General features: G+C 41.0%; 1 protein-coding gene across 1 annotated transcript; it reads right to left on the reverse strand.

Moving 5' to 3' along the window:
• Positions 1 to 8,255: 8,255 nt before the first annotated feature.
• LOC133955095 (metabotropic glutamate receptor 8-like) lies at positions 8,256 to 55,931 on the reverse strand. Its single transcript, XM_062389757.1, has 9 exons — positions 55,907 to 55,931; positions 55,608 to 55,743; positions 53,383 to 53,537; positions 53,144 to 53,281; positions 39,096 to 39,296; positions 28,274 to 28,413; positions 26,070 to 27,005; positions 12,468 to 12,714; positions 8,256 to 10,031 (listed from the first exon to the last, which is right to left on the reverse strand). Exons 1-9 carry the CDS (start codon positions 55,929 to 55,931, stop codon positions 9,982 to 9,984), a joined length of 2,028 nt encoding a protein of 675 aa, XP_062245741.1. The 3' UTR covers positions 8,256 to 9,981.
• Positions 55,932 to 72,089: the final 16,158 nt, after the last annotated feature.

Here is a 72,089-nt window from a genome sequence, read left to right on the forward strand (position 1 = left end):
GTCCAGCATTTCTGACGGACTGACTAAACAGATGTGTATGTTGTCAAGGTGTATGTGTGTGTGTGTTTGTGTGTGCATATGTGTGTATGTGTGTTTGTTGGTGCAAGCGAGAGCTAAAGCGCAGTCAGGAGGAGCTGAGTGAATCAATGCGCTGCACACATCTCTTCTATGCAGTGAGATTGTATCCATTTGAAATAAATATAAATCGTCATGTGGTGCTCAGTAGTGATGTTATGGGATGTCCACAAATCAACATGTGGACACGGGGCAATAGCAAAAATATGTTTGATGTATTTTGAAACTGAGCATGTCAGAGAGTTGGAGCTGAGTAGGATGCCCCCTATTTTAATTATTATTATTGTTATTATTAGTTCATTCTGATTAGTCAGTGCCACAGAAAACAATTGGTTTCTCCTGTCCGGTCGAAACCCTGTATTAGGCTGTCGTTACAATATGTAAAAAAAATATGGTGAAAACTGGATGGGCTGTGAGGCAAGGTGATGCTGGTTGCCTACTGATGCATAGTTATTAACTAGGATTTGAAAGTGGTTAAAATCAGAAGAAAGTCTAATAACCCCAACACACCTGTCCTGCGGTTGTGCTACAGACAGACCTTACTTTGACATGACACCCAATACTGTCTAAATAGTGTGCATAGGGGCATATGCTCCACCAAAAGCACAGTGAAAACAAGTGGCGTCAGAGTGGGGGTTTCAGGGTGAGCATTGTCCTGTGAGTCGACCGACCTCTGAACCAGGACCACTGAACGTGTCAGTGCAGCCCGGAGAGACCACCTGGGACAGAACTGCAGCCAATTAAAACCTAACAGAGTGAGAGAGGTGCTGTAAAACACCCCCCACCCCACACACGCATGCACAAACACACACACACACACACACGCTGAGTATTGATGCCTCACAGGATAAAAATAAAGTTCTTCATGCGTCAGAATCCATCAGAGCAGATGAGTTGTTAAATCACCTGACAACGCGACGGGAATGTTGCGAAATGAAAAACAAAAGCTTCTGAAGCTTGCAGCAATCGCACTTGCGTTACAATGAACATTGATCATTGGAGATGATGGATTCTGAGCAGCAGATTTGACTCTCTGATGATTCCTGCTCTCATCAGCAGTCTGGACGACTTCACAGAGGGTCTGTGTTTTCAGTTGCTGCTTCACTGCTGTGGACCCAGTGTAAGGCGAATTTATAAGGATACTACAATGTTGTTGTTGTTTTTTTTCAAATGATGTGTTTCCATATTCTCATCAGGGTTTCCCAGAGAGCTTTGACCTCCACTAATAACAGAAGTAACTGTTTTAACCTTCAGAGAAAGTAGGAAAGGTATGACTTCATACAACAAAGGACAGATCTAGCAACAGTTGCCTGCCTGAAACAATCTACATCTGCCGAGTGGAATAAACTCAATTGGGCATCACTGTCTCCATGGTGATTAGTGGTGTAACAGACCAGAAGTTGATCTGTGATTGTTGAATCCATACCGATTGACCCCCCTCTTGATACTTTTTCTGGGTATTTGCGATGGGTTTTCTTTTTGCTCTGCGTCTGATGTCTAATTGATGACATTTTCGTAATTTGTGTTGTCTATATGCACGTTTTATGAAAGGTAACAAACCTCACATCCTGTTCACCATCATTTCATTTTTTTAAAGTTAAAGTTATTTGGAAAAAAAATAGAAAAGCCGGTGTCTGTGGCCCTTGCAGGACTGTAATAAACACAAATTAAATGATTGGCTGCTGTACCTGTCTTTCATTAACTGTCCTGCCTGCTCGATTCTGCCTGTGGTCTCACTGCAAATGACCGGACACTTCAGCCAGGGAGACAAAGATCAATGAGGCTGAGACGATTGTCAGAATTTAGCATGCGAGTCATGGGAAAGTTAGCATCTAACAGTTGTCAGTCAATGCACATTCATGTGTTTTTGGGGGGCTGAGCCTTGAGTCAGGGCTGATGGGAGGGGTTGGGATGTAGTGACTGTGTTTTTTCAAGGTGTTGCTCCTGCTATCTTTTCCGGGATAACCAACCCTATGCAGATGCAATGTGTTGAATAAAATTCCCTGAAACCATTAATGCTTTGATTCATCAAATTAAATACAATGAGAGCGGTGAAGTGCTCTTGAGAGGAGCTGGACACAGACTGAGTGTACGTCCGCTAACAGATTTCATTTCAAGTGATTGTGAAGTTGACTGAGGGGCAGATTCGTGTGGAAACAGTGTTAGAGTTTCTCTCTGTTGTCACACAGAGACTGATGCCTCAGCCTCCAGTCAGTGTCACCTACATTAAATGTACTGTTTAACATTTTTCTGTTCTTTGGTATAAAACTGATAAACTGGTGTTTTAGCACAACTGAAGCCTAATTGAATTCATCTGCTGTCCCTCGTATCCTCCTCGTCTCTGCTGTGACATGTAGATTCCATTAAACAATGTAAACTCTAAGAGTGTAATTGGCCCTGGGGCCACCCACAGCCGCTGCATGAAAGTGCTTTGTAATAAGGAAAAACCTACAGTGTGTCTGTCAAAGAGACAATTAAGCTGATGGTGCAGGATTTCCTGCCGGTGTCAGACTGGAGTAGTGGAGATAAGATGCAGAGAGGCGGAAGCTGAACCTGCTGGAGTCATTGTTATCAGTCAGAGGAGATACAGAGAGCACACAGCTCTCTCTGTCACCCTCATCTGTGTGTGTGTGTTTCTTGACTTATAATTTGTACATACATACAAAAAGCCCCAACAAGCACATAAAGACAATCACTACAATGAGAAAATAATACAAGGAAAAGATGGTGAAAGAAAAAATTGTATTCAGTATTCAGAGTACTTTTATTATAATGTAGGTTATGTTTTCCTACGTGTTTGTCTGTGTGTCTGTTAGTTTGCAGGCTTATGCAAAAACCAGAAAGGGTGGAATAGCACAAAACTTTGTGAAAGATGCAGTGTGGGTCAGACAAGGACCCATTATATCTACCTGTAGTTTTTTTGTGAATTTCTCAAGAAATAATGCGAGATCTGCGTGAGAAAAAAAAAGGCATAAACATTTTTAATATCTATAAAAATGTGGATTCAGATAATGATCTGGATTTTTAGAATACAAATTACGTCAGAGAATGGATTAGTTGCCTCAGTTTAAACATTTTTACAGAATATTTCTGGGTACATGGTTAATGTAGCTGATCTCAATATGCAATATGGTGATGTACTGGCCAATCAACCTTGGTGGAGGTATGCACTTTCGCAGTACCTTCTAGTTTATCTTGTGTTTCTCGTTAGCATTTATCTGGTTTGTTTTATATAGGTGTTTGAAATTTTTGAAAGAAGCATCCCTTCACTTTCAGTGACTTAGGCATCCAAGTTCTATTCATTGACTCAACCGAGGACTCTACAATGAAAATCCTTCTGTCTTATCTTCAATGATTAAAATGTACCGAGGCCCTACCACGTGTTTGGAAATCTTTGGTATACACATCAACAAGCATCAGGCCACAAGACAAGATGTCTCACTTCAGCGCAGCTATGAAATCCTGGTCTGTAGCTGCTTGAGATGGCTAACTCTTTATATGCTTTGCTGCCGTCTTAGGTAGTTAGTGTCACATCTGGCCTGACTACTAAGGTTATGTTTACATTATATATTTTATTTTCATTCCGTGTCTCCTGTTTTATTTTGGTAACCTGTGTCTCTTCTCTTTTCAGACCCCACATCCTGTGTGATTACTTGCCCCACCCTAATGTGCTACACCTGTGCCTTGTCTGACCTGTGTGTCACCTCCTTTTGTGTCTTCTTGTTTAGATTGTTTGTTTCACTCATAGACAACTCTGTTACTACTTCCAGCGAGTACTTGTTAGCCTTTTGTGTATCGTACCTTTTTCTGAGACCTGACCAAGCCTTCGCCCTTTTGGCTACCGTTGTATATATAAGCTCATCTCCTACGCATGTGAACAGTTGCATCATATAAAAATGCTGAACAGTTGTCACAACAGCAAAGACAACAGGGTCAGCTAAATTTGTAATGATTGATATCCATGGTGCGTTTTACTCTGGATGCTCAGGCTAATGCAGGTGGTTTCCCTGTGGATGGGGGGGTCAAATGATAGGGGCCTGACAAATCAGAGAAGGTGACATAATGACTATGAGTACTGGAGTTTTTAAACTAAAAAGGGACCAGTCATGTTTTAGTGGTGCTACATTTCTGGAGTAGTGTGGACGGCAGGTGTGTAGTGTGGACGGCAGGTGTATCCGTAGCAGACTCAATGCTTTTTTAAATGTAACCGTGATTTTGTGGAAGTAGCCTTAACAGATCTACAGTCATGTCACGCTCAGACATTGAGCAGTTTACAGAGGGTTTAAGATATCTGCTCATCAATCCCCACTATGTCTATTTAATTACATCTGAGGGGAGGGATTGGGTTGGAGCCTAATCACCGAAATGTTCTGCTCATGTCATAAACATTTCAAACATGAGTTGTCTGAGTGAAATGTACCTAATCTGGCGATCTATTAAAGGGAAAATCTTTATCATATCTCCTTTTGCCTGTCAATACCACGTTTCATTTGCATCACTGCTATTGCCTTTTTTTTGTTTCAGCGTCCCCACCCCAGCATTCACGTACAGGCTCTTTGGGGGGGGTTATGATATTTGCTCATCACTCCCCTTAATCTGTATGCAATCAAATCTGTTGGAAGTGATGAGGTCGGAGCCTTGATGCCAAACTCTAACTATGTTTTTCTGCTGTGATAAACAATTCTATCGTGAGTTGTCTGAATTAATTAGAACTGCAGTCTGCCTTTTTTTCTCCTCTTCAGAACTGTAATGTAAATTCTTAAAGTGGACGCCTCAGTGGGCAAAATTAAATTTTCCTTTGGTGATTATTTTGGCAGTGCCCATTCCGGAGCTGATTACTTCCTGGCAATGGCTTCATAAATTCAAACCAGCGTGCTTTGCCAAAGCCGCTCGGATGATTTTCCCTCTGTGGGAACAGATTCATAGTGGTCTGTCGCATTTCTGTTCCAAATACATCTCCGTCAGTCAGAGCCCAACACTCACAGTACACAGCGTTACTCCTGATTATTGCTGATTATTGTTATTGGAAGGATTTAAGACTTTGTGACACATTGACCATAGGGTGTTAATCATATTCTGGCTGGCGTTGATCCCCCCCGGTACTCCTTGAAGTTCAGTCCGAATATTCCAAACACAAAAAGCTCTAGAGTTTGCAAATAGTTCAAACATGAAATATGAAGGTGCCCATCTGTGAAATCGTTCAAAGACAGAATTTTGAGCAGTGTAGTGTAGACTTCATGTGGCGCTCAGCATATTTCATCCTCCTCCACACATAAATAATTCTGTATAAGTATTTCCTACATGCAGAAACCAATGTCTTTCCATGGCCTACCTCTAAACAGTTGTAGTTGTAGTTACAAATATGACAAAGAGGTAAATGAGACATCTTCATTTCAATTGTTTATCTAACTGAATCAAAAATTCACACAACCATTCCAATATCAAAAGTGAGCAATAAACCTGTTGCAGGCTTGTGTGAGGCTCGCATGCCATGTGAGCTGCATGTGTGTGGCACCTGTTGATAAAGCCTGAATAAATCACATTGGTGAAACTAGATGTTCCATTTCCAATGCTCCATCAAATGCAGCTGACAAGTGTGTCCTCATGTCCCAGGCAAAGGAGGACTCCTTGTTGGAACCTCCCTGGCTCAACATATCCCAGGATTCATTGTGCTTCAATAAAGACGCGGTAATGCTTGTGCATGACCAATCACAAATGTTAAAAAAACAAAAACATGGGGAAACCTCAGCCTTGTTGCTAGGCAACAGCAATTAGGCCTGGACCATAGGCCTGGACTAGTTAGTGTCACCAAGAAAGCCTCTGTAGACCAGACCGTCTCATTCGGTGTGGCCTGAGCAGTCTACGTTTAGATTGTGTACGGGTAGGCAGCCCCATTCAAAGGATCCAGCCCCCGATTTGAGACACAGCTAAATTCTGACTTCAAACCAGGACGCTGGAAGTGAGGCTGCTGAGGGAGCGAGGGCACCCCCTACTAATTACTTAAAAATAGATTTCTGGAATCTAATTCAATTTTCTACAGTAACATTGTGAGTAGCAGGCCTAACATGAAACATTTTTTATTTTCTTTAATAATTTGTTTTATGGTGTGGGGTGAGTGAAAATAACAGAGGCAACATTCTCACTGTAACCAGTCAGTGTAACATCAAAATGATTTATAAGATTGTTATTAGAAGTGATTTAAGTGGCCAGTTTAGTAGCTATTCCATTTAATTAATCACACATTTGCAATCATTTTACTGGCGTGCTGGGAAAATCTGCGGGGTAGACAGGAACATAAATAAATTTGAAAAAAGATGTCACTTCAATGGGCTCAGACGTTTTAAACAAAATCATTAAATGCTTTTGAAAGGTGCGACTGAAGAGGGTTGTTTGAATGGGCTTCTCTTGTGAAGGCCGTTAAGTCTGACTCTAGTCAACGGCTCTGTCACACTATTGAATTTACATTCAACAACACTGAGACCCGGAGTCTTTGACTCCAACAGATTAATAACAACTGAATGTAACAGGATGAATACTTCATCCAAAGACTGACAGCACAAGGACTTAGATCTGTACCACAGATATTCATGGCAAGCTGTTTCAATGTTTCAGTAACAAAATAGTTGCTGATGCATCCTTTTCTTTTCCTCTCTCTGTTGTCCATCTGTAATTTTGTTGTTGAGACATAATTACCTCTTGTGTCTCTGAGCTGTGGGCCTCAGAGGTCACCGCCACATCAGTTCCACTTCACTAAACAAACTAAATCTGAACCCTCTACCTTTTTTGACAATCATACTGAGGTTTTTTTTTTTAATCTGGTTTGGGCTCCCCATCTTGTGTTTCACATACAGACAATCACAGAGCAATAAAACATCCTCTGCCATTAACCATTGAATAGAGTGGGGAAAAGTAAGATGTTGAAGCCTCTGAGATCCCTTTCCCAGGACGGACAGAGGGGCAATAGATGTTACGTGTAACAGAGTCAACAAAATATGAATATTAACAACTTTCATGAGATAAGACAGTGTCTAAGTAGGACAGACGTGGTTCTGCAGTTAATGGGTCACTTTGGGACCACAGAGTGAATAGTCATCAGATTTTACTTCATCTGAAATGTGAACAGAAATAATTAGATCAACACATTCATTCCTTTAATGCTGGAAACATGTCGTCTTCTCTGAGTGTCCTCACTGTTGGACACCCGACGTCCCTGTTTGTCAGCAACAAATAACAACCAAAGCAAAGTGTTCAGCTGGCAGAATGGATCATTACAGGATCAAATATATTATCTTTCAGGATTCTAGTCATTGATGCAAAAAGGGCTTGTCTAACAGTCTATATATTTTGCTGGTTAGCCTGTAGCATTGTAGATTCATCACACAAACATCAATAGTTATAATTAATAATTCATCTGAATCTATTTGTTCCCTTTTGTTGAGGTTATTCTTCCTTAAGCGTGGCACCTTTAAATGGTCTGCCTTTGGGTCTTCAATAAATTTGACTAAAATTAATAATACAAATTATTAATATAGATATTAAATAGTAACTTTAATTCACATTAAAACTACCATGGGGCACAACCCTTTAAAAGATGGGAAAAGATAGGCAATTTAATGATTTAGTCTCATGAAACCTAGTTCCAAGTTTGTAGTTGGTTTGTAAGTTTGTAACACCTAGGTGTGAGGATTTAGCTCCCTGGGAGATAGAGTTCTGGAAGCCCTCCTATGTCTTCAGGAGAAAGGAAACATGTGGTTGCAGGCTGTGGCTACACAGGCCCAACCATAGTTCACAAATAGTAGGTCCCAACACCTTTGTAGCCATATTCAATTCAAATAAAGACGTGAAAAAGGTCAATGTTCCACTCTCAAAGTTACAAACAGTGTTTTGGAACTTAAATGTACAGAGGTATTACTGAGGAGGGCCATCTGCCTTGACTGATTGGGGTGAGTGGAGAAAAATGAGGAAGAGAGGCGAGGTGTTGATATAAATAATGATAGCAGTACGAGAGAGAGAGAACACAAACTAAACCATATATGACACATTAAGCTGCAACATGTAGTAACTCTGAAAACAATCCTGCAAAACAAGAGTAAAAACAGCAGACACGGTTTGAGGTTAAAAGTTTATTAACATTATGGCACTGTCTCAAATATGTGATGATTGTTTCTTAGTTTTCATAAATTTTCCACACCTAATGAGAGTGTGTGCTCATAAATACAGTTGTCAGAACAATAAAAAACAGGGAGACACCTGGAGTTCCTTCCAGAAAGTGTTCAGACATATTGGAGCAGGAAATTCCAATTTGCAACTGCGCCTGAGGACAGTGAACTTTGGATTAGACGGAACCTAAAATCAAACCTGTGTAGAAATTCAGATGAGCAGTTTCATCTTCAGTATTCATTGCAGTGCAGAGACAAAGCCTCTTTTCTTTCAGCTGACTGCAAACGGCAGAAATGAGAGCAGCGCCTAGGGAAATGAAAGCAGGAAGCCCGCAGGCTTCATCACAGACTGTACCTGTCCTGCTCTACTTCTCTTCCAGGAGACACAGAAATATTCATTACATGCATGAGGAGTTCACCCTGGCAGCTCGTATTGATCCGGCCTCTCCTGTTCCACTGCACGTATCGATCACATCAGCTGGGTTTTTAAAAGTCTGTAATGAGGCGCACACTGTGCTGAGTTTCCTGCCAGACCCAGGTTTGCATGATGTGAAAGGTCAAATCTAGCGCAGATGGAGTTTCTGTTCATTTCCTGCTCTGCAGCTTTCACCATACTGGGACGTATAGTGTTGGGTATAGTTTCCTTTCATCTTTTGAATATATACTGTAGGTCCGGTCTCTTATCACATTTTCTGCATCAGCTACTTTCAAAGCCTCTTACTGTAAAAACAACTTGGATATAGTCTAGAATCTTTGTCGAATTTAACTATAAAGCCTCAAACTATCCACCACCCAGCAACAATGCTGGTGTATGTGCTAGACTGCCACAGTTTGTGGATATGATAAGAGTGTTGACCACACAAGCGTCAAGAGACTCACACAGAAAGAACAGTAGCATTTCTGGAGCAGAAGTACCGTAGCTGTTTTCAGACATGAACTCTGGAGAATGTCGGCCCAATAGAGACTTTCACAAATGAGCATCGCAGCAGGAGATTCTCCGCTCAGACATATTCAAAACACATATATCTCCATATGATTCGGGTGAGGGGTAACGCAGGGCGCAATGTTTGAATTCTGTTGTGGTGATCACATGTCTTCGTTTAACGCCCATTGACACCGGGCCAGATATTTTTCCAGAGTTTTATGATGGGGTGGAAACGGGAAACTCACTCGCACTTTTGCATTCTCACATACAGTTTTTATGTTTCAGCTCAGATGTAAACTGACCAAACAGACCCAAAGACGACACAGACTACAGAAACATTCTTTTATTATAAATAAATCATTTGTATAAAAAGTAGCATGCTTCAGTTCAACCATGGCATTTAGACATTTCACAACCAAAAGCAACGGTTCAGTTACCCGAGAACACCGACGGACTCATCTCAAAATGCAGGTCGACGGACGCACGACATGAGACAAGAATCAGAAGTTTTCACAACCACAATTTTGTTTACGTACAATTAGAATAACAACAAGTATGGTTGGTCTCCATAATTTCTTTTTTAGTATTTCTTTTTGAGGACTTCTTTTTCCAGGTTACCATCCTATAGCTTCCACGCGTCCTTACAAGCCTTACAAGCCGGTCTGTAAACACAAAGACACCACACAAGTGTTGGTCCAATTTGTCAGCTGCTCTGTTGCTTCACATTATGCAGAGCATCCCTGTCCTGGCTCTGGTGACATCTCCTCTGTCTGACAGAAAACTCCCTGTGAAGGAGGTCCTTTTATCCAGGGTATCGTTCCCTCACATGGCGTGGTTGGTGTAGCTGACGTAGGTGGTTTTTGTCGGAGGCACTGAGGAGGGAAAAAGAAAGCAGCAGGTTGGTTAAGGGAAACACTGATTGACACTACAAATTGTCAAGTGTCAGTGAATGGAAAATTGAAGTCTGACTGTTCACAGGAGGAGCTGATTGACCAGGCAACTACAGTTTGTCAGGATTCCAGTCACACTCCACCTGACCACCAGATCTCCTTGTACTTTGTTCTTGATTCTACATGCACCTGCTCAAAGGTATCCAGGGGTCGGAGCTCCTAAAAGGAAGCGTGGTCCCCAAAGATGGCAATCCCTTAAACTGGCCAGTGACCCCAAGCCTCACCTTCCAACAGCCACGACGGGGGCCCCATAAGACATTGATTGGGTGATCCACAATTACACCCTGTTGTACTCTGAACTGGATACTGAATTAACAACCTGCCTGCTACTTAGTCTGCCACCTTCACTGACATCCAGCCAGATGATTGTCTGTAGCTCAGGAAGTAAAGTGGGCTGAAGTCCTATTAGTGTCCTATGACCTGCATAGTTTTAATTCCGTCATTTGAGCCATTCTTATGCTGTGTTTACTAACACAAAAAAACGTTGCATTATGTTTCGTAAACGGGCACAAATATTTATAATTCTCCTTTGGAAAAGTGGAGAGGAGGACTATATCCATGGGATCGGCACTGTCACACATATGCTAATGAAGCAGGGGAGCTAATAAAAAATCCTCTGGGGTCTATGACTACTCTCACATCTCAAATACAAATGTAATGTATTCAGCAGTTATTATGTATCAAATAATCCTCTAATGCGTTTTCACCTCGTGTACTTTATCAAAAGTGAATCTCCCTCAAAGCGTACACTGTGCGAGATAAAAGAGGAAGTTCAGCCCTGTGTAGGGCTGAGAAAGTAACGCTGCTGTGAGGGCTGCTGCTTGTTAGATAAACACATCACCTCAGTCAGCACATCTCTGACGAGTAAACAATCCAACGTCTCCCACTTTTCTGCTGACAGACAGAGAAGCAGCTTTGAAGTGTTATTCTGAGCCGTAAACAGTTTGGCTTCATCACATCAGGTCTCAGGTGACGTCTAAATGTCGAGTTCCTGTTAAATCCTCATTATTGCCGAGAAGCTCCACTCTTCAGCTCCATTAGATATCCACAGACTTCACAGAGAAACTGACGCTTGGCTTTGTACTGTAGCTATTTCACTGTAAATGCTTCTAATGTAATTATGAAGGAAGCAGTGCCACAGTTGGTTCAACCTACAGTTCTCTAGGGTCAAATATAGAAAGATCTGTACAGCCAAAGGTATGTGGATGCCCATTCTAATTATTCAGTTGTCTCAGAGAGACACAGTCATGACGTCAGGGTCAGACTGGCCTTTGTTGCCCTGAGCTTGTGTAAAGCAATGTGATCTCTCATTCAGCACTTCTTTCATCAGGTTTCACGTTTGATGCACATGTTCTAAGACAAAACTTTGACACAGCTGAAAAAAAACTACCAACAACTGCATTATACAAACTCGGTTTCACACAAATCCATAAACATCACCAATGCTCTCTTCTTAAGATGTTACCTCTGCTGTGTACAGGCCATGGATGACATGTCACCACTTCCTCCGATCGTGGGTGATGGAGCAATGACACACGCTTCACCACTCAAGTCAGTCTCAGCTGTCAATCGTAACATCTCTGGAATAAGTGTCAATTGAACTTACGTCAGTGTAATAAGAACTACCTTCAATGACGGAAACCATCTTTGAGAAAATCATCTTTGTGACTTTTTAGTTTGGTCATCATCCTATTTGCCAACATAGATGAGCAGGGTTTATGAACTATATTGTAGCTGGCAAACAGGGGGTGATCAAAGAGCTTTGGCTTTACTTTTGGGGTCTGTCGTATCCATCTTTATATACAGTCAAGGGTACAGACATGTTTGAAGATAGAACAACCCCATGACTAACTCATGGATGCTTCTCTTATGTTGAGCCATGATCGGTTCATGATGTTAGTTAAAGGGCAAACACTAAATATTGAATAAACACTGATATTAGATTTGATATGATATCAACGACTATCCTTGTCTATTGATATGAGGAACGATACATGTTATTGACATATATCACATACATTACACATACATTTATTGACATACACCACATACATTCCTTAGACCTCTTTATTACACTCTGTAGAACAGTCAACACTTTGTACCACACATCCCAGCTCCCTGTTTCAATTCACACACACACAAAGTAGAACACCAACAGCAGATAATGAGCAGACCTTGGCCTAAAATCTCTCCCACACAGCACACTAACTCAGCTGCCCGCAACAATGTCAATGGGATATTAATGTGGCATCCATTAAACCATAACGCCAGCATTCAACCAATCATATTATGTGATTACAGTCCTTGAAACACTGAGGTTTCACCTGTGACATCATAATAAACCCCTCCTCCACTCACCGCTGGCCTCCACGCCCTCACACAGCTCCGTCTTCACCTCGCCGTTAGGCCGCTCAGCTGCCAGATGTGACAGCTTGCTGGTCATGGTGGCGGCGGTGACGATGGACTTAAAGCTGCGCTTGCGTTTCGGGACGTTCTGCTCAGGGTGTAGGACGATGATGTAGACCTTCGGCATGTAGAGCATGCCCAGAGAGACGGAGGCGCTGAGGCTGAGGGAGATGGTCAGCGTGGCCGTCTGGATGTACATCTGAGGAGTCAACAAGACAGGGAGACGTTAGGGCATAGACAACGATCATGTCATCACACCAGACAATGTGTAGAGGTTCTCAGTGATCCTCCATGGACCGTCACTGAAAACAACCATTCAACTCCAGTTTTGTTGGTTTTCATGTTTTCACTTCAACTTTATGAATAAACACACTTGATAGATGAAATTAAATCAAACTTTAATTTTGTTTGATTGTTCACTAATGTCTTCCCTTATTTGGGACCTTTGTTAACTTAAACTAATAACTCAAAATGTAAGTGTATTTGTGTGTGTGTGTGTGTGTGTGTGTTCTATCAAAATTACTTGAATTACTCACTTGTGTCTTGAAATCAAGAAATTTACCAAGCCCAGCCAGAGTCACTGGGGGTAACTTGCATGTTACAGCTGAATGCCCCTCTCCTCACCCTCCCCTTCCAAACAAGAAATAATCTGTGGTTTCCTTCAGTTGTCATAAAAACTGAAAAGCTCTTTAGTTTGTCCAGCCTGGGCTACTGTAAAAAACATGACAGCCTCCGTAGAGAGGACCCACTCCATATGTAAATAGAAAGTATTTAAATAAAAGTGTCCATTTTAAGGTAAAGAAAACAACAATTGGTACGATTTTGATGAAACACCCTAGTGAAATGATCACTGGGATTATTTTATATAAAAAAATGTATGATAGATCCCTTTCACCCAAATCCTACACACTAAACATTTAACACTGGAGAAAGTTTGCAAGTTGAGTCTGTGTCTAAACACCTCACACTTACTTGGCTTCTCATAAATTAATAGTGATTAAAATATTTCCTAAAAATACACACTTTTGTTTCTTTTTTACTTTCACAAACAAACCCAAAACTATCTATATTTGTTTGCTCAAACAATTGTTAAGCATTTCAGTCATCGACCTTACTGAGTCATCGGCAGTATTTTACCAATGTAACCATGTCTCAGAACAGGCAGTTAAACGTGATGGTCAGATGTCTGACTCGGCTCAGTTCACTGTAATCAATCAGTGACAGAAGAAGAATACAGAAGCTGCTTTCACTGACAGTCTTGTTCTTCGAGTGACAGGTGAATTTAGGCCTCGGGTCTCCTCTGCTGTGGCAAAGTGTCCCACATGTTTGGAGTGAATTAGGTGATAATAGTGAAGAAACTAAGAGGCACAGTGCTTCCTCCTCCCACCTTGTTAACGGTGAGCTGTGAATCACATGTTTCCAGCAGTGGACTAACTGTTCAGCAACATCACGGGAGCAGCTGGATGATCATTAGCTCCTGATAAGGAGACCTGCTCTGCTCATTTCCAGTTCTAAATTTTTATTCCGGGACTCCAGTCGAGTGGCTTTGCATAATTCACAGTGTAAATAGCCCCCTGAACAGCCCACTTTCTTCTGATTGGCCAACTTCTGATTGGCTCTGGTGATATCACACAATTGTGTGAGTGTTGAGATTTAACTGTTTACGGTTGGTGCGTATTTTGTAACTCCTGCCTTCTTATACAAAGGTTGTGAATACAAAGGTTAACACCCTCTAACGTCCTCCAACCTGAAAGTCAGTAGTTCGATCCCTAGTCTTCCCCATCTGCATGCCGAAGTGTTGATGGGCAAGATAATGAACCCATAATTGCCGCTCATCGAACAACAAAAGTGCTGCGAATAGATGCACTGTATGAATGTGTGTGTGAATGGGTGAATGTAAAACTGTATTGTAAAGAGCTTAGAGTGGTTATCAAGACAAGAAAAGCCGTATATAAATACAAAACAATCCATTTAAACAACGGAAGCCGGCCACCATGAGTGGGAATCTGGAAATGCTTCTTCATTATCAAATCTATAATGCAACTAAACCCCGAAAACACAACATGCGGACAATCCCCCATCCTCTTCTGCCTCTTGGCTTTCTCTCTTATACCTGCACCGTTTGAACTGCTGCAAGAAACAGTTGCCTATGTCAGCGGTTCAAACGGTCATACGACCATGGTCTTGGTTGTCTGGAACCTTTGGAGGTGAGAACCCTCTAGTCATACTATATTTTGTCTGTGTTGCTACTGGGCTCATTGCACATAGCTAAATAACCAAAAATAACTTAGCTTTAGCAAGCTAATTGGTATGTTGTGTGTGTGTTTACGTTGTCATTGATGGGGATTTCTGACACTTCTTAGGCCCGCCTTCCAGCACTGCGTTCTAAGTTCTTTGAATTTCCAGGGGAGAACCATTTCTAAAGTTAGGGGTGAAGTCCCACTTTAAGACAAACTGCAGGTGACAGAGATTTGACCTGCTGCAGTAAATATAGACCTGGGGAGTGAAGATTGTGGTGCAGAGAAAAGAGCTGCTCAAAGCCAATCAACATCCACTATCACCAGACAGAAGCAGTGGATTGTCTCCACTAGCTGCGACACAGCTGAGACCAGAGGCAGCCGCAGTGGACACTGTGGGTAAAAGCACCATCAGTTGTGACAGGAAACAGGAAAAATCCCAGTGTTTGTTTATTATCTTGTTGTCGCTGTTGATGCTGATAAAACTGGCTTTATTGTGAAAACCGACCGTCTGCTGCAGGAGGAAGAAACATTGACTCATTTATTTATCAAAGAGCGAGAAAAGAGACTCAAGCTCATTCAACCACACAAACACACCGACACACACATATAGGCACCATGCAGCGCTCAGCCGGGGAGCACAAACCTCTGCTTCCTCTCCCCGCCCCGCAGCATCTGTCACAACACACCTGTGCTCATGCTCCCAACACACAGGACCGACTACCACCACCACAGCCGCAATCTCCTGCGTCGCCATGGCAACCCTTTCATGTAAGTTGAAGCCTGGGTTAATGGCCCTCTGACTGTGAGTCAAAATGACAGCGGGGAATCCTCCACAAGGCACTGCCACCAGGGCCCAGAGGAAGGAAGGAGATCTTCTGACAGATGGTGAGTCCCCACACCCAGCAGCCCAAAACAACGACGACGGTGATTCCAGCAACGCATCAAGGAATCATTAAGAAAATGTATGACAGACAGTGAAGCATAAAGTCATTTGTGGGCCTGAGAGAAAAAACACGCGTGGAAGTGATTTATGTGGCCTCTCCGACACAAGCTGTTCTCACAAAGTCCGATAAAATAAGCGATGTGAAAGTCAGACGACAATTCTAACAATGCAGTTCAAGGAGAAATGTTAGGTAGTGCTGGAATGTGTTAATCCTATATATCCTTGTCTCACTCATGTATATCTGGAGACCATAATGATCACCTTTTCCTTCACTAGGTTTTACGATTTTTTTCACTTGTTGGAGTAGAAAACATCTCGGGGCATGACTTTCAGCCACAATAAAGACATTTCTGATGGCTCTCACCTGCACTGTGTAGAGGAAATTTCTAAACCTGATCTGACCCATTAACTGGTGCAGTGCCAATTCTAAACCTGCCTGTTTGTAATGGTAATGGCGTTATTACTCCGGAGCTACTACAGAATTTTGTCCATGTCATTAGTGAGTCCTCCTCAAACAGTTCTACATTATACTGTCACTATTTATTGTTTGTGTGCAGAGCTTTTTAAGAACATTCTATCAAGTTTGAAAACTTTGTGTTCATCCTACCTGCTTTATTTGCAATAGAGATTGTCCAGTGAGTGTTATTCATAGAATGAATTTGCTTTACTACTGATCATTTGCAATTCATCTGTGGAAGTAGAAAAAGATGTTCAACTCAGTACACAGCCTATCTGCCAGCACACTGTTTAGTGAGCTTTCTGGCCCTATCACTACCAGACAAAGACACATGACCACGTGTCACAAGTTTCAACAATGCTGGCAAAATATTGAGAAAGTTAAGCATCTGGAATGATAATAATGAGCAAATATATGCAGATCTACTGACTTTCCCATCAAACCCAGCTGTTAAAAGTGTTAAAGTGCATAAAATAATTACCAAGCAGATGCAATGTTTCCCATGTGGTCTCATTGGTTGACAAGTAATTACAGTGTTAGCACTTGTTTCTGTGTGTGACGCATGTTTTCGGGAACCAACCTGTATGGAATAATTATATAGTATGGAGTCCGGATTTAGACCAATCAATGTAGACATTTGTTGACATATCCTGACATGTTGGAGGACGTCATGGCAACACCAGTACTGACTCATTAATAACCACTTCCAAATCAGAAAGATTGTTTGGAACAAGGCGAGCACACATGAAGAGCAGAGAGGTGGATTATGGGTTATTTTTGGATAAGTTCTGGGATTTATTTCTATAATGATGCAGACAAAAAGTGCAGCTAAAAAACTCAATTCATTCAAAATCATTCAACTTTAAATCTCCTTAGCTGGGAAGTTTAAGGTGAAGAGGGAGGTTGAGGGGGTTAATGGCGGCTGAATCCTGTGACTGCACGGCTCTGTGTGTCTGTGACCTGGATGCCACCCCCTGCATGATCTAAGCAGAACTGGTTTAGATCGCAGGACTGTGAAAGTCGGATCTGAGAGCAGCTGAGGTCCGGGTGAAAGTGGAGCAGAAGATATTTAATCCGAATGTCGTCAGCAAGCAGCAGGACAGAGGAGACCCAGGTGGATGTAGCTGATAGGATCATAAAACACACGGATATTCAGCATAATTATCTCATTTTCCGTCAGTTTGGAAGTTATTCATCAAGCCACTGCTATCACAGAGACTGACTGCAGAATGCGGATTTAAACTGATAATGGAACTGACACTTTGGGAGATTCACAAATGTTGGGCACTGCAGCCCACAGGTTCTCCATCTGCTGCTATCGTCTGCAGCTGCGATCAGGCCACATGACTCACCATGTCTACATAGTTTATCCACTTTCTTAAACTAGGCCCTGTCCCTACAACAGAAGGACCCACGTAACCTGGAGCAGAAACAACTTTCCTCCCTTTTATATTGATGTTGGCGATATAAGGCAAAGAATCGGGATGTTCCTGCACTTCAAGTCACTCGTCTCTTATCTGTTGGGTGACGCCTAAAGTGAAGTGAAGTGCCTTAGACGGGAGTACCTCAGAGAAAAAAGACATCAGAGGAAAACACTAAACACCATATTCCCTGTTCAGCTCTGGAATCACTCAAATTTACAAAGTCAATTAGTGCAGATGTACTTTTCTTACACGAAGATGTTATTCTTGACTGTCTTCAAACTTACAGGCCATGTTAGTGTTAACGAATGGCTCTACTTAAAATGAAATCCACTGTGTTTACATAAAGGGAAGAAACACTCCTCGAAGAAACTCAGGCAACATTAGGCAACAGCTCCCACGAATCCTGGAACGTCCTCGCAGCTCTCACTGATGATATTTTTTTTAGAATCAACTGTTTCCCGTGTTAGGTTACAGAACAAGAGAGTTTGGGGATTTTGGTGACTCTGCTGAGCACAACGACAAAAAATGGTGATTGCATCTTTTAGGTTTCGTACAGCAATATTGGTTCATTGATATCGGCCTGATGGCATACTGTATATCTATCCCTTACGCCGGGTTCACACCGGACGCTGATAATATCACACCAAGGAGCGCTAATAATATCACATACTTTTGCTGTTTTCAGCCTACCGTAAAAACGGCATTTATACATTTTTTCTATGAGTTGGAGTGAGTTTTTAGGTTAGCACATTGTTCCTTACAAAGTGGTAATGGCACTGTGGGAGTGAGAGAATAGGGGCCTCCATGGGCCCTGTAGCCTACTGTTAACGGTGTAAATTTGATTACACAGGATTGATACTGAGGGTGTATGTTTAACAAATATACCACCAGCTATGTGTCATTTGTACGGTATAATTTTGGAAAAGTGGAAAACGCACTGCACTTTTGGGAGACCTGTTGACCCAGCAGTATACAAGCATATACTTCCTTTTGCTCCAACATTAAGCAACAGTGTCCCAACATTAGTCTTTATACAACATGTGCTGAGGATCATACAACTCACTGTACTTCTCCACTTCAATTATTAATTTAATGTCATCCATGTTGTAAATTACGTAGGAGAATACGTAGCCCCCCCCCCCCAACCCTCTCTCTTTTTATCTATATGACTGCTTGTGTAGCTGTAGTGGATGGGCAGAGGGGGACATTTAATAATGTCACTGGTAAAATGAAAACTCCAAGACAACAGAAGGGGAATACAAAGTATGGGATGCATATTTGATAACTTATATCATATAAAATATGTCATCAATATCGTTTAAATTCCTTTTTCAGTGTGTTTCCTGGCGCAATACGCTTGTGTCAAGCACGAAACCATCGCAGATTGAATACATTCGCACTACAGACAAAAGCCAAATATGAATGGGTGACAGTGGGTTCTTTGATCAGTAGAAAATAAGCTATTGAGTCTACGGCCAATTTAAGCCTCGCCCTGTATACTGTTTGTACTGAACATACAGAGGGTAGGTGGTAGCAGTCATGCAGCTCGGGTGTGCTGCTTCCCTGGAGAGTTGCAAGCATCAGCATGAGTTGACCCATCAACCTGTGATGACGTGTGTCAGGACGCCAGCTGTGTGCGTGCCCTTAAGGATGAGTGCAACTAATAAAGACACAGACTTCAGCTCCTTGTTTGTTTGATGGTCAGGTAGATCTAGAACTCTGCATGAGGCGTATCTCTCCCTACACTGAAACTGCACCTTTCTGCCTTTCTTAACCCAAGCTCCATCTTACCTGCTCTCAAAGACAAGACCCTATATATAAATACTAAATAAACCTACAATCACTTTTTAGACAGAAGCATACACCACTCTGTATATACCTCTGTACCACGGACAACTTTTTGGAGCCCTACAATCACTGTGTGCAGGTAGACTTACTGGGCTGCCTTTAGCTGGAGGAACTTTTTGCTCCCGTGGAACACCTGAATATTTCTAATCAACCTGGTCCCTGTTCTGGGCCGACTTTCAAAGAGCCATATCATTTCATGAACCTCTCTCTTCCTCATTTTCTCTTCTTAACCGTCTTTTGCTCTCCTGTCAACCTGTACGTGCAAATTCGTGAACTCATGGATGTGATTCCCCTGGATATAATATTAAACTTTTTGTGTTATATTATGTACTATACTATTTTACATAACTGTTTACAGTGTCAGGTTTTGTACATTTTTTTGTTTTGTGGATTGATGTATTTACATTTTCTTCTGAATGAGGATTTACTCAAGGCCACAGAGTAAACATTGAGATGTGCCACGAGGTCACTGAGCACCAGGTTACAATCACTTTAGAATATCAGCAAATGTAATAATGTGATGGTGATGAGATGTTATTGGCTGAGGTTTTCGGATGTACATTTCCTGTCAGATTTCCGATAAGAGAAGTTTCCCTTTTTGACATATTAGGATTCATCCCATTCCTTATTTCTCCCGCTTTCTCTCCCGCAGTAATATCTTCTCGTCATTTGGCTCAAAGCGAATTTTACCCCAATGTAAAATGAAAATATAACGCTGCTTAAATGGCAGCTCTGGCAGCCAGTAACACTGTGGATGGTATTGACTTTCTCTCAACAGGTCTGAGGCTCCAGGAGCAGATAAGCAGCAGAGCATAGCTAATCGCTGCTCACACAGTTTTCTATTTAAGAAGCAGAATAAATTGCCAGGAGTGAAAAGGCAATAATATGTTTTAGGTGATTCACCCCCCCCCCCCCCCCCCCCCAAAAAAAAAAAAAAAAAATTCAACCCACTAAAATGTATGGGTGTCAAGGTGGAGTTTCTCAGAGAAGAGATCTGTGAAATGATAGTTTTTAGCACTTCTATATCTAGTTAAAAATAGTATTATGATTATTACGAATTTCTATATTTTTTTGCACAATTTGGAAGATCATTATTTTAATTTTCTTCTCACTCCATCTGTGAACACACACATACATAGAGAAAGAGAGAAGGAGAGAGGGAGAGAGAGAAAGCCCTTCATCAATACATTTTCATTTCTAGAGAACGTATTATTCTGTAATTATACTATGCTAATTACTGAAGTACTAATTATATTTCAATGTTTGAAAATTCTTAATTGCTTCATTTAAAAGAACTCTTAAGTCATAACCCTCAAGATTTTCATAAAATCTAATCTCCTACATTACACCAATTATATCTCAGTATTGTGCTCTTTAGTCTTCAATTCTTATGAGGGATGTACATGAAAATAATCCAGTGTGACTTGTTTGTCACTGACAAACATTGTGACATAGTATTGTCTTATCTATGGAGACCTCCATGAGTGTGCAGAATATCCCATATTTAGACATTTAAACGTAAAAGGAGATGCTATAGTGCTGATGAAAATTTAATTCAGTAAGAAACATTGCACACAAATATGAAATTAAAATTGTTTGATTCTGTGATAATCACTACTTACAAAAATAAAGATTTGTCAAATCCAGAGTAGAGTAAGCAATTGTGAGTTACCTTCTGTTTTTTCCCTCCCAAAGGGGCAAAGGTGATCAGGAGGGTCTGAAGATGCTTAGTTTAGAGATGAGATGCTGAGTCAGCAATATGATCCACGTCAACATTCACCATGAGAATCATCTTAAAGGAACAATCCAACATGTAGGTGCACACAAACACATAGATGAGTGAAGGCAGTGGGAAGCTGCCATAGCCTCGCCTCATCTTACAATTACAAAGCTGCTTTGTTGACATCTCTGTGGTCTTTACATTTCTCTTGTTTGTTTTGTAAAATATGGATTTGTTGCATCTGGAGCTGTAAAATACATGCATCAGAGAGGAGTGTGTGATTTTTATACTAGATAAACCCTGAAGGTGTGAAGTGGCTGTAGGCTCGGTTAACAACACTAATAATATCACTGCTGGCGTATTAATATGATAAAGTAGCTCATCAGTTGAGGTCAGGGGATCTGGATTCCCGCAGGGAGCTGCCATGGGTGGAGGCTCCATGTTAATCTTCTCTGGGATATCAAAGCCTGGTTCATTAAGTAAGGAGGCAGCGTGACTCTCTCCCAGCGGCCTCGACTTCTCTCTGTTTACCTGCCTGTGAATGTAAACGCCTCCTCAGGCAGCCGGTGCTGCGTTCAAAGCCCAGCCCCTCGGATAGGCTTCTTATTCATTTATCAGCTTCCCTCTCTCCTTCTCTCTATCTCAGTTCACCCCAGCCACAGCCGGCACACATCTGACTGCTGCTGATACTGTAAATAATGTAAACCAGTGAGAGTATTGCTCCAAATCCACATCATGACCGAAAATATCAGCTGGTTAGTTCAGGGCCATTCATCCCTGGGCTCTTTTCACTGCAGATTTCTTCTTTTTTATTATGTAGGTGCAGGCAGGTTTTAAAAAGGTTTGTCATTGGCCAGGAAGCCGCGGAGGCAAAGTTTGAGGATAAGAAAACAGGAACTGAAACAATCAAACTAATGTGATGTCAAATAATGATTTGTTAAATCTTTTAACTGACTTCACACTGACTTTTTAGACGCCCTGCTTGATCAATGACTTGGGGAGTCTGACAAAGCGACAGACGAGTGCATAATGAGTTAATTAAAGTGAAGAGGATAACAGAAACACTCAGCAGCCATCTTCATCGACTGCCATCACACAGCTACACCTCTTGAAAACCTCAAGTATAGTTGAGGTTCTGCAGAGTTCAATACATGGAATGGTTCATAGCAGTGTTTAACAGGGCGTCTCCATAGAGGCCCTCAGTGAGTCACTCTCATTTGTGGCTGTGACAGCTGATTTAGCAGATACAGTGACAGAGAAGGCAGCAGTAATGGTTGGGGACACATACAGGAGATATTACCTGCCTATTATCATCAGCACCACATCTTCCACCACAATGGAAACTGTAGCAAGTCTTTTGTACTTTTTTGATGTCTGTGTGTAAGGTGTGATCGGTTTGATTTTGTTTCCTGAGTTTCAATAGAGGACCCAGGTACTGCAGCTTGGTAGGTGAATAATAATTAATTAAAATCAAACTAAATGACACAGTCTTTTAAGAAACCAAACAAAGCCTTTGGTGGCGGTAATAAGCGCAGAAACAAAGGGTAAATACTTAAATGAAATTAAACTGAAACACCAGGATAACATGTGCCCACAAATGTGAAACAAGACGATCTTACATAGAAAAAAGGAAACACAGAAGCTATATTCAAACATGAGGCAGGGAAGACTGAACGTCGGTGAAACACATCATGGATCATGCAAACGATCACCAGGGCAGAAACTGTGAAAAAACAGGAAATAAACTCTGTAACACTTAACGATGTTTAGTTTCCTTATATTCTGTGTTTTGCCACATTTGTCTTTTAGAGGTGTTATGGTACAGGTGCTTTCCTCTGTTGGGTTCTCCAAGCACATGTAATGCAAAACCTCAAATAGACAAGCATCACATTTTAAGCAGCAACTAAATTGAACCGTCTTTTTACAAACTACAGCTCACTTCACAGTGACTCTCCTAGTTTCATTGTCAAAATCCATTGACAGTTTTCTGACTGGTTTCTCTACTAGTGCTCATACAGTAATTCTAAGATATAAATGGTCCTGAATGAAGAAACTCAATGATTTCTGTAACTCTGATTTCTCTGAATAAATCCTCTCTGACATAACTGAAAAGTAGACTCAAATTTAAATTTCAAATGTTTATCTGATGTACATGTGTTATTGATATACCTAGTCTGATGTTACCAAACAGATCACATTATTTGCATCTTGTAGGAAACAGGAATAGAAGGCACGTAGATGTTTATTGAGTAATGAGGTGTTTGTTGAATTTCTATCTTCAATAAAAAATGTAGCTGCCCTGAGGCTTTAAAACTAACAGTCTGTTTGCTGCATTTCTTCTGAACTGGGAAATGTTATTCTCAGTGAAATGTATTCGGTTTGGTTTGGCTGAAGTTCTTTAGTCAAATCTTGAGATGTGTTGCAGAATAAGTGGCTTCGTTCTGCAGACTTGGTAAACTGGATTTTCGGGCCTTTTCTAGTCTGTGTAGTAAGTATGAGTAGAAAGATTTTGTGGGAGACATGACCTCAGCTTCACTTACATGCTCACTGCGCCTTTCAAATGCACCTCACATCATTTATCAGTAAATTGACCTGGCACACAGGTATCACAGGTCTGTGTTAAAAGATGGTTCCTGACACGAGATGTGGATGTTGTCCTTGAACTAAATGTGGATTTTCCCATGAGAGATGCAAACAGACACGAAGATGCAACTTGCTCCAAAAATATTCACATTTTCGTACAATTGAACGTGAATCCTGTGGCATTAAGAATCTACTTTACAGTGATGACAGGAAAAAGGAGCCAGACAGCAATAGAAGCTCCAAGAGTTTCTGAGGACTGTTGCTACTTGCCTCCAGCTAACATACAGTATACAGTACTGCGCAAATATTTTAGTACCAACGGAAAGGCATGTGATCAGTCCCAAATTCATTAGGCAACATGAAATCAGGTCAAAACACACATCCAGAGCTGTAAAGACTCATGTTTAGAGACTGCAGATGATCAGGTCCCCACTTGTTTGATCCATGGAAGACACTGACTACAAAGCATCCACAAAAGAACTGCAGCAAATTGAACATGTGTATTGAGGCAACACATCAGATATTGATATATTTGCTCTTTGTTGAATCAGGATTTTTAATGGTATTACTTTTGGAAGCATTCCTACAATACTTTGAACAGTACTGTCAGTGAAACTTGGCCATCTGGCATGAAAAAAGAAGGAAAATATAGATGTTGAGTCTGCACCAATGACACAAATTATGAAAGTGCTGTGGTTTTCTGTGTGAATGCAACATTACATGTTTGCTCAAAGTAAGCAAATTGAGATAGTTCAATTAACTTCTTTTTCCAAGGTCAACAAGAAACTGTAAAGTTAACTTCAAAAAAGAGTTCCTTTGTAAAAAGTTTGAATATCTATGTTTCCCTCTCGACAGAGCAGACTTTATACACAATTTGATCAAACCATTAAACAGTTGGGACATTTCACCAAGAGAGAAGACCTGGTGGCATCATGGTTACATCCTGGCGATCAGTTCAGTAAAAGCTTCACAAAATCTTGAAAATCAGATGATGTCAGAGTGTTCCTACTGAAATCTTCCTTTATCAAAGTAAAAAAAACTCAGATACAACATTCTGAGCATCTGAGCAGTAGCAGCATAAATAGACCGATAAACTAAATCGGGAGGAAATCTCAGGGAATCGCTCCACCTGTCTGCCAGACCTCCCCACAGACATGATAATGAGCAAAGTCCTCCATCTGGCAGCTCGCTTACAGCCAGCCCAACCCCAAAAACTGTTGTCTGAATGTGCTAAATTTAATTCTGCTCTAATTAGTTTTGTGTCGAGAGGCTGCAGAGCAAGCTGAGTCGAGCCTGTGGTGATCAAAAACTATCAGTCATCAATCATTCACTCAGAACAGTGTGGTTTTTAAAAGTCATGCCTCAAAAAAAAAAAAACTCATAATCATGACATTTATGTTTAACATGCACAGAGGCAGAAAATTTGATTATTGTTGGAAGTGTACTTCAGTTTGGTGGTGTTACCTGCATGTTAGCAGTTAGCCTCTGTGATTGCTTGAAGAACTCCAGAAGTCTCATCCTCACGCTACACAATCTTTCACCAGGTGAAACCCTGATTGGTCCCTAGAGTGTGTGTTGATCTGACTGATCGTGCTGCTCTTCTGTGTCATCTTGCTACATCAAGCTGGAGGACGTGAACAGTTTCAGTCCATTTTACAGCTGTGAAGAGCGGAGAGCGACTCAAGCAGCATTTTTCTGTCCGAACCTGACCTGAAAGAAAACTAACCACACTCAACAAGCTGAACCCAACTTGAGTCTAAGTTTGTGTCACCCTGTACCTACCAAGCATGTTTATTGTTTTCCTGATTTCAGACATGTGCAGTGTAAAAAGTCAGGGACACCTCACCAGGACATGTACTTAACCCCCTTCACCCTGTCCTGTGCTCTGATTGGCTAGAGTTGGGTCGAGTTGTCGCCAACTCTGACTAGATTTCAAGCAGGCTATAAATCCATGATGCTAGCCTAGTATAATGTTCTGGAGTTAGCAACTTATTTTCTTGACCAAAGGTACCTTTCTTCGGATAGAGATCTGTCCTGCTACACAGAACACGATGCCCGCTTTATAACTTTGGCTCTAAATGAGAAGCATTTCATGTTTACTCCTGTCAGAAACCAAGGACCCATTTAAAAACAACTATGAATTTAGATAAATCTGCATTTGTAAACAATGGAAGTGCCTTGTGACAAATGTGATCAAGTGGTGTTTGTTAGACATAAACATACATACATTGGTATGAATAAATGATACCGCTTGCAGTGCGGTTTTCCATATATAAACTCTGCTGGAGGGCTCAACACCACATAAAACATTACATTATTTATCAGGGAGGCGCACTCACCCGCTCTTCTGACTGTGCTGTGCCAAAGAAGATGGGGATGAATGCAAGCCAGATAATGCAGGTTGTGTACATAGTAAATCCAATGGGTTTGGCCTCGTTGAAGGTCTCTGGCACGCCACGTGTCTTGATGGCGTATACGGTGCACGTGACCATCAAGAGGATGCTGTATCCCAGAGAGCAGATGAGCGACAGGTCAGATATGTCACACTTGAGCACGCCACGTGCGTTCTCAGGATCCTGAGTCCGCTGCTCTCCATAATCCACAAAAGTGTGCGGTGGGTCGATAGTGAACCACAATAGGACGCCCAGGAGCTGGACTGAGATGAGTGAGAAGGTGATGACAAGCTGGGAGGCAGGTGAGATGAAGCGTGGTGCTGTCACTGCCGTCTTGCCCTGCTCAAAGATGCGGTGGATGCGGTTTGTCTTGGTGAGCAGCGCAGCATTGCTGAAGCACATGCCGAGGCCAAGGAAGATGCGCCGGAACGAGCAGACGGCGACATCAGGTGCAGCGATCATGGGGAAGGTGATGATGTAGCACAGGAAGATACCTGTCAGAAGTACATAGCTCATCTCCCGCCCTGAGGCGCGCACGATAGGGGTGTCGTTGTAGCGGACAAAGGTGACAATGGCGAAGGTAGTGGCAATGATCCCCAGCACGGAAATGAAGACTGGAACAAGCGCCCAGGGCGAGTGCCACTCCAGTTTGATGATGGGAATGGATTGGCAGCCGGTGCGATTCTGGTCTGGTCTCTTTTCGTAGGGGCAGAGCTCGCAGGTGAATTCGCTGGCCTGGAAGTGGTATCCCTCACAGCGCTCACAGTGCCAGCAGCATGGGACGCCCTTCACCACCTTCTTCCTCTCGCCAGTCCGGCAGGGCTGACTGCACACAGAGACAGGAAGAGAGGATTCGCCGCTTGTCCACTGCAGGGCCTCCATCTGGGGAAAGAGAGGGCGAATTCATTTTCAAATGAGAAACACAACAAGCAGTTCAACAATATCTCAATGATTAAATAAAACATACGTATTTTACCATTGGTCTAAATCAGAACTCAGTTAATCATAATAGCAGTACTGATGCTTCAAGCTACTTAACTTAACCCTATGTTTAAACTGCCTTCAAACTCCCTTTAAAACATGGAGGATTGAAACTGTTTTCGTTTGTCTGGTCAGCAGTATACAGGAAAGGTAAGGACAACAATAAACTCCCATGCAAAACAACAAAAAGCCACAGGATGTTTATTTAGTCTAGAGAAAAGTAACAGTTATATTGCAGATTTGAATGAATGAAGTTCATTGTAACTCTGGGCTTCTCCTCCGCATTCAGCATTTTAACATCTATACAATGGAACCAAATCTGTGCTCTAAAGGGCAGTTTGTGTGTTTTTCGACTTGGGTCCTATGTTTATAAACGTAGGTGTGTAAATTAATGAACTTCATGAAACATTTGGAACTGGTCCAGTAGATCAAAAACTAGCACAAACTAGTTTCTTTCCAAGTTTGATAAGTAGTGGTTTGAAAGAGTTTTGTCAAATGCTGCATACAAGGTCAGTAATGAGAATGTGAATGTTTTCAGAAACATCATGAAACATCATGTTGAATAATAATCTATTCCACAGTGAAAATGTTGGACTTTACTTTGAAAAATTGTAAACAGTGAAAATGTTGGATTTTACTTTGAAAAATCTCCAAATATATTCAGTAAAAACTGTTGATATTACCGTATGTAGGTAGTCAGGGAGTTCCTGAACACAGTCATATCAGTTTCTCTCTGAACTTATTGAGTGTGTTTTTACAGTACTTTGAAGTATCCTGAAATGATCTATTCTACTTTGAAAAATTTTAAACAGTGAAAATGTGTGTTGGACTTTACTTTGAAAAATCGTGGATATCTATTCTCCATTCAAACTCCCAAGTGTCTTTGAAAACCATGGGATGCGGCAAAAACATTCAGATTAAACAAGTGGACCTTGAGATGAGATTTTTTTTGTCACACCTTTTTTTCAAAGATCAAGAGTAAACTTTTAAACTTGCCAATTTTTCACATCCCACTCTCTTGGGTTTATTTATTAAGAGGATGAGGATAATGAACCAAGAAACTTATCAATATGCCATCTTCATTATCAGGCCTAACAGCTTCAGAACAAAAACAGAATCCAATTATTTCTAGTTATAAGATGTTACAATTTGAGTTCAGAGGTCCTCACATATAGATGCAGCTGATTGGTCCAGTGTCCGATGACCTTGTACTCTGCTGTCAGGCCGTCGTTGATCTGATACTGGAAGATGTCGTAGCGTCCAGGGGCATCGCCCTTCTTGTTAAAGATGACAGGAGTCCCTGCACTTCCTGTGAAATCACAAAGCAGAGAACAGACCCTGAGATCACATATTTTTGGGACGTGAATTCAGGACCAAGCTCCTTCTTTACAGTAGTTTGATGGGGTAAGAATGATTGTCTCCTTGTCCTCCACTGTTCAGAACTGCCCTTTTCTACATGTTTCATTGTACATATGATACACTGCATTTCGCTTGCCTCTCTGAATTGTATATTTTGATGTTTTCACAGTGGCTCCTTCTTTTACAGCAAGACTTAATGATTCATTCACAACTTACTGCGGCCAGGTATACACACTTTTCAGCCCCATGTAATCTAAAGGTTTGTGTCAAAGTGTTTGACTCTCAAAATTAAATTGTGTTATCAAATCTCACTGCGAAAATGTCTAGTTCTGAAAGTTTGCATCAAATTTATTCTGTGATTTCACAGTTCCTGATTGAAATCAAATTCAAATGACTTGAGTGGATGCGTCCGTGATTAGCCTATATTTTAAATGCAGATAGGTTTAATATATAGGGCAACACTCACCAGCAGCATCAGTCAATCAGGATACCCCGCTGCTCTATTGACAGGGATTAATAATTCAACATAATCATCTGCACTTCCTGGATGAACTTTTCCCTGTTACATCCCTACTGAAGACTTAACAATTATTTCTACCACACTGCCATTTGTGTACTGAACACTACCACTGACCTTGGCCCTCTAGCAAACATAATACTGCACTGTTTATATTAAACACAGTTTTTGAACAGTGAAATACAGTGTATCCAACACCCTTAAGAGTAAGAATGTATCTGTATGTGATGTCTCATGCAAGGTATGTAATGCCTGCATCTTTGTAAGGGATAATATCTAATATCAAATAAAAATCCTCCAAATGAACTGTCTGTTATTAATGGCCACATGCTTGGTCTGTATTCTCCCTGAGCTCGTACTGGCTAATTTACTAAGAGTTGCAAAATCTTCCAAACCAAGCAGTAAGACCACAGATCTCAATGAAAAAAAGATGTTATTACCTTTACAGAAATTATATAATAGCTAATAGCCCTCAGGTAAAAAAAAAAGGAATTGTGAGACCTGTTTAACAGCAACATTAACATACAGTTTGTTATCAAAAACACCCTTGGGCTCCCACCATAGCTCTCCCCTACAGATCTAAACAATAATCCTAAGAGTTGGCAGAGGGCTAAGACTTGTTGACACAGTTAAATGGAAGACAGACTTCAGTCACACCAAGACACAAAGACCTCCACCACTGAACCATGATCCCATTCAGCCTCTTCAAGTGGGCCGTCAATAACAGAATCATCAGAAAACTTAAACATGTATCTGTTCCCCTAGTTGCTGTGACAACAACCTTGAGGGGTGATGTGGATCAGTGCAGGGCTGAGTTTAAGTGAACACACAGTCAGGTTAAGATCAAGTTTTCAGTGTCAAATGCGAGCAGATGGTGTATCTGGTGTGTATTCACTTTCAGTATCATAATACACTACATTGAGTTTTGGTATCTTACTCAGGAAGTATATTTACAACCTTTGCCTAATCAGATTATCCTCTAGTGTGCAGCAGCAGCCCTTATTCATATAGAACCTTTTGATCCTAAGGCAGGGCTCTTCAATAGGCGGCCGAATCCGGCCCCCGGAGTGTGCTCGAAAAGTGCTTGAATAAAAAAAAAATTATATATATTTTTTTTTTTTTATAAATATATATATTTTTTTAAACTAACAATTTAGTAGCACTTAATTGCATTTACTCAGTGGACTTTGTAGTTTTGCTTTATTTTGAACCGGGCCATGGGTCATTTGGTACCAGGCCGCCCAGAGAGAATAAACAATTTACATTATTTCCGTTTTATTTATAATCCGATTCTGTGTTTTATTTTGAAAAATGACCGGATCCTCTCCGTTATGACTCATGCTTTACGCATGTCAAGACGCTTGTATCGGTCACGTTTTCGCTGAACACAAACTCAGACAGTATTTGTCGGACCCATTTGTCAACAAACCAGGTGAATCCAGCATGTCTGTGCAAGGAGAAGATCAGCTACTGGAGATCACAAATGATGGCAGCCTTAAAAGTATGTTCGAGAAAACAACTCTGCCGGTGTTCTGGATTAAAGTCACAGCAGAATACCTTGAGATCGCCACAAGAGCACTAAAAACTCTGTGGCCATTTCCAACATCATATCTGTGCGAAGCGGAGTTTTCTGCTGTGACGGCAACCAAAACGAAATGAAGGAGTAGACTGGCAGTGGCGATTCTACATGGATTTGCGCCCCTGGCCATGGTTTTTATTTTGAAGTTCTTAATTATTATTTTTTGTTTCTAAGAGTCTTCTTAATTTGGTGGGTCTCATAGAGTTGTCAGACATAGATAAAACACTGGTCTCTCCTCATGTCCTACCACATTGACTGTGAACCAGGCGTCATCGCACTTTCTTTTCAACTTGGTTTTTGAACACCGTCTCTTGTTTGTCTCTGACTGTCACTGGCTGCTTGACGTGAACAAGCTCTGATCTCACTGTGTGTGTCTCTGAGAGAGTGAGCGGGGCGGGGGCGGAGCCCTGGGGCCTGTGTGTGAGCTGTCCTTCCGCGGGAAATATGCGCGACATGCACAACACTGTTCAGTAGTGATGGGAAGTTCGGATTTTTTTATCGTGTCGGTTCTTTTGAATCTCGTTCACTAGAATGAACGAATCTCTTTTTGAGTCATTCGTTCGTTTCAACGGGGGGGGATCCAAAGACTCGTACAATTCCACAATTCCCCACACGGTGATAGATAATAGAAAACTGCTTCGCGGGCCAGATGATTGTTTTTTTTAAGTGCTCGTGCCGCCCCCACGTGTCATGAAAAAGTGCCGCCCCGGGCGGCTGCCCGGTTCCCCTGTGCCCAAAACCGCCACTGTAGACTGGACAATCAGCAACACACTTTGGGTGTTATTGTCACTATTAGCCCTAGATGGGACCTCCTTGCTGCAGAGAAACAGGCTCAGGGCTTCCACTGATTCAGCGTTGTGGTTAGTTATATTTTTCATGCACTTTATAGTTGTTTTTTATTTGTGATTAAATCATTGTTACTCACTGTTGTGTTGTTGGTGCAATGTTACGAGGACGCTGCTAATAAAGTTGCATAAGAATTCACCTCAGTTTCACATTTATTATCATATTTAGAAAATACCCCAGTTTTTATGCTAGTCGTATATCATTATATTTTGTCGTATTTATCTGCCACATACGGAGCCCTTCTAGGGACATAGGTTGAATTGTTTTTTATGGCAGATGTGGGCAAATTACATGCAAGTTAATAGGCATGTTAGTCAAGCAAGCAATTAAGGTTCATTTTTGTAACAGTATGATTTAATTATGATGTTATTCACCTCATTAATTGTCATGCATTGTCATGTGGTAATTCGATTCAGAGGCCTAATATATAGTTTTATTTTGTTTTTGTTGGTGCACTTTGAAGTTGTTCTAAGTAAATTATATACAACTGATACACTTCACCTGATCTGAGTGATTCATTTTGAAACACATTTCCTTGATAGACTACCATGCACTTTTAAGTTGTTGCAATTCTGTTCAGTTCCATGCAATGCACGTTGTTGGTGGAGATACATTTGATTCTGCCTGTCACTCAAATCAGTTTAATCTTAAGTATTGAGGATAATGACCAGTAAAGTTGTGTTGGTAGAGCTATGTACAATGAAGTTCAAGGTTTTGTTAGTTAATTGCATTTCAATTGTCTGTTAATATGGCTTGGTTATTGCACACCTGGTTTGATTTTTGAATCCATGGGCCTATTTGTCCTCTTGGGCATATGTTGTAAAGCTTTTACAAAATAAAATAGATTGACTCCTTCAGTATGTTGTTATAATTTGTTGTTACCGTGATCACTCATATCCTCCGGGCCCTGACTTTGCCTCAGTTTCAAGAACCGGCCCCAGCTCCAAACTAATTGAAGAGCCCTGTCCTAAGGTCTCTCCTTAGGACCGAGTTTTGTTCTATTTTGTCAAAACTTGAATGAAAACTCAGAGATTCTGTTAATCCTGCTGAACTTGATGCTTTGTTTTAACATTCAAACTCTGGATCTCTGATTTTTAATCTTCAGCAACTGTATTCACCATGCAGTATTATTATCTTACAGTGGAGCTGTATTGCTCGCCAAAGGGAAAATTTAACGCAGGAGGACAACAGGCCTGAACTTGAAGTGGATTAGTTTGGAGCCGCTGAAGCCGAGACGGAGAGCAGCAGATTGGAGCTAAAGAGCAGAACAACAACACAAACAAAAAGAAAACTGATTTATAATGAAGTGAGTGGGTGGCAGTTTGATTCTATCCTGCCCTGATTTCCTTCCTCAACATGAATACAAGCATCACAAATCCCATCAGCGTGGACATGAATCACCACAGTGTGCCTCAGGCTGTGGAAACACCCCCCACTGTCATCTGCATCGCTCACTTCACTTCGATTCACTTCAGAGAATCTGTGCTGTTATGGACTCAACATCTTTGCTTCACTTTATTTGCCAACGTGGGAATCATGATCACTCTGCAGTGACACGCGCCGCAGCATTATCATTAAACACAATGAGATGACCCACAAACAAACAATCTTCTCTGCAGAACAAAAAGCAGATGTTACAGTTTCAAGTACATTTACAGGAAATACACCCAAATGTGATGGGGGGCCCTGTTCCACACATACTGAAATGATTAGTGTGGCTCTTTGGTCACAGCAAGGGAAGCAGTCACGTAAATAGAGAAATTACATAAATGACGAAAAATCATACCAGCAAAAACAGTGGAAGTCAGAACAAGTGGTTGACGTGAGTCAGATGTTGTCTGGACTTTCGGCAAGGAAGGCTTCAGGTTCATAGTAAAGAGAGGCAGACGAGATTTGTCCTGTAGTTGGACAGTTGGATGAACATGGATGTGTTTTTAAGCCAAGTCTCTAATGGGAAACAGATATTCTGCACCAGGTGTTAAGTGTAAGATTGCTGATCAAGGTCCGGCAGTGGTTAATCTTCAGAAACACTAGGAACCACATCAGCATCTATGACATTTTTTCTTTATTCACTACTTGAATATTCAGAGTTAAACTATGAATACCAAGTCAGGGTGTTCAGATGTTCCGACAATTTGTAGACTCTGCTTCCAGGTTATTGATACTGTGCCTCCTCTTAGCTGCAGTTTGTCAGAAAGTCCGAGCAGGAGGAGATCCTCATCCTCCATTAGTCAAACCTTCTGATCTGAATGGATCCGACAGCAGCAGGTTTCTCCGCTGCCCTGACAGAAGCCTGTTGCTCTGTAACACAGCACAGGACAGTCTCAGAGTTTTATTGAACCAGTTTCCAGTATCGATGTTTACAGAGACCTTGGCGGACGGAGTGGACAGTTAGAGCTGCAGCCCGGCAGCTCAGCGATTCATCCGTGGGATCATGCCTCTGAAACATAGACTACAAATTCACACACGTTTCTCTGCATCCTCATTCCAAAGAGTGATTTAGTCACATTCCTTACCTGTTGACTTGGGAAGTTTTTCAGGCAATTTCAACTCCTGCGTTTTCATCATTTTTTATTTCATGCATAATTTCCTCAAAGTTTTTATCCAAGTGACAGCTTTTATTCAATTCAAGCTCCAAAGAGCGGAGGAAAAGTTGACGAATGTCAATTTGCAAATAAAATGTGTTTATTCATGTTAGATTACAGTAAGTGAGGCAGGTTTGCAGAAGCTTTTGTAATAGATACCCTGAAATAAGTGTTCAGCTTTTCAGAAAGAGCTACAAAGACACCGTTCATAAGAAAACCAACCGGTTCTCATTCTTTAAGACTCAGACATTCCATCATTAAACCACGGCGCTTTAAGACACAGTGAGTATCATTGAACTGAACATGCGCTGCAGAGGAAACTATATCCTATATATCCTCATTTACATATTTTATATTTATAGAATTACATTTTCACAATAACATGGTGTTTCCTTGTCGCTGGACCTGAATTACTTTCCTCATCTTTAAACTGTTACACCTGCACATTGCAACACTGTCGCTTCAATTCAGGGGCTTCTGTCATGGTTTGAATGTCTTAGTTTATTTCATTCTTTCAGTCTGATTCCCTTTGTGCCATGTGCCTTAGCTTTCCAGCGTTGTATCCTTGCTTTAGGCTTGTGATATTGATCCTGTCCTTAACCCATCCTGTTAAACCCAGATTTTCCTTTGTTGTGCACTGGGATTCTGCTGTGCCTATACTTGAGCTTCAACATCTGCATCCTTCAGATGACATGATCTACCCATACACACACACAGCAGCAGTGGATTAAAGTGATCGGTGTCACCAGCTCATACTGCCCTTGTTGCAGTTGGATACATGACTTATCACTTGCAGATGCCATTACCTCTTGGACAAATGGTTTGTCACCAAAATCCAAATTAATTCTGGGATAGGTTGGACTGGAAACGAGCCGCCTGTTAGAGCCTTTGTATATCTGTGATGAAAGGATTCATCTGTCTGATGCATTTGGAGGAGCCTTCAATATGGGATATGCAGCTGTGCTGCAATTGGTCTTTAAATACATCACCAGAAGAACGCAGCCAGAAAACTGAGGTACAGCTTGTTGGTTAGAAAGTTACGCAGTAAGAAAACCATTGAGTGGTGTTTCTGACCATTTTCCTGAATGATTGGTTGCTAAAGGGTCCTTGATAGTCACCAGAAGTCACCAATTGTCTTCATACACTCAATAGATTCAGCAAAACCTTGTGGAATGATGTGCATGTGCATACTGGATATAATGAAAAGTTTAGAGGATTGAAAACATTTCAGTATTTTGACGTCAGTCGCAGGCGTTGGCCATTGACCCGTTTTTAAGTGACATTTTTCAGATATCACTATAATAAAGCGATGATTCAATCTGCTTAATAGCAGTTAGAGAGTGACTAGTGGCCCAATATGTATGAGCTGTGATCACATGACCACAGATTTTATCATCTGAGACTCAGAAGACTGAGCAGTCAGTCTGTCCCACTCTTAAGTCTTTTGGCTGTGATGGACAGTTTTGTGTTTACCAAATTAAACAAGAACGACAGACAGAGATTAGCCTGTTCTGATGTTTTTAATGCAAGATGAAGAGGCTATCAGTTTTATTAAAACCTACATTAGTTTGATCAAAAACAGTGTGTTCTAATTTATATCATTGGTTACAAAGAAAAGGGAGGAGTCACTAACTGACTGTTAATATGCAGATCATAACACGTTACTTTCTGCTTGATGGCTGAAAAGCTGCTGCTGTTAGTTAAGAGTGCCCTGGTGGCCAAGTGGTCAGGGCAACAATCATCGGCCACAGCATTGATTGTTCAACATAGTTCCAAACACATAATTCCAGCTTCTAACTTACTGGTTCGCAGAGTACAATGACTACCTTCTCTCTGGATGTGTTTGGTATTACAAAGGTGCATATTTGAACTTCTGAACAGCAGGGGCTCTTCACATATTCATCATTTCAGATAGCTACATTACCCCCTCCCCATCCTTCCCTCCACCACTGGACTGGCTCCAAAGGGTTTCTCCTCCTGCAGCTCCACAGGGTCGGCCATGTTGCATTCCCATAAAAACAAACGCTGATCACATTCAAACGGGGCATTACAACGAAGGCCTCATGCAGATGGCTTTAGCACAGCGAGCCCTAACATTAGCAATAGTGTCTCGATTAGCCTCCCAACGCTCCTCTAAAAATAAGCACGCGAGCAAGGAGCACATGGCTGACTTAGCGATTAGCCCCCCGGCCGCCACCGCCACACAGCCTCGCTTTGTCGTCCTGGATTTGCTGCGTTTCATACATGGAATTATGGGTAACCCCGCTGCCCCGTGCTCAGTGAAGTGAAGCGTAAAATACAGAGGAGCAGCTCGAGTTTGATTTATGTCAACGTTTGATGTATGTGAAGGTTCAACTGAGCATGCTGTTCACAGATTCACACAGGAAAGCCCCAAATATAGCATGACATGAGTGTGTGTGTGTGTGTGTGTGTGTGTCTGCCTTCAAAAGCTCAATCAGGCACAAACCACACATGAGTTACACACTGCTTAGCAAGGATTGATGCATGTGTGCTCCTGCACAGAGGCTGTAACCTGTTACTGTTAGATTATACCCGTTACTGTTAGATTAGGTTATACAGTAAGATAAAGGTTATAGAGTAAAAAAATCTGAGGGCACTTGGGCTCACTTTGGAAAACTGAGTGCACCTGACAGCCGCCAGATACAAGACAAGATACAAGACCTTTCTTCTCAAGAGAGCAATGCTCTCGGGGAAATATCCCTGATTAAATAAATTATGTTAATTATCTGGGGGGGGGGAAATATGTGATTCACTGCACCTGCTCCAGTCTCCCTCACCTCGTGGATAGAACTTTCACACCAAAGTGCAGTGCCGCTCAGTAATTATGTTGATGATTTATAACAGCAGCGAGAGTCATGGTTCAAGAAATAAAAATCACAAGAAATAAAAATCAATCTCACAACACATCCACGCATATCTAGCTGATGGTTGATAATAGTGGGAGAGATTTTTTACTGTGCAAATTCTCTCTAGAGTAAATCATAATGACAAAATCATGCATGTTAAATATCTATGTGATATTTCTGTGTTGAAGCGTTACAGTTCATTAACTTTTGTGTGTCATTTGATGTTTTCATTTAATTGTTGTAATTTTATTAAATGTAAAAAAAAAAAATCACAGATACAGAACGTTTCATTGGCAATGTGTCCCTAATTTTGATATTGGCTGCCAAAAGCAACAGGAATATTCCTCGACCACTGCAGAAAATTGATTTCGGAATGTGGTAGGAAATCCAATGATCCTGGAGAAAACCCACATAGGTATGTATACATTTTTATATATATAAGATATGAACCTACTGACATAAACAACAAACAGAATATTTTATAAGCTATGGTTTCTCAATGACTGTTTGTTTGAAAGTGATAAAAATACAAATTTGTCAATTTTACAATCATTTTACACAGTTTTTACCTGCTGCCGTCTGGCTGACGGTACCGCAGCATCAGGGCCTGCACCACCAGGCTCAGAGACAGTTTCTTCCCCCAGGCCACAAGACTCTTAAACTCCTCTGAACTGCAATAACTCCACCAAACCAGCACCGTGGCATGTTTGCATATTTGCACTATTGCACAAATTGCACTATTGTTGTTATATTTCTCTCTTCATCTGCAAATATATATATTTTATTTTAAATTTTGATATTCTATTTTATTCTGTCTGATACTATTTCTATTGTATTTTTTGGGGGTTGTAATTACTTGAGCATTGCTAGAAGAGAGTCTGTGACTCAAGCATTTCATTACCAGTGAAAAATCTTGAATCTTGAATCTTGAATCTAAAGTAATACGAATCAAAACAGTTTTGCAATGACAAACATTGTAACAAAAAAAGTCAGTTTAACTTTATGTGTGGATATATGGGGCTGTCGGGTTTATATTCTGTGATGTGTATTTAATAGGTTCCTGAGAAGCTCATCAAACATGTTCACCTTGGGAAGTCACATTCAGGTTCAGCCTCAGCAGGAGTGGAGAAGCTGAAGAATGTGTGTGGAATGTGTTATTTTATTTTTTATTTAAACTATAGAGAATATTTAGAGAATATAGAATATTTTCCTTTTCCATGAAAGAGAAGAGAAGCCGGCCTTGGTGATAAATGCCAGCGCTTAGAAGAGCGAGGGAAAGCTGGCTTCATTAAAGCTCCTGTGAAACCCACGTATGGCCGTGACTCAACCAGAGAGAGACTGCTTGAAAGCACGAGGACATGACACAAACAGGGCAGAAGAAAACCAAAGAAATCATAATGGACTATATATTATTCTTATTTAATAAGGAAGTGCTTCTTCGCTCCTAACTTGCTCCTTTGTGATCTCCTATGCTGGCTGGATTTTAGTAATATTTGAGCACTACAGTGGTAAGGACTGACAACAATTATTCACACCAGTAAAACTTTTACACAATTTACAATACTAATTATTCATAGTTTTTTTCCTAAATAGCACCCATGTTATTGATCTTTCCTAAGAGAAAAATAAAGGACGGAGGAAGAGCAGCACATTAGACAAACTCTTCTCTTAACATCATGAATATGTCTGATCTTAAAATGTAAAAAGCTATAAAAACTATTCTGGATCAGTCATATTTAAATTTAATGTTTTTTCTCAGACTCATGCTCCCTGTCTTCAAATCAGGTGCAAATCAGCTCTGTGTGTTTTACATAATCCTGCTGACAAATAAATAAAACAATCAACAAACAAACAGAACAGAACAGAACAGCAGAGCTTAATCCTTTATCAGAAATGTGAGACTCTGTCAACTTGTTTGTCCTCTGACAGAAAACAGGCCTAGGTTGCGACTGTGCCAGTCGGATTTGTTCAAACTCACAGGCAAACAAATAGCTCCATTTGGAATTGATAATTTGTTTTTTGTTTTTTTTTGCTAGAAAACTAATGTTCTTAGATTAAATACCACCTTGAAAGTATGCTGTAATTCTGGCATCCTTAACTCATTTGAAATGAAAACACGAAGTAGAAGACCTTGAACCAACATTGGCAAGCAAAGGAATTAAACATTAATGAGCTGAAAAACACAACAAAATTGATGGAGAGTGATGAAGTGAATGATGAGGCCACTGCGGCTCTTACCATTGAAGTTAACGGCGCAGATGTGAGCCAGCAGTTCTTTGCCATCGATGTTGGCCATACGCGGACACAGCCCAGGGGATCCGGCGCAGAGCTCGCGATGCATATGGTGCAGAGCGTGGGCCATGGCGTACACAGCGTCCATCACAAACTGCACCTTCCCCTCCTGCTCGTAGGTGGACTCACGGCCGACTTTCTCCAACCCTGGAACAGAGACAGAGACATTTCATTCAATAATGAATGAAATGATCAAACACATACAACATTACATGTTATTTAGCTGACGCTTTTGTCCAAAGCTACAATTAGTACACTCAACATTCATGAGGGGCTATTTAGGGGTTCAGTATCTTGCCAAGGACACTTAGGCATAGAGTGGAATTCGAACCGGCAACCTTCTTGTTACAGAGCACCCGCTCTATCCCCTAGGCCACGCTCTCCCAGGTACAAGTCTGACGGAATGAGATTTAAAGTCCATCTGTCACTCAAACACCAAACTCAGTTGTTTGATAGGCTCGAGAGCTTCAGAGAGCGTTTGTCGAGGTACAATGGTGACCCGGTGATTAAAAAAGAGAAACTCACTCCCGAACATGCCATGAAACTTTCTCCTGCTGTCAGTGTCTCATTGGAGCAGTGCAGCCCTGCTAATGGTGCAGTTGTGGGGTTATGGCAGTGTGAAGGCTGCCTCCAGAATTAATAGTGCTGTCGTCATTTTCCTAGACAGCACAAATACAGTGAAGCAGTTGGTTGAAAGTGGAGGTATGGTGCAGGGAACACTGACTCTGTTATCTCGTGTTAACGTGCAAAGAAAGTGAGCATTTCGAATGTGCTGCCATTTCTGAGGAATGAGTGGTTGGAGAGGGAGCTGTGACCCGACACTGACTGTTCAATCAGTGTTTCTGATTAAAATGATCCCCCTCTGCTGGTAATCTCTGCTCCTTAAACTAAATTTCATGTTTTTAAGAAAGCAGGTGTTTATGATTCAGAAAAACAATGAACTGAATTCAGCTTTCTGTTTCCATATTGATGATTTTGATTACACTGTTCATTTTACGTTAATGCATGAATGAATGAATGTCATGCAGAGGTGCCACCTGTCAGAGCTGGCGGTCAGTTATAACTGGATGACACATGAAACACACAGAATAACATAGAGACAGACACAGGTAGGTGATCACAGGGCAGACAGCGAGCACAGTGAGTGAGACGATGAACACATTGATAACGCTGACATTTGTCAGAGTCAGCAGGATGAGCTCAGTGCTCAGGCTGAGGTAAGGCAGCAGACAGGACAGACTGCGACCAAAGTGGCAGAGGCTGTTTGTTTTACATGAGGAATACAGGAAACTTGGGGAAACCAGAGATTTTCAGGTTATAAAAACTGTTGCTGAAGGTTCAAGCCCAAATAGTGAAGGATGATTAAGTGCATTTAGTTTTTCTTTAATTTGTTTATTTTGACATGGTCACAGATTTTTTTTTAATATTAATGGTACCCGAGAAGGTGTAAAGACAGCTTTTTCTTTTAATCTGATTCAGACTCAGAAGCTAAACTTTCCTCCAGGAAACTCCTTGAACCTCTGATAATGAATTGGATTGGAAGAGGGAATGGAGCGGGGAGCCTTTTTTTATTCACAAGAGCAGTAACAGTGACCATCAGTAACAGTAACCAGAGCAGTAACAGAATCTTTTCTATAGTTGATGGTTACGGTTGAGGAAATCATTCCAGGTCTGTTTTTATGAATGTTAATGCTCCAACTGTAGGTTTTATACAGACTTGTTTTTCTTGATGTTTTAAAAAAAACTCTTCATAATTGTAGCAGTGAAGAGTATCTGTTTCTGGGTGGTGACTTTCACTGCACTGAAAACCATGTGGTAGACAGGAACCATCAGGAACCTCACTCTGCTTCTAAGACCTGTATCATTAAGGTCCTACAAACCTTTGACCTGTTTGATTTTTGTAGACATTTTTCTAAAAGTCAGCGGCTGTACACTTTGTACACCAAAGATATCTCTGTTATCCCTGGTCAGACTTGGGCTTGACTTGACTTGTTCTATAAGTCAGGTAGATTTTTCTGATCATTGCTCGTGCAGTGTTTGATTTTTAAATTAAAAATTGAAAAGTTTTGCACAAGTTCAAAACCATTCTTTTGTCAGATAAAGGTTTTAAAGAATATATTCAGGTGTTTTGGGCATAGCCACACAAAGGCTAAATCTGAGAACATTTCCTCACAACAGTGGTAGAATGTGGGTAAAGTTCGAATCACACAGCTTTGCCTTCAGTTCACTGTCAATGTCACAAAGGACATGGCCAGGTCCATGACAGCTCTGGAGAGAGCAGTCATGGAGAGATCAAGGTCTTGTACAATGACATTGAGAGTATACTTAAGATTAACTGTGGTTTAAGTGCTCCGTTTAAGGTTCAGAGGAGAGTCAGACAGGGCTGCCCTATATGTTATTCTCTCTCATTGCCTTCTCTGCACAAACGCAGGATTCACTCATCTGGTTTCAAAACTCAACATGATATTAATGTTCTTAATGAAAATGTAGTTAACTTTAGTAAACTCTCCTCTGCTTAAGTCAACTGGAGAAAAAGGGAACCCTTAGCAGTTAGTGACAGACGGATTTGGTGTGGAAGGCGGGAGGGATTACATATCTTAGAGTTCATCTTGGAGACAAGAACCTGGTCGGGAGACCTGTAGCTAGTGTCATACTGGAGCGGTATGGTGGGCGGGTTTAGCTAATTCGCTGTTTTCAATGGATTTACGTGGTTTTAAATGGATTCAAAATTTCCCACTTTCTATGAAGGACTGTTAAAAGTGTGGAGGCTGTTCCAAAAAGAAAGACCAAAGAAATGTGACCCTCAGTTCTGGCTTCTTAAAGAGTTAGTGGTTACGGGACCCGTCTCCATAGCGAAGCAGGGCCGTCACTGCTTCAGGACTGTGCAACGCCAAAATGGTGGGACTGGGCCGTGTGGGTGAGGTGTGTGGTCCTCACATGGACGATGCGACTTGTTCGAGGACCAGGTCATTCAACTGTTACTGACTGCTGCTCATTGTCATGGAATGATTCAGCCTGTTGTTACGGATTCTTTTCCTGATGTAAAGATTGCTCCTGTCGTCAAATGTGATGTTGGTTTCTTGTTGAAAGCGAACAATGTTGCTGATTACACTCTGAGCACTATGGTAGGTAAGACAATGCAATATTTATTAGTAAAAGGGTTAAATCAGAAGAAGCTAAAAGATTGAGTTGTTGGTCAGAGGCCTAAGTGGAAAGCACTGTACAAACCACCGTTGAGGGCTGGAGATTTGATTCAGATGTTTGTCTTGTTTGGTTAGGTTTTTTCTAATCAACCGTCATTCTGGGTTACAGATACAACAGGAATCGAAAATGAAATGTCAAGTTTTCCATTTTCTGTGAGGTCAAGGGAATTTTTTTTAATTTTGTTGGTATGATAAAAGCAAGACTGAAATCCAATTTCAGTGTTTAAGGACATGTGGTGCCTCAAATGAAAGTTGTGTTCTGTGGAGAATGATGAGTTGGTTTTCGGTCATATTCCAAGTTACTTAGTTAAGTAGGTATACATATATAGTTTAATTGGATTTATTTTACGTACAATATTTTTTTTTATTGAATTTTCTTTGACGTGCCTGACCCGCTACACTTTAAACGTCAATTGGTTTGAAATGCCACAATATCAACACTGATCACCACATCATGATCAATACCCTTCGGTTTCTTTTTATTGCTTTTCTTATGTGTGTTGTATTTATTGTGTTTTTATGTTTTTATGTTTCTATGTTGTATAACCAGAGCAAATTCCTTGTAGGTGTAAACCTACTTGGCAATAAATACTTTCTGATTCTGGATAAATACTTTCTGATTCACTGAGTTACATTTTTCTTCATAGTTAGCATTAATTCATAATTCACCTTGTCTCTCGCACTGACCCCCCCCCCCCCCCCCCCCCATTGATAACCAACCCCAGTTTTAATCACTGTTGCAAATATACATTTTGAAGTGTTTTTCTTCATGAATGCATTGAGCTTTCATACAGTGTGCTTCTAGAGATTCAGTGGGGAATCGACCGCTGGTGCAAATTATCCACAGAGTAATTAATGGCAAAATGATATAAAACATGAAACATGAGGATGAAGCAGAAACAACAGCAGACTGTTTACAAACTCCCTCTGCCTCTGTGTGTTTACCTTTGTTTTTCAACCCAAAGCTTCTGGAGTATGTCCTGCCAACAGGACAAACAGGATGTTATCCATCATCAGAAAAATACATCTGCCTCCATCTCATTAGTTGTGGCTGAATAACAGAGGGGGAAATGCATCATCAACTTTTATTTGAAAACTCGTAAGTCCTTCCAAAAATGACTGTTATTAGAGTCGTGGTGCTCGGCGATCACAGAACGGAGAAGAGCGGACGAGGAAACCAACTGCTGGAGTGGACCCTCCATCAACACACAAGACTTCTCTGGATTAATAGGAGCTTAGTAATGAAATCCAATTTCATTTCAATAGTAGGCGGGCGACGGGGGATCTGTCAGAGGGGAGTCATTTGCTCCGGCAGTAAAGACTGATCACTCATCGTTGGTAATGAATGAGACTAGAACAGCGAGTGGAGAGCAGAGGATGTCAAATAGCAGAGGCAGGGAGGAGACGTACGGTCACGCTGCAGAGGATCGCTGCTCACTGCACATGACAAGACGCACTTAAATATTTAAAGAATAGTACATGTACTAAATCCTGGAAAATCAATGGTGCCCAAATTAAGCGTTTTAAAATTACAGGAAACATAGAGTTATCACATTTTTACAGAAACTATTTTAGATGCTGGATAACAGGGGTTAATAAAGAAGAAAATAATAGGTCTCTCACCATTTACGTAAGCAATTATAATCAACAATAATATCACCTCTGTACACTACCTGCTTATCAGCACAACACTCAGAAACTAGCTGGTGAACATGGTGTGGCAATTAGCGGAGGGAAGGGAATATTGGATTTAAAGGGTTCAACCTCCACCAAGGCCCAACATTCCCCTTATGAAACCACAGTTTAATTACACTGAAAAACTGTCCCTCTCTGTCCAATCCCACATCCTTCCTATTTCATTGTAATCCATCCAGTGGTTTTTGTATACTCCTGTTCAAAATCCAACAATCCACACAGAGAGACAGGGGTGAAAACACAACCTCCTTGATGGAGGTAATGAATAACAGGTCCATCTCTCCAGCTCTATCACTTTGTCCTGAGGGTGGTGCTGGAGTAGAGGTCATGGCGTTATGAAAATCAACTTGAATATTTCTTACAGGTTTTATTCTAATCTGGCCTTTGTCTGTCAAGCTATTTTTTACTCTGGAACAAAAACTGTTCCTGACTTTTCTTTTCACAAAAGGCACAAACCGTGTCAACCTACTGCTTGATTTGCACAAAATCCCAGTGTTTACTTAACAGCTGCCACTCGCTCTGGAGATGTTCTTTTACTGGGACAAATGCGTCAGTTATTTCCCAAGTGGAAACTTAATGAGTGAAACATAGTTTTGGAGGGGAAATGAGCGGTGGGTTTGGCCGGGCGCCCACTGGCCACAACTCCATTTGGCCTCCTGTTTGCTAACAATCCTTGATGCCCAATTGATGATGACGAAATAAATTCAACAATGGAGTTGAGGCAGCGTGTATGACACACAGCTTCATGACAGCTGCTGGCATTTCAATTATACATCACCTGCAGGGAAAAATTTAATTCTTTCTTGACAGGGCGGCTGCGTTTCTGTTTTACTGTCTCTCTCTGAGGCATCCTTCTGTTTCAATTAGATTCGGAAATTAGATAAACAGCAAACTAATTACAGAGGTTAGTGGGGATGGGATGAGTTCGGGGAAACCTGCCTAGCTGCGGTGTCTCAAAAGCCTGAATATATTTACATTAATAGTCTTTTTCTTGGCTCTGTTGTTTATCAGCTACATCAGTCTGTGTCACATACATCAGGAGAGGATTAATAATGATGTTTCATTTGATTCCGACTGGGAGAACATAAAAACAGGAACATAAAACCAGGATAGAGACGTCTCAGTGCTGCTCAGATATTCATGAATTCATCCTGTGTCCATGGAAGAACTGAAGACTAAGAAAGTGCTTTTCATTTACTGCCCATCTTTATCTTTAGCAAGGGATTTGCATTAAAAGAAAACAAGCAGAAAATCGTGCAGAAAGATGTAGCAACAGCACATAAAAAGAAAGTCTATCCAAAGTCATCCAGCATCAGAAATTCTAGTTTTTTCAACCTTTATGTGGACAATGTTGTGAAGCCTTTGACTTCAATTACTTATTTAAACTGGTGTAGACAGACGAAGAGGCCCTGCAAATTGAAGAGCAAACAAGTTGCAGGTGAAACTTCTCATTGGGTGAGATGTTACCCTTTTGTGGACTGTTGCCGCATAAGATTACATTGTAGCCACGGCTGTAGGTTTGACCCGGTGGCTGGACCGATTCCAAAAGTTTTATAAGTTCAATTAATTTACACAACCACATTAAACAAAGGGGCCAGATAAACAAATACTATAATTCTTCCCCTCTGAGACAAGTTACTTGTTGAAACCAACAAGACTGGAATGAAGAGCCATTCAACACCAACAAGTTAAGTCAGGTTAACTCCCAGCAGTCTCAAGTAACGTCCCACAAGAGAGAAGTTCCAAATCAGGTCCTGAGTCAAGTCCCCTGTGAGGACCAATGATTCACCACAGGCAAATCCCAAGCAGAACCCCTTGTCCAAGAGGCTAGAGCAACAAGTCTGAAGTCAGTGTTCCAGCTGATTGTGACTGAACAATCACTGAACTGTGTTTTATCGGTTCAAGTTAAGGATAAATCAGATCAAATTGGACATTGATAAATAAAACAACCTGCATTTCTTTACAATGTGGCTCCAAATCTGAGCCAGTGAAACTAATGCCATCAGTGGGGACAAACTGAAAACTGCTCCCTGTCATTTCTCCCCTTTTTCTGCTCCTAAGAGAGTTGACAAAAAAGAAAAGTGCTGCTGACCACAAAACAGCTGCTCAATCTCTGGTTCAGAGGCAACTTCCCCCCATAAGAGATCATCGCAGTATTCAATGTGAGGAGAAAAGAGATGCCTGGCCACTCTTAACCCCACTCCTTCATCTGCTGATACTCCCACCAAAACAAAAAGGACAAAGAGATACTCAAATGCAAATGTGGCTTCCATATCCATTCGGTGCATTACATCTGCAGCAGATGGGAACAATGAGAAGGTGAGAAAACAAAAAGGCTCTTAACACATTGTTCAACAAAGCAGAAGAACGGAATCAAATATTCATGTTCTCTGGTGAAACTGTTTATGGGGTCTTCAGGTGGAGGGTAAAAAAAACAAGGTTTTTGCCTGAATATAAAAAAACTCCTCATTAACATTTCCCCCAGTTTCTATCACTCTCATCCGTAGAGACTTTATTGTCTTGATCCACTTTGAATATTTCACAGCTGATAATGCAGAGATCGCTGTGGGGCTGCTCTTAAAAAAGACACTAGCAAATACGTTGAAATGCTATAAACTTCCAAACAGTATTTTGGTGTCTGATGAATCTTCAAACTCCCAGACCATATATTATCATATTATCCATGAAAAAACAAACACACAAACTACTGCTTGTTTCACTCAAATATTACATCCCAAATGTCTCTCAGAGTTCAACAATCGTAATTAAAAACAATTTAATGTGACATCACGGTGATGCACAATTATCAGCGGGACTACTCAGGAGCTCCCTTTAATGTGGACTGTTTAGAGGCAAGAAAACCTAAACAAGAATAACATGTCTCCTTTCAAATTACAAAAACTGCTGATTTTTCTCCATAACTTAAAACATTAAAAAATGAAATTGTGAAAAAAATAATCGTGGCAGTGTTTTCTTAACACTACGTCATGAACAGGGTGTTGTGAGTGTAACTTCTGTACTGAGTGGTTGCAACGAGCTGTCTCCATTGTCCAAACAAGCCTCTGTCAGCAGCTGCTGCTTGCACCCAAACAAACAGAACGCTAGTTATGGATCACAGTCGGTGAGCGGCTGACAGGGAATCCATCGGCCGGGGGCTGCAGAGGTCACAGTTGACATCCACCTTCAGAGAGGAGGAAGGGCTTGACTGCTAAAAAGAATCTCAGACTCTGGACTGATGCAGCTGATTTGCATTTGCAGTTGAATTTTCTCTGAACTCTTGAGTTCCCCTGTTTCTCTTGCAAGCCTTTTAAATCTTTCAAAGTATTATTGTTAGGGAGTGTGTGTGTGTGTGTGTGTGTGGGGGGGGGGGTTACAGGGGCGTGAATGGCGTTTTTTTTTTTTTTATATAATTACAATTTGAAATCACAAAAGCAATACACTTAATCTGTCAGAAAATGAGGTGCTACGAGGCAGCGTCTGTAAGCAATGCGGTGTGGGGACTTCATCCACGAGCGGTGAGCGATGGAAAGTCACCCTCAGACCTCAGGCCACCATTTGACATCGATATTTAATTATCCTTATTAGATATAATTAATGAGCGTTCCTTTGTCGGTCTTCTCTGGAGGGATCCAGCTCAGCGTACTCTACCCTCTGTCAACCCCTGCAGATTCCCGCTCCACGTTTGGATCGTTGTTGACACACTACACATCAAGGTTTAAGACTTGGCTCCACTAGCATCTCTCTCTCTTACATGTACAGGAAAGTGAAAAGATGGATCATTAGGAGGGTTGAAAATGGTCCACTTGGTTCCTGCTGCAGCAGAAAAAAGAAACGTGTGACTGTGTTTCATGGATGTATCAAAATGACCACACATTGATGGAGGCGCATCTCTCAACTTGAAGGAGTGAGGAGTCTGAGCTTTGTCAGACAGAAATCCATCTGCTTGGCTGTGAACAGGATCAGTTTTCTGAAACTGCATATTGCTTTGATCAGGTGATTTATTTATTTTCTATTTCTGTCATTTGACGTGAAGCAAGACGTCCACAAGGGTCATTAAGCTGCTGATTTTGAGCGTCAATGAAGGTTTTAATTGCTCTAACAAATGTGTTCAAACTGAGACAGAAAAGTCTTCATTTTCTTTTCACCTTTAGATTCTGTAAGGTTTTCCATCTATCAAATTTGCTTAGTTCCAGATCAAAACTGTTTGTCTGCACAAAAAAAAGTCAGAGTTTCTTCTCATTGCTTTCAGATTGGGTCTCTTTGCTCGTCAAACCTCTGCTCCTTGACTCCTGCTCTCACTTTTGAATGCTAGATAAAACGTTGACTACAGGCGATAGGAACACAAGCGGGGTCTTTTAGAGAGAGGAGGCAGGATCAGGAATTTCAGAATCTGCAAAATTAAATGAGGAAGTACTTTCAACATGAAAGAGAGGAAAAAACCCGCAGATTTTCTTGGCATCACATCCTCAGTTTAGGCTACGACTCCAGACCCTAGACACATCAATTATTCAGGTCCCTTTTGTGTACGGCCCGCGAAGTCACTTGAAAAGTTCCTGCATGGTCCTTTTACATATTTTTTAGGTTTGTTGTACGTGTTCGCGCTCTGGCCAGGTAAGATATAACACACACACACACACACCCTTGAATGAAAAGAATACATTTAACAGAACCTCACCCATTACAGCAACAATGTGAGATTGTTTACAACACAAATCATAATGCAGACACACTTACAGATACACACCTGCAGCCTGTCAGCACTCCGAGCTCACAGTTGAACTCTGAAAAAAAAATCTGCAAACACGTGTAAACACTCATGCAGAGGGGGGGGATGCCGACCTGCTGACTAAGTTGTCACTTTGTGTGATGACTCTGCTGCAGCTCCAAATCTCAATCTGGATTCACTAACACAATCATTTGAGAGTTGCGTCCTGACAGCAGCGGACTGATCAAAGCTGTCCACTGAGCTCAGGTAAAGACTTGCAGCGTTATCAGAGCAGCAGCTGGGACATGGCAGCTATTCTCGGAGCGCTGACACTGTTGTTCTGCTGTTTCACTTCTGTCTGCTGCCGGCGGGAGGCTGACGCTCGCCCACATCAACCCAACACCTTGCACAAATCCCATTTCGCGTGTCGGACATGTTTGTAAAGGATTTGGACCTCGGTGGCCCTCTGTTCTACAGAGAAAGTCCTCCAGAATCAGGCAGGATTACAACACGCTGGGAGAGGGACTGTGCAGTCAGCACTGGGAGACTCAGCAGATGAAGGCCGAACGTGATCAGAGGGCCGAGGAAGACTTTACTTCAGCTTTTACATCTTCTATCAACTGAAGCCCGAAACCATTGCAACATTAAAAAAGATCACTTTCATATAGAATCACCAAGAATCAGACCAGCTGACATTTTGTCTTACAATCTCTAATCAGGTATTGTCCATTCTTGTTTAAGTTGAATCGTGATATTAACCCAAAGGTTAGCACTTAACCTTTCTCAAGGGCTCATCTGTTTGTCTACACCGACAATGTTCCATTTTCCTGGAGGTTATTTTCAAAATTGTATAATCTTGATTTGTGAACCTTCTCATCCTGAATGCACCCTAAGCATGTGTGCTGCTATCAGTTTTGATTCCAACTTCAAACACATGCTTTGAAATAGGAATCACTTAAACGTTCACTCTGTTTAAAGCTTAACATCATGGTTGAAGAAGCAACATCCCATTCATTTTCTTACCAAAGATTTTGATGGTCAGCCATAATATGATAAGCATCTAAGCTGTGAGACTGTCTTATCAACGAGTCCGTTGTTGCCTTTATTGAAGAAAAATGGAGGAAACTACAAAGATGGATAATCAGGTCATGAAACTATTTGAGGGATAATGTCAACATATTTTTGTTTACATACCATAGAGGCAAACGATGAGCATATAGTCGGGGCTGTTATTTGAAAGGCATTCTGTAAAGTTGCTATGGTGAAAAATCTGAACTCCATCGTATATGACTGGGAATCAATTTATTATTTAGAGGGCAACAGATTTTCCGCTCTGTTGACTGAAAATAATACAGTAATAACACAAAGTAATAACATAGCAGTGCATCATAAACGAATGCATTGTAGTATACGGTGAAGCCTGAGGCCTAGGCTTATTTTTCCTCCCCTTTACCCTTAATAGGCTCAGCTTTACCCACATAACAGTGAATCAAAACAAAGAAGATAATGGGTGTTATTTTTAAACACAGCAGTAGTAAACACAAAATGTATAAACAAGATATGACATCAAGACAAAGTATAATTGTCAGCCATTTTTCATTGTAAGTTAACCCTTTGTAACTTACATACTTGTGTTTTTGTACGTTTTTGGTACAGTTTCCGTGTGTAGGATTTAGTGACATCTGGTGGTTAGGTTGCAGAGTGCAACCAACTGATCACCTTTCACACCTCTTTAGACCCAGTATTTGGTTTGATCTAGGCCACTGTAAAAACATTGCAGTATGACATTGTGGATTCCCTACGCGACACTGGATGACGCTTCATTTCGAGCCAACAACAGTTGAGCTAGGTTCTCTATTTTTATTTGACACTCGGTTGGACTGCAGATGTGAACAGTTTGCTTCGATGCACTGCCTACCCACTGCTCTCACTTGACACTGACGAATTATCTCCTGTATTTTACGTTGATTAAAAACACTAATATATTCATTGCTACACTCAACATGATTGAATGAATACTGGATTATATACTCATGAGGCTGTCAGGTGCTTTGTGTTGTGGGGTCGAGAGCTCGGGCCCCAGAATGATTTTTCCAACGTGTTAAGTGTCCATCAGCGCCGGTCAGAAATCAGGCTCATGAATAGAAGTGCTGGAGCAGGTCAAAGAAACATTCAGCCTGGCATCATGGGGAGGATTCTGGACAACTGTGATACAATACAATATACATACATATGTTCCCCCAGGTTCTCTTTTTTTTAATCCTATTAAACAGAGGTGATCAGGGTCCCTTTTCAGACATGTACTAACATCCAGCTAATAGGAATAAAAAACAATTTATAAAAAGCTGCTCGGTAATGAAGAGCAATATTTCAGTTCTATACTTTAAACTTCTACTTTGATTTTAGACAGAAAAACTGGATTTGATTTTTTACCCGACACTTACTGTACTAATATAAGAGATGAGTTGAACTTATAAAATAAAACATAGCGTTTAATATTAAATGAGTCATTCCCAACCATTCTGGTTTAAAGGCAATAATATTATGTGACTAGTTGGATGTCTGTCAAGTTTCAGTAGAGTGATTCTATTCAGAGTTAGCAAATTACACAGAAGTACTGCTGCTTATATTGTAATTGATAAATATTTCAGGTACTTCCATCCATTTACTTCTCCATCGGTGACGTATGGTCTCTCTTCCATGGTTTTTTTCCAGCTCTTCCTAGAATCCAGGGTACTTGTACCAAGTGTTTCCAATTTAATTTCTACAGTTCTCAGACACATTATTGCAATTTTATTCTGCATTATTATTTTTATCCACAGTATAGTACCAGACTGAAGTCACCATTATTGCACCTGACAGCATGGCTCTCAAATTTCATCAGTATTATGGTTCACCCACTTCTGCCATTCAGACAAATCTCAGAAATCTCCATCCAGTCTATGCTGTTTGACCATCATATCAAATTATTAACCTGTAATTCTTATATCCACCTGAGAAATACTGCAAAACTCAGGATGTAGGGTTTATATTTCATATATATATATATATATATATATATATATAAATATGACAGCAGTCAGAAAAGTAGAAGGGACAGGGAACCTCCGTCGTTCTGCTTATTGGACAATCCGCTCCTGAGCCACAGCGTGCTCATAAAGTGAACTATCGCATCCCACAGTGCATCTTGAAAAGTAGTGTAAAACTGAAGGCCTCTAACCAAACAATGAGAGTTTGGAGAAACGAGAGGAGAGAGAGGGCAGCATGTCTCTGTCTTCTCATGATGATTCTACTTTTTATTGTCATCAAAAAGCTGAATTATCATGGGGTAAAAGCAGACAAGTTTATATTTGACAACATTTTCACAGACCTGTTGTAAAACATTTCCTCTTAGTGTATACGTCCCTAGTATTTCTGATGGCATGTGTTTGGCTGACATGAGACAAATCTGTGAGTTGTGCTAGTTAAACATAAAATAGGAGCTGAGCAGAACATCACAGCAAAAACTGCAGCCAACAAGTTTATTGATACATTTATTCATGGTCCGTCAATGTGGCTTTTAACCTAAAAGTATTACAACTTTGGCCTTAACATAGAAGTGTTAAGGCCTAACCCTAACCCTAACCCTGCCTGACATCACCCTGAGCCTTCTCACAACAGCGGAGTCTGGAACTAAGACCTTAACCTAATCACGGTTTTGTAGCTTTGGGGCTTTTGACTTCAGGGAGAGTGCAGAGATCTCCAAGATGTGATTTTGTTTAATGCAATGGGGTGTTTGTTTGTGTGCGTGTCTGACGAGGAAATGATAAATGCTCTCAGTCAAGTAAAGTCGGTTTATTTTGTAGCCTGAAATCACAAATCAGCATCAAAGAGTTTTAAATGCCAGAGAAACTGAGACTGTCTCTTTTTACCCACAGCTGGACCACAGCAGGAAGGAGAGGATAAGATGAGTTAAGATAATGAGGAGGTGAAGAACATAGGAGAAAAAAGGACAGAGTTGGTATTGAAGGAAAGAATGAGGTCAGGAAGGGAAGGAACTTGAAATAAAATCTGTTGTTAAGGAAGTAAGGAGGCAAAAGTCGATGAGAGGAGGTAAGCAAAAGGAGGAGTTAGCATGGAAAGAAGTAGTTATTGAATGACAGATGGTGAGGGGGGGAGAGGAAGATGTATAGAAGGAAATTAATAGTGGGAGAAGGAAAGACAAATATATGAAGGAGGTAGAAATAACAGGTGTTGAGAAGGTAAGAAGAAGGCAAAAGAAGAAAAAGGAACAGAAAAAGAGATGGAGGATGGAATGATGAAGTCAATAAAGGAAAGGACAGGGAAGAGAAAAGCGAAAGAACAAAACTAGCTTCTGTGGGATCTCTTCGATGATGAAATCCAATGCATACCTGTACATTTCTTGGGGCTGCCTAGTCTCTTGCCGTGCATCCCCAGCTTGCAGCTGAAATTTTCCTCCCAGAACTCAGCAAACCAGACGTTCCTTCGGTTGTTGGAGAGAGAGCGGCTCTTGAAGTAGCGGTCGAACGCTGCAGACAGAAAGAAAAACGGTTATGATCTGTTTCTCGATGTCAGACATGTGCTCAGGTTTGTCACACGAGGGGCTGTTCCGTCCCTCTCCCTGTCCCACCATCCACTGACGCCCTCTTGGGGAGGATGGTGATGGCGCCCTCCGCCACCCGCTCCTGCTGGACCACTGGAGAGATCTTTGAGCCCCAGCTGTCAGAGCCCACCCACAGGAAGTGGCCCGTCAGGTTGTTGCGTTTCGCCGCATCCAGGACTCGCCTGTCAGGGTCATAGGGGGAAGAAAGTCAGAGACAAGAGCATCTGTCTACTGCTCAAAAACCAAAGCCATCTAGCATCATTTACGCTTCCAGAGCTCATTTACACAATTTCACAATTGCACTGTAGAGTACTTTTACTCAAATACTGTACTTGAGTACAATTTTGAGGTATTTACTCTGTACTTAAGGATTCCACTGTGTGCTACTTTATTCTAGTTCTACACTACATTTTATTACAAAAAAAAAAAATTACCAACCGCAGAGGAGGTTATGTTGTCACACTTGTCTGTTGGTTGGTTTTTTAAGCAAGATTATGTGAAAACTAGATTGTTGACATATTTTGACATTTGCACTTTAGGGAATCATTAATAGATATTGGAATCAAAATCTAGCACATTTAGGGAACTGATGATGCAGCTTGATTTTATTTAACAGCACATGTTGGGCCTAGCGACAGGTATGTGCTCTAGTTGAATCAAATACTTTTGTGTACATTGCTGATTAGGATTGTGACAAAGTAGGTGAGAACACCCCGTGTGTCCCATAGACTTTAATTTGACCGTGCTTTTTTCATTCGACTTTAAATTGCAGCTTCCAGACACACACTATCCTGGGTTTGTTTGTTTCGCATTAAGTGACAGTTCCCATACCATCATAATCAAATAAAAACCTATTCAGTTCAGTTTTACTCCATTTCTTTGGTACTTTCCTTTCCCACCTTGTTTTGAAGAAACAAAGGGAATATGTTCTAAGTACTTCCTGTATTTAAAGCCTTGGTGACATTGGGAGTGATGTCGCTGCGAGCAACAATGTGTGAGGGAAACAATGTGTGAGGGAGGTGTAGTAGGTTTTGTAATTAGGTGGGTTCCACATGATGCAATGTTATCAAACTTTCTCCAGCGATAAATAACCTGTCACCTTGTCATATGACGTGATGATGAGGCGTGGCTGGCAGGATGGTATGGTTGTAGTTGGCCAAGTGCATCTTGTCTTAATTTAAGTTTAAGTTTTATTCTGAGTCAAGTTTCGTTCACTTAAGCTGAGTGACCTATTATTTTGTTTCTTTTGTTTTGTGCAAATATTTCATTACATGTGTAGCGTAGGACCACTTTTTGTAAGACTGCCAAAACAATCTTTTACTTTCAACATTACGAGTACAAGTTCTGATGCTAAAAGCTTTTTATCCTTTACCATCAAAGTTATTTCAGTTCTTCCTGAGGCAGACGTGGACATGTGTTTTTGATGGGTCAGACTCAGAACAACAACTGCCAATCACATCCACTGTGTTTTTCATATAGTGCATATTCTTTTTAGAGACATGAGCGATAATCAGTCTTGTCCTTTAGGGCTCATCTGTCTCCTCTTGCCGCGGTGAGGTCTCCGTGTGATGAGAGCTACAGATTATCATCAGCTGCTACACTCATCGACTCTGTGTGTGCGTGTGCGTGTGTATTTGTGTCATTTCAGATGCACTTGCTTCCCAGCAGTTGTCCCTCAGACTACATCAACTGATTATTCAGTGTTTTACTCTTAAAAAGATCGTAATTGTATCATATTGAGCAAAGTGAAATAAAAGAATCGACACAGGGAAGTTAATCAGACTCACGTGACTAATTCTTGTTTCTTACTTGACAAATACATTGGTTCGTAAAAACAAAACCAGGATATTAAAGAGAGAATCGGGCTTAGTAATGGATTAATGTAAATTAATTCTTACTAATAGGGTCATAGAACTTAAAATGCAGGTGAAAATCTGCATTGATCTGATCTGCTTTTTTAGGTTAAACAAAATCAGATTTTTCTTTATTTTAGTGAAAATGGATAAGAAATTGAAAATCTTAGGAACCTAGTGACCCTAGGAAAAGTCTCCAGAGACCGTCAGAATGAATGAAATGACAGAATTTCCATCCATCCATCCATCTTCCTTCAACTGTTATCCCCCATTTTACCCAAAGCTTTTGACAACAAATGAGGGCTGAAAAGTAAAGGGACATATTCAGAATCAACTAATTCTACCCCGCAGATAATGAATTTCGATGGATTTTCTTTTGTAATTTGCATGTGTTCATACCGGATGTCGTCCTCATTGGCAAACATAATGACAGCACGGGCGTTGGGTGTCTCCATCAGTCGCAGGACGATCTTGTCGAACTCGCCGGGTCTCGGCTCCCGAGGAATCTTCAGTGACTGGGCGATGCAGACCCCACCTGAGAGAGGGACAGAAATAAAGAGTGGGATGGTAAACCTCTCGACACCATGGGCCAGGATCAATCTCAGAACCTGCAGAATGTTTCAGCCGTGTGATGTCATCCAAGTTTCCTCAAGCCCCTACATTCATATTCAACTTGAAACGGCGTAATTTACTCTTACGGAGGTAGTGAAAGGTAGTGCACATAGCGACGCAAACGCGCTCTCCACGCATGCACTTGGGCGAGAGTGTGTAAGGTTTATGATATATGAATGTCAAGGCTTACGGACACTTAGAAACATGACACGAGCACTATGGAGGCAGTTTATGTATTTTTTCCAGTTGTTTTTTTACATCTGAAGAACGAGACTTCAATTGTGTATGCATTTAGCTGCAACGCTGTTTACGCTTGAGATTGCGCAAAAGTCCTTCCTCATAGTGGTGAGTAGATAATGAGGGAATTTTCATTTTTGGGTGAACTATCCCTGTAATGTGGAATCAGACCCATAGACTGTAAAGGTTGTTATAAAGAGCACCAAATTATATAATGGACAAAGTTGAGGAACAACTGAGTCATTTGGCTTTCATTTTGAAGTTCAGAGACCTTGGGCTCAACATCGCCCTCCGTGAGTGGATCCTGAACGTCCTGACGGGCAGACCACAGGCGGTGCGGATCGGCAGCACCACATCCTCCACCCTGACTCTCAACACTGGTGCCCCCCAGGGCTGCGTGCTCAGTCCTCTTCTGTACTCCCTGTTCACGCATGACTGCGTGGCCACCCACAGCTCCAACACCATCATTAAGTGTGCTGATGACACCACTGTCATAGGCCTGTTCACCGGCGACGATGAGAAGGCCTACAGAGAGGAGGTCAGAGCCCTGACATCTTGGTGCCAGGACAACAACCTCCATCTCAACGTCAGCAAAACGAAGGAGCTGATCGTGGACTACAGGAAGAGACGAGGAGAAGAACACGCCCCCCTCTCCATCAACGGGGCCACGGTGGAGCAAGTCAGCAGCTTCAAGTTCCTCGGGGTCCACATCACTGATCACCTGACCTGGGCCCATCACACAGACTCCATCAGGAAGATGGCCAGACAGCGGCTCTTCTTCCTCCGCAGGCTGCGGAAGCTCCACATGGACTCCAGGATTCTCTGCAACTTCTACAGATGCACCATAGAGAGCATCCTGACTGGCTGCATCACCGCCTGGTATGGCAGCTGCACCGCCCTGAACCGTAAGGCTTTACAGAGGGTGGTGAAGTCTGCCCAGCACATCACCAGGACAGCGCTACCATCCATAGAGGACCTCTACACCCAGCGGTGCAGGAAGAAGAGCAGCCGGATTATTAAAGACCCCTTTCACCCCAGCCATAAACATTTTTGCCTGCTGCCATCTGGCCGACGGTTCATTCATTATTATATCATAATTGTTGGGGACCTCTTGTTCATGGAAATCAACATTAGAGTTGAAATAATTTAGTCTGATTGAAATCCCCTAGATCACAGCTAGTGATGCTGAAAATATCCAGTGATTAAAATACATGATTCCGGCTACACACAACAAACTTTGTTTCACATTTCTACCGAATAGGGATGAAAAGTTACTGGTTTCAGGATTAACCACAGTACAAGTCTCGACCGTTAGTATTACCATGTTAAATAGCAACCACAGTGATCAACATTGTCCCACACACAGGGGCGCTGGGGCAGCTTGCGTTGGTTTGTTAAGTGCTAGTGTGAAGTTTACTTAGTTTGTTTGATCTAGTCAAGGAGTTTGAGACACATATTTAAACCAGTCCAACATTTTGCGTGCATGCAGTTCACCTCACACAACACGAGACATTACTTTCACAGCCAGGACAGCGTTAAAGTGACCGGAACCATCGGGATTTAGTGATGCAACATTTAATTAATAACTAAATAGATCGTCAACAGGTGAAGAGCGACAGATACGAGCAGACACTCACTCACCCGCACACAAACACAAACTCTTGCAGACAGAAGTTCTTCCTGCAAGTTATGATGCGACACATTGTTTTAACTTCATTGTTGCAGTATATTTATATGTGTATATATGTATATATATATATATATATATATATATATATATACAGAAGACAGAAGTTCTTCCTGCAAGTTATGATGCGACACATTGTTTTAACTTCATTGCTGCAGTATAAACCAGGAGAACTGTTAGTAATCTCTGGCCTCAGCTAGCAAATGATGATATTCTGTCCCCTGACATTTGGAGTCAACTTCTGCACTTAGAGTAACAAGTTGTCAACTTTCGATTAATAATGAAACACTCTTTATTGATGATGTATACAAAAAATATCAGTAATTTAAAAAAATTACTAGCACATTGTAACAATACTAAAATAATTTTGATATCCGAGATAATTATATTTACTGTAATCTTAATACAACATTTTCCGAATTTCCTCTCTACTGCAGACAGCTGTCCTTCATATCATCTCTCCTGATTGTATGTGTGTCCAGCAGTGTAAACATCTGGCAGACATGTTAACACATCTGCTTCTATCTGTTAAGGACCACATCCCAACTTCACTCAGGTTTATTCTTTGACAGTGGTATTATTTTCTCTGTGTGTTTCTGCTTTAATGTTTGAATTAACTTCAATGTTTTTCTTGTTTTCAACTTCGCCTTGCTGCTGTGACGTTTCACCACAGATATCATTAAACTTTCATCTGCAGTCTCTGAAACAAAGGTCAGCGGGTTTATTGATGCTGCCAGAGATTGAATGCTAAATCAGATTATCACTACCATCTCACTAAGGTGTGTACCAGTGGGATTCCTTCATGCTGCATGAATCAGTTTAACCACAAACTAATTATTTATTTTCCTTGAAAAGATGCCGAAAGGAATCAATTTTGGGTTCAGTTTACTTCTTCTTCCCGAAGACATGTCTTTTCAATCTGCTTCCTTCTGTCATATCAGACATACAGGCACATGATGAGGAAGATGAGGTGAATTGAAGGCCATTAACTTGAATTAAAATGTGTGAGAGCAGGAATAATCAAGAGAAATATATGTGTAACTCTGCAATAATATTATAGAGCTGCATAGATCAGAGCAAGGGTATACAAACATTTCTAAAGCGTCAGTGTTCCCTGGAGAACGGTGGCCTCAATGACTGTAAAATGGAAGTTTGCAACTACCAAAACTCAGTTGGTTCATCGAGTCAAACTAAATGCATTTCGTCAGTGTGGTCAACAATCCAAGATGGAGAAACTACTTAAAGGATGACAACCTCAGTGCCACTTTATCAAATTGATCTTAGCAGAGCAGCCTACTGGTTAATGTCAGAAACACCTGGCAGCCAGCTCTAGATATTTAAATTATATTTCAAGGAGTCTGAGAGTACAAGAAAAAAAAATCTTGCATCTCAAACAAGATGTTGTGATCGTTCCTCTGCCCTCTCCTACGGAGGGATGGGAGGACAACCCGACAACAATTAAAATGACCAACAATCATTTCATAGAGGCAATCTAATTGCTTAGTGCTAAATCACAGCAGACTAGAGCTAACCCAAAGAAGGTAACGAAGGGGAGAGGGCCAGCTAAACATCGGTGAGCCATTTCAATGTTAAAGAGATCCCACTGCTGGAGTTGGCAACCACACACTAATACGCAACGTCCTTTGAACGTGCAGCAGCCAGTCACAAACAGTGTCTGACTGTATTCAGACAGACGATCACTAATCACTGTTGCGGCTGATTCTAGTCTTTAACGTATCTTTTGTGTAAATACAGAGAGTGTATTTTGTCTGAGGAAATAAAAATTGGGCGGTTAATTCCTATCTGTTTAGATCAGTGGTGCACCTTGGCAATGTGGGGGGTGGAGATTCTGGAGAAGCAGTGAAGGGGGATGTATTTGTTTTCAAACATCAACAGTTGTTCACCAGAATCAGTACCTTTTAAGAAAAGGACTTATGACAGCTTGACACATTCAAACTGAATTTAAAGGACTCAGAGCAGCAGGTAAGATTCTCCAAGTGTTTTGGGGCAGAAATCCAAAGTTTACCTCTTGAAAAAATGAGTCGCTGCTAAGCAGCAGTTTATTCAAAAAGCAACTTCCTCTGCGACTTAATAATGATGATAAATTCAGATTCATATATCTACTATTTTATTCTAACTATTCATAATTAAAGTTCATGATATCTTCAACACCATTCTAAAAAATTCGTATTATACATCTTAAATTGAGGAGAATTAAAGATATCTTTAACGAGAACTTAAGATTATAATATAATATATTATAATATTATATAACATAATTTTTCAACTGAATTGTATACATCTATAATGAGAAAGCACACACACATCAATAAAAACAGTGGTTTAAAACTTACTATGATGTTGAAAAGTTTGAAGCAGATAAAACAGAATTAATGATTGCCTCTAAAACCAGACATCAACTTTGTGATATTGGTTATGCAGCGGTATGCCTCTGACAAGCAGTGGTGCAGATTTTAAAATGAACTTTGATCCTATAACAACATGAGATGATGTCAAGTACAGTAGCGGCTGGCTTAAGGAGAACCAACCCTCAGAATGTAATGTTATTCCAGCTTAATTGGCTCTGGAGAGGTTTTTTATTTTTCCGTTTGGCCAGAAAGACGTAGCAGCTCGCTGGCTGAGTCTCACAGGAAGCCTCGTGGGGAAGAGAATGAGTGTCACAGCTGAAAATAATCATGTGTGGTTGGTCTGACCTCGATTGTTTAAACAGCAGAGCATCACAGAGGCTTTTTAACAAGGTAGAACTGGAGTTGCAGAGTTTAATATAACTGCAGCAGAGAGACATAAAGATAAAACAAATAATTCTTACCAATACTGAAGGTATGTCTAGACACATAGGATTTACATTTTTACATTTTTTATAGCTTTCATATAGCTTGATTTATTCAATATGTATTCTCTTGAAAGCTTAATAAGGGCACTTTAAGGAAAGTCTTATCAATGTATCACCTTTCTTTAGTTCCCTGACACAAACGACAAATGAAATCTGTATCGGATGAAATGTTTAAGTCATAGGTAAAGCAGCAGCAGGAGAATTTTAATTTTATCAAAAAGTTTGATGAAAATTTAAGTTATTTAGGGAGCAGCACAAACCGTGGTTACCGTACAAACAATAGCCCTCAGATGAAGCTGATGTCCAAATCCACTCTTGCTTGTTTAACATCAGAGAATGAGGTGATTGCGTCAGGCTCACACTTCAGAAGTGTTCTTCCTGACTTCTTATTTAATCATTGCGATGTTTTCCAATAAAAGACAGGTACATTTGCACCTTTGTTGATTATTTTCAAAAGGTGGTAAGAGAAAACATGTCTCTGCAGATGAAATGGATCTGCTCATGTGCAAAGTGTAAGTGTGTGAGGAGACCATCTGTGTGTATAACAAGCAGAGTGTAAGCACATTGTGCATGTCCTATGTAGGCGCGTATTTCTGTCTTGATTCTGGTGCCTTGAGATATCAAAGCACAAATGTGCTTCTCCACACGTCATAATAAGACCAACACATGCCAACATTGACACTGGGATTCGCTATTAAAGGTCCAGTATGTAAGATTTAGGTGAAGGGATCTATTGACAAAGATTTTATATAAAATAATCCTAGTGATGTTTTCACGAGTGTGTTTCATCTAAATTATAGAATTGTTGTTTTATCTACCCTAGAATGGTTCCTTTATTTTGAAATACTTTATATTTACAACAGGGGGTCCTCTCTATGGAGGCTGCCATGTTTCTTGTAGTAGCCTATGAGTTCTTATGAAAAAACTAAAGGCTACCACAGGTTCTCTCTCGTGTTTGGAAGGGAAGGAGGAGGTGAGGGGTATTCAGCCTTATGTCACATTCTCCACACTGCAACTTTAAAACAAAGCGGGCACTGGACAGGAAAAGTAAAACTGTGTTTCTAAAACTAGCAAAGACATTTTTACTCATCTATTATTCAATCAGTTAAATTCCAAGTGTATAGCCCATATTCACAAATCATATGGCTGGACAAGGTGTGACATTCTCCTTTGTTAAACTTCAACTAGAGTACCAAACATTTTTATTAAACCTGAGAGAGCACCAACAATCATGAGAAAAGACAGTGTTTAATACAAATTGAGATACGTATCAATGTTTAAAGTATTTATACACAACAAAATGTCTGACAGAGATGATGGGAGCAGCGATTATAATCGCAATGATGGAGGTAATGCCAATAAAGGTAGTATATGTGAGTAGTAGCATATTGTATATCTAAGCAATGTAGTTGTTATCATAATCCACAATCAGCTGCCACTACGATCACAATCCATACATGAATTGCTCTGCATGTGCTGAGTGTTAGATAGAGCCTTAAAGGCAAATTATGCTTCCTTACATTCCAGAGTTGTCAAGCAATGTAACTGGCACTACATTGTTAGCTACAGCGCCCGTAGCTGCTACTACCGACGCCCGTAGCAGCTACTACGAGCCCCGGTAGTAGCTACTACGAGCCCCGGTGGTAGCTGCTGTAGCTTCAAGTTAGCTACAGCCGTAGCTGCCACGGGCGCCGGCCATAGTAGCTGCCACGAGCGCCGGCTGTAGTTAACTTCCAGCTACAGCTGCTGCTACGGGCGCTCGTTCAAGATACCGGAGGATGTTGTTGTCATAATGTGCGTGACTAGAACGATTATTCATTACCAGCCCTAGTTGGGGGAAATGTATCCTTGTATGCATGACAGTAGTACAAACATGAATAACATTGCTGCTTTTGGTGTTTAGGCAAGCACATCTGTTCACGGTGCTAGGCTACATCACGTAGCATGCCAGACGGACCCACCAAAGATGCGCACATATGGAACGCAGCTTTCTATGAAAACACTGCGACCTCACTACAAAAAGTACAGGTTTGTTTACCCTCAGTTACTTCGTCATGTCATTGATTGTGTCTCTGTGTTAAAGTTGTAACAGCATCTCATTTGTTGTGACTCCATGGATACTGAATGTCTGTTTTCTCATAGGCACACAGAAAACTGTGCTGCACTGATGTCGGTGTTGGGACCTCAGCTGTAAGAGACCTCGCTTGGAGGAGGGAGAGGACAACCCAAGTTGTTCAAGTAAGGACTTCGGAGATCCACAGGATGCTACCTATGATCCTGATGACTCGATCACAGTCTTGACTGAGTCAGCAGATGTGACGTGAGTGACTCAATGTTTAATCCAAACATTTCAATAATCAGATGGATTACCATCCTACACTTTTTTAGCTGTTGCAGCCTTTTGGTGAAATATTTGTTGTTCTAATAGAATGGAATCTTCCAACCCTGTTCATAAGACATCCACATATATTGTCTATGAAAACTGCCACCTGGAGCTGTTTGAGGTTTGTTCTGTGTGTCGGCTGGGGACAGATGTAATATATAAGAAGGGCGAGTGCACAGCAAAGCCGGTGAAAGCAGATGCAACCTTCCGTGATTCTCACAGGCTCTATTTAAAATCCAAACAATGTACAAACAGTATGTGAAACATAAATAACATATCAATTAACTGCTGTCTTTAAATGGTCTTCACGATTTAAAGACCATTTATTTATCGTCTTCACGATAAATAGGATAAAATAATTACAAAATAATTATAAAAAGAAAAAAACCCATAACCCATAAATACAAAAGTGCAAAATGTCCAACTTTTTTTCCCAATTTGTATTACAGATTACGTGGATAACCTGTTGGACCTCATCTTTCACAAGGTTTTTCAGGACCCGGTCCCCATATGTGAATGAGGGGCTGAAGATTTAAAAACCTGAGGATCTCTCTGCCAAGTATGAGAAACCTGACAAGCAGGAAGTTATAGCCAGCTATGTGAGCATCAGGGAACACTCTGCGTATCTGGAGCACCGCAGGAGGGCAGTACCACCCTGATTCTCCGACCCAGATGACCTCAACACCAGCTCACAAAGCTTCTGTACGCCAAATACCTGTAACGGCTGACCAAATTTACATTTCAACAATTGACACGTGTAAGATGAGCAGTTAGCAAAGTAATACAGAGGGAAGAGTAATTCATCTATTTTATTCCTCAGTCATAATTTTATTGCAGAAATGACTGATATCTCATGCATAAAAAAAACAAAACTTACTGCTCTATTCCTCTTAAACATAAAGGCCCATAATCTGCCCTATAGATGTTGAATGCATTCTGTAGTGAGAACACATTCAAACACACAGGCTAATTAATGGAGGTAAAAACGTTTTGTCCTACACCTCCATGAGAGGGGTGAGGGGTGAGAAGGGGGAGGGATCAGAGGTGAAATGGGGTGGGGTAAGATGGGGGCGGGGTGAGAGGGGGGCGGGGCCCTCAAAACAGTTCCATCTGAGGAGGTCTGTTTTAGACAGAGTAAAGAGGTGCTGTTTTAAATAATCCTTGTGGTATTTTTACAAATTTTTTTTAAAGACATTTCATTAAAACCCCAAGGAACCATATCAACTGTGGTGAAATAGGCATAATATGTCCCCTTTAAACCAATTACATTTTTTATCGGATATAAGTTACAACTAAAAAAAAATTACAATAAAGTTATAACAACTTATCCCCTGGAAAAATGAATGCTGATATATTTTGATGGCAATCAATCCAATAGCTGTTGAGACATTTCACTCCCGATCAAAAGTATCAAGAGGGAAAATTAACCAAGTCACTAATATCCATCCGATGGGTAACGGGTATGTCTGTACCACAATTCAGTGCAGTGCATCTATTAGTTGATGAAATTGACAGACGGAAATTGCAGTTCAGCAATCTACACTAAAGTTTGTGTAACAAACTATGTAGAGTGACTATACTTCCACTTGATTAATACAGAGTAAAGTTAGCAATAATAAATGAATGATGAATTACTATTTACTCAATTTACCCTCAGGGGTGATTATCAAGAGATCATGGACCTGGGAAATGAAATTTTTCCATCACATCCCGGCTGAAGTGGTGCTGTTGTAAAAACTGATTAATAAAGTTAAAAGTTAAAGTAGCTTTATTGTCAATTTCTTACCAAGTTCAGAACATACAAGGAATCGATACAACGTTTCCCACTCTCCCACAGTGAGACATATAAAGTGCACAGGCACAACAGATAACACAAGACATTTCCTAATACTAAGTAAACATACAGAATTTTTTAAGTACAGCAGCATAAGGTTCTCTTAAAGTGTAAACGTAGTAATTTAAGTGATAAAGTGCAAACAGTACAAGAGACAGTTGGTTGCAGAAGTAAACATACAGAATTTTTTAAGTATAGCAGCATAAGGTTCTCTAAAAGTGTAAACGTAGTAATAATTTAAGTGATAAAGTGCAAACAGTACAAGATACAGTTTGTTGCAGAAGTAAACATACAGAATTTTTAAGTATAGCAGCATAAGGTTCTCTAAAAGTGTAAACATAGTGATTTCGGTGATAAAGTGCAAACAGTACAAGAAGTACAAGAGACAGTTTGTTGAAGAGTCCTGAGTGTTTTAGTTTTTTTGGGGGGGGGGTTTAAGCCCCCATCAGACTAGAGTAGTGGTCGGCAACCTGCGGCTCCGGAGCCGCATGCGGCTCTTCAGCCCCTCTACAGTGGCTCCCTGTACAGGGAATGCTGCGCATATTTTTCGCGAAAGGTGAACTTAACGAATCAGTTCTTTCATATGATGAACGTGAGTGAACGTAGAGTTCACGCTCATTTTTTAAATAATCATCGTATCAGGCCATCATGAAATACCAGGAGCAGATGAATGTGTGTGTGTGTGTGTGTGCGCGCTCCCAGATAGCTGACAAACACACAGAGATTGGGCTCCGCCCCCCGCCCTGAGCCCCGCTCACTCGCTCAGAGAGACACAGTGAGATCGGAGCTTGTTCACGTGGAGCAGCCTCTCAGTGACTGACCGGCTGCTTCTCAACAGTGGAAACAGTGAAAACAATGAGTTTCTCTGCTCTCAGCTGATCAGAGATCATCGCCTAAGCTTCTTGATTAGAGCAGAAGCTGCTGGTGGTTTGTACCGATCTGCACTTTCTGTGTCGGCCTCCAGTCTGACCTGCTCTCACGTTTTGTTTTAATATTTCAGCAACTAAAATATGCGTCACATCCTATTATGTCCCGGAGCTCTTCCCTGCAGGTCGCTGATCTATAGTTCCGACCCCAGAAAAGAAAAGACTGGGAGAAAAATAGAGTTTAATTCTGCGTGGACAGATTCATTTGCTTTCACTCCCACCGATGCTGTCTTACATGTATGCTTGATATGTGGCGAGGAATTAGCAAACAATAAGAAATGTAATGTTTAAAGATATTTCCAGAGCAAGCACACAGCATCTGCTAAAAAGTACCAAGCTGGAGATGAGCAAAAAAAGCTGAGTTCTGTGTTTAATTTATTCCAAACTAGGCCCACACGTGTATTTTGTTCTCCAATTCATACGAGTTTGGTGTTTTTCTATTTTGTAACAGGTGAAATAGCAGTTAAATGTCAACAGTTTTTTTTATTGTCGTTCTATTATTTAATAAATGCAACAAACCATAGTTTTTATATATATTGTATATATATTGTAACTATGTATATATATATAACTTTATAACCTGTGTTATCAAATATGTTGTGCGACTCCAGACAGATTTAATTTGGGGGAAGAGGGGGCGAAATGGCTCTTTCGATAGTAAAGGTTGCCTACCCCTGGACTAGAGGATATGGCTTGGGGGAGTGAGGGGAGAGAATTTAGCTTCCTGACAGCTTGGTGTATAAAACTATATCCGAGTCTGGTGGTGCGGCAACGGAGGCTCCTGTACCTTCTTCCAGTGGGTAGGAGGATGAACAGACCGTGTGCGGGGTGCCCCACACAGTGATGCAGCTGGACAGGATGCTTTCAATGCTGCCCGGTAGAATGTTTTCAGGATGGGTATGGGAGCTCTCGCTTTCTTGAGTTTGCGGAGGAAGTAGAGGCATCGCTCGGCTTTCTTCACCAGTGATGGAGAGTTGGTGGCCCAGGAGAGGTCCTCGCTGGGAATTTGGTGCTGCTCACTCGCTCCACAGCAGCACCATCGATGGTCAGTGAGGCTTTTCCTGAAGTCGACCACCATCTCCTTTGTCTTGCTGACATTCAGCAGGAGGTTGTGGTCTCTGCACCAGATGGTCAAGAGGTTGACCTCCTTCCTGTAGTGGGTCTCATCGTTCTTGGTGATGAGACCCACCAGAGTTGTGTCGTCCGCAAACTTCACCATGTGGTTTGTGCTGTAGGTTGATGTGCAGTCGTGAGTCAGCAGGTTGAAGAGCAGGGGACTGAGCACACATCCTTGTGGGGCCCCTGTGCTGAGTGTGATGCTGCTCGAGGTGTTGTTGCCGACCCATACTGCTTGTGGCCTCTGACTGAGGAAGTCCAGAATCCAATTGCGAAGGGAGGTGTTGAGTCCCAGCTGGTCCAGTTTACAGATGAGTTGTTGTGGGATTATGGTGTTAAACACTGAACTAAAGTCTATGAAAAGCATTCTCACATGTGAATCTGCATTTTCCAGGTGGATGAGGGCTGGGTGGAGAGCAGAGCAGATTGTGTCCTCTGTGGAACGTATAGCCCGATATGCGAACTGAAAGGGGTCCAGGGTGGGGGGGAGGATGGACTTGATGTGAGACATGACTAGCCGTTCAAAGCACTTCATAACGATGGGGGTCAGTGCCACAGGGCGATAGTCATTGAAGCAGGACCTTTGGCACAGGTATGATGATGGAGGTCTTGAGATGTGATGGAACAGCAGCCTGACTCAGAGAAGTGTTGAAGATATCTGTGAAGATGTCTTTAAGCTCCTCTGGGCAGTCCCTCAGTACACGGCCTGGAATGTTGTCTGGGCCTGTTGCTTTCCTTTGGTTGATAGTGGAGAGTGCCCTCTTCACACTTTCGGCAGACAGGCACAGAACCTGTTCGTGGGGGTGGGGTGGAGTTTTCTGTGGGCTTGTGTTGTTTGTTGCTTCGAACCGTGCAAAGAAGCTGTTGAGGTCGTTAAGCAGAGAGATGTTGTCGTCGCAGGTCTGTGATGCAGGTTTGTAATCTGTGATGGTCTGGATGCACATTTACAGAAATGTCACAGAGTTTAACTTTTATCTCTGTGAAAGAAAGATGGCTGTCTGCACAGACTGATCTCCGGGGCGGCAGGATGAAGAATGGAACTAGAAACATTTAAGACCCCACAGCCATAATCATCACCACGTCATCCACAGCAGAGGCCATGTAGAGTCACTGCTTTAACACGCGCCTTCAATCAGCGGCTTTACACAGGTCAATCAGGGCAGCAGATTGAAGCTGCAGCATCTTTCTTGAATAGGCTCTTTCTTTAAGCCGTGGTTTGAGATGATATATTTGAAGGTTTGAAGGTCAGGCTGCTGGCCTCTCCCAGCAGCCATATCAGCTAACATCTTAGTGAGATTTTTTTTTTTTTATTCTTAATTCAACTTAAATCCTGAGGTTTAATGGTAAAATGTAGTTTTTTTTCTGTATGCAACTTTTAAAAATACTGAGATACACTGGTTGACCTGTCAGCAGGTTCATTGATTTACATTCCACTAGAAGCAAAAATATGCATCATGACTGAGTCAAGGAACTTCGTATTATCTTAGTATATATCTTCAATGTACATTAAAACTCTGTGGCTTCTGTAGAGACATTAGGTCATGCTGTGCTTCCTTTATTCTTGACCAAGGCACCAGCATCTTTTTGAATTCTCAAGAGAAGACAAACATTCAAGTCCAGACCCATGAGTTCCACAATTATCGAATATGTCCTAATTTGCATAGGCAGAAACACCATTCATATGTATGACAAATATATCGGCACAATCTTCATCCAATCATCCTACTGCCAATGGGTGATGGAAATGCTGCTTCGGTATAGTCTATGGAAAAAATTAAGCCTAGTTTATTATGGGCATATTCGATTAGTGTATAGCTCATTTGCATATTGAAATTAATTTTCAAAGAAACTTATAATACAAACATTTTTCCTTTTCATTGGTACTTTCATTGTGTAAAGTTTCATTTTGATATGAGTAAATGAAAAAAATAGCCCCATTGGGGTGTATTGTTGCCTGGCCTTATTGGCACACATTGATGAGAATTAAACATATTTCCTCAACTAGGATTTCTTAGAACTTTTAGTATGTTGTTCCGGACACCTCATAGAAAAGATCTATGCTGAAAAAAATATTTTAAAATTAGTTCGATTTTTGGCTCCATAATGAGTTACTTTGCCTTGACTACTTAAGAATTATAAGAAAGAAACCTTGAGCAGAACCAGACTCAATGTGGGCGACCATCTGCCTCGACCGGTTGGGCTGAGCAGGGAAAAATGGTAAGTGATGGACAGAAAAGAGGGGGGAGAAGAGAAAGGGTGAAAGAAAGGAGAGAGAGAGAGAAGAGGGAGACAGGATAAATATATATATGTATATAAAGTAAGAAAGGGAGAGCGAGCAGGAACTGCTTAACCATCAAATGTAAGCTCTGTAAGACTTTATAATGACAATAATGAAAGTGATATTTATAGAGGAAATTATGTAATTAATGATCGCAGCACCAGCTAATATAATAATATTAATGTCTGAAAACAGCTTGTGAGTGTTCTGAGTAAGATTCATAAAATGCTCTGAGCTGCATATTTATTTCAGCCTAATGAATAGCATGTGTTCATGAGGATATGTGCATCCATGAGATTGAAAAAACATGGCCCCCAAATCTCTATATTGCTCTATCTGGAGGTAGGATTTACTCTCATAGAGAAAAGTGTCAGTATAATAGTTGACTCAAGAAAATATAAAGGAAGCTACAAATGTCTGTCATCACAGCAGAGCTTAATGTTGACAGTAACGGATGGTTTGAAATGGATTGGTTTCATATTAGGGGTTGCTAGAAGAATCATTATACAGAAAAGTAACTCATGACAAAATCATAAATAAAATGTCAATGTAATATTTCATCTATTTTGAGTGGAAATGGACATTTTTCGTAATTTATGTTGCACTTCTTTAGTCTTTAGAAGCTCTCTACAGTAAAGTTTCCTACCCCCATTCACACACATTCATGGAGTGCATCTATGTCCAAGACTTTCTCTATTATGCATATATATAAAAAGATAATGAGTAAAATTGCATTTCTGAAAATAATATACTACAGAGGCGAATAATGAAACAAAAACAGATATAATATATAACAGATAAGACAAAAGACTGAAACTCTGTATCAATAATGAATTCATAAGAGACATTTTACATTAACTCTCTTCGCAATAGATCTTAGTGATGATGATGAGTGTTAATACTGCTAACCTTCACTCTCCTGAGCTACTGAACATACCGTGCACTCTGATAACATAGGTTTTCATCAGATAAATGTGGACATAATAAAGACGGACCACAACATGACTTTAATATGGTTCAGCTTTTTCTTCTGCTGCGCTCACACCCACTAAATTAATTTTGGGTGACAAAGTGGGGAAGGATCAGTTATCAGACTCTGCATGGAATGTTCTCAATTATATTTCCAGTGCACCCTCAAACACACACACACACACACACACACACACACACTATGACTAAATGTGACTTAAACTAAAATGCATTTTTCGTCAAAGACTAAGACTAAGACTAAATCAAAAATAGCTGCCAAAATTAACACTGCTGCACGCCCCCTATTTTCAGGCACGCTCCTTTTTTTTCTTTTTCTTTTAATTAAACTATTGTTTTACACATGGACAAGTTATTTATAACTCTAACCTGCTAGATATGTGAGTGTGTTTCTGGTTTGTATGTTTTCTTCCACTTCAAATTACAATCCAATAGCCTCTCATCAAACTTAACAATAAAAGACCGGGCACTAGGACCTTGGGGAGTCTGCATCGCTGCTGCACTGGCTTTCTCACTCTGCCAAGTAACGTCTCTCATCAAGACAGCAGGATTACAGCCAAGGAGTTTAGCTCATAGTAAATGATGCACAGAGTGAAATTGTAAGTACAGATAGTTACAGACATTTTGGGGGGCAGATGCTCAAACCCCCCAAAAAAGGGTACCCATCGCCAAAATATTTACCAAATTAAAAATAATAATAAATAAATAAAAAACACAGTAGGATATTTTCAACTTATATATTTATTTTTTTAACAAACTTACTCTAACTATCAATATGAATAAATAAATGAATAACAGGCAAAAAAATACAAAACAAGGCCATATTTAATAACCCAATAATATGTAAGGGTTAGGGTTAGTGATCTGATGGGCTCCTCTGGACCAGGTAGGGTTAGGTATTGCAGTAAAAGTTCGATCCAAGTGGAAAGCGCAAGCACACGTGTTGTCTGTGAAACAAAAGCCTAATACCAGACTAATGGATATAATAGTTCGATGAGTTATTTTGTGTAACAGTCAAATGGTCGCGAAAAAATTCAATGAGAATCCCAATGTCACAAGCAGGAAGGCGATGCAGTAATTGATTGCTAGTATTGACGCTGTGCTTCTGGAGAAGGAGAAGCCAGGAGGCTGAAATGAAAATTCTGCATTCAAAACACTGGAAAAGCCTCGATCTGAAAAGGTTATTGTATTCACAAAACAGCGTTCAGATCTCATCTATTCGCAATTTGCACCTGACAAGAATTCAGACAGGGGTTCAGGTCTAGTGAAGAAGGTTCGTGTTCCTACTTCACACAGGGGCATATATGCAGACATTCAGACCAGGGTGTCTTGTTTTCTGTCCTTGATAAGCTGGTGGCTGAACAACCAAGTTAACCGCCACACAAACAGAGTGTCAGTCTTCGACTCATCGCAGTCATCATCATTAGAGGTCAACAGCCTCGAGGAGAAAAGAATCATCATCAGAGTTCACCAGCAGTGTGAGTAAAAGATCGAAACAGTCTTCATTCTCAGAAGTCAGAAGCAGAGGGAATGAAAGACTGAAGCAGTCAACACCAGCGGTGGTCACCAGCAGAAGGAAGAAAATATCTAAGCAGTCTTCATCCTCAGAAGTCAGCAGCGGAGGGAATGAAGGACTGAAGCAGTCAACCCCAGCAGTGGTCACCTGCAGAAGAAAGAAAATATCTAAGCAGTCAAAACCAGCAGTGGTCAGCAGCAGTGGGTATAAAAGTTCAAAGCAGTCTTCATCCTCAGAAGTCAGCAGCGGAGGAAATGAAAGACTGAAGCAGTCAACATCAGCAGTGGTCAGCAGGAGTGGGAGTAAAAGATCGAAACAGTCTTCATCCTCAGAAGTCAGCAGCGGAGGGAGAGAAAGACTGAAGCAGTCAACTCCAGCAGTGGTCACCAGCAAAAGGAAGAAAATATCTAAGCAGTCAACACCAGCAGTGGTCAGCAGCAGTGGGAGTAAA

Source organism: Platichthys flesus, chromosome 6 (assembly GCF_949316205.1).
Source record: "Platichthys flesus chromosome 6, fPlaFle2.1, whole genome shotgun sequence".
Taxonomy (NCBI): domain Eukaryota; kingdom Metazoa; phylum Chordata; class Actinopteri; order Pleuronectiformes; family Pleuronectidae; genus Platichthys; species Platichthys flesus.

Bases quoted from the DNA above. Each gene is read 5' to 3' on its own strand.
- LOC133955095 (XM_062389757.1), bottom strand. From the start codon at position 55,931: ATGTGCACTACCTTTCACTACCTCC. The intron at 55,744-55,906 runs GTAAGAGTAAAT...TCCCTCTCTCAG, and splicing joins CACTACCTTTCACTACCTCC to GTGGGGTCTGCATCGCCCAG. The intron at 27,006-28,273 runs GTGAGGACCTCT...CTCTTTCCCCAG, and splicing joins CCAATCAGCTGCATCTATAT to ATGGAGGCCCTGCAGTGGAC.